Source organism: Carex rostrata, chromosome 4 (assembly GCF_964058835.1).
Source record: "Carex rostrata chromosome 4, lpCarRost1.2, whole genome shotgun sequence".
NCBI lineage: Eukaryota > Viridiplantae > Streptophyta > Magnoliopsida > Poales > Cyperaceae > Carex > Carex rostrata.
Window position 1 is genome coordinate 9,036,375 of NC_135921.1, and position 68,331 is coordinate 9,104,705.

The 68,331-nt window shown below is 32.0% G+C and overlaps 4 protein-coding genes and 1 long non-coding RNA gene across 10 annotated transcripts; 4 read left to right on the forward strand and 1 right to left on the reverse strand.

The window, feature by feature from the left end:
• Positions 1 to 15,399: 15,399 nt before the first annotated feature.
• Positions 15,400 to 16,601, forward strand: LOC144553100 (uncharacterized). The gene is made up of 2 exons (XR_013511318.1): positions 15,400 to 15,840; positions 16,380 to 16,601. It is a non-coding gene; the product is annotated as an uncharacterized LOC144553100 (long non-coding RNA).
• A 5,659-nt stretch (positions 16,602 to 22,260) lies between these two features.
• LOC144553101 (E3 ubiquitin-protein ligase ATL31-like) lies at positions 22,261 to 23,976 on the forward strand. The gene has a single exon (XM_078301183.1). The coding sequence runs from the start codon at positions 22,389 to 22,391 to the stop codon at positions 23,646 to 23,648; it is 1,260 nt and encodes a 419-aa protein (XP_078157309.1). The 5' UTR covers positions 22,261 to 22,388; the 3' UTR covers positions 23,649 to 23,976.
• A 3,334-nt stretch (positions 23,977 to 27,310) lies between these two features.
• On the forward strand, positions 27,311 to 34,063 carry ATJ1 (DNAJ heat shock family protein). Of its 6 annotated transcripts, none has more exons than XR_013511319.1 (19): positions 27,317 to 27,523; positions 27,810 to 27,894; positions 28,065 to 28,154; positions 28,431 to 28,522; positions 29,008 to 29,088; positions 29,181 to 29,219; positions 29,317 to 29,427; positions 29,513 to 29,554; positions 29,648 to 29,735; positions 29,834 to 29,898; positions 29,991 to 30,053; positions 30,144 to 30,216; positions 30,303 to 30,394; positions 31,179 to 31,307; positions 31,460 to 31,508; positions 31,601 to 31,682; positions 32,231 to 32,320; positions 33,511 to 33,665; positions 33,823 to 34,063. XR_013511319.1 is itself a non-coding variant. In XM_078301185.1 (19 exons), the coding sequence occupies exons 1-18, from the start codon at positions 27,464 to 27,466 to the stop codon at positions 33,644 to 33,646; spliced, it is 1,431 nt and encodes a 476-aa protein (XP_078157311.1). In that variant the 5' UTR covers positions 27,317 to 27,463; the 3' UTR covers positions 33,647 to 33,665; positions 33,823 to 34,063. The 6 variants fall into 6 exon arrangements, 5 of the variants coding, with proteins under 5 accessions (XP_078157310.1, XP_078157313.1, XP_078157311.1 ...); XM_078301185.1 differs by having other exon boundaries at positions 33,547 to 33,665; XM_078301184.1 differs by having other exon boundaries at positions 27,311 to 27,523; positions 33,547 to 34,063.
• Positions 34,064 to 36,083: 2,020 nt separating this feature from the next.
• LOC144553104 (GLABRA2 expression modulator-like) lies at positions 36,084 to 40,947 on the reverse strand. The gene is made up of 4 exons (XM_078301189.1): positions 40,650 to 40,947; positions 40,446 to 40,547; positions 38,369 to 38,640; positions 36,084 to 36,551 (listed from the first exon to the last, which is right to left on the reverse strand). The coding sequence occupies exons 1-4, from the start codon at positions 40,855 to 40,857 to the stop codon at positions 36,363 to 36,365; spliced, it is 771 nt and encodes a 256-aa protein (XP_078157315.1). The 5' UTR covers positions 40,858 to 40,947; the 3' UTR covers positions 36,084 to 36,362.
• Positions 40,948 to 52,443: 11,496 nt separating this feature from the next.
• On the forward strand, positions 52,444 to 55,818 carry LOC144553106 (transport inhibitor response 1-like protein). Its single transcript, XM_078301193.1, has 3 exons — positions 52,444 to 53,290; positions 53,373 to 53,883; positions 54,431 to 55,818. Exons 1-3 carry the CDS (start codon positions 52,698 to 52,700, stop codon positions 55,202 to 55,204), a joined length of 1,878 nt encoding a protein of 625 aa, XP_078157319.1. The 5' UTR covers positions 52,444 to 52,697; the 3' UTR covers positions 55,205 to 55,818.
• The last annotated feature ends 12,513 nt before the right edge of the window (positions 55,819 to 68,331 follow it).

Here is a 68,331-nt window from a genome sequence, read left to right on the forward strand (position 1 = left end):
GTTAGGATTTTGAAAAGTCGAATATTGAGCCGTTGCACGGAGGCCCTCTATGCTACGCGTAGCATGCTAGCATATTCCTATATATATATATGAGCAGGGTTCAAATGCCTCCATGTTTTTGTGCCTCCATTATGCCTCCATCTCTCTCCATCATTTTCAAAGTTCAAACAGTCGATCCGAACCGCTCAACCTAACCTCCATATTAAAATATGTTTGGAGACCAAATTTTATATTTTTAGGAATTTTTTTACTATTTTCTTAGATAGGTACAAAATCAGTAAATCTGAACCATCTAAAAACAATATTTTTTACCTATCTAAAAAAATAGTAAAAAAATTCCTAAAAATATAAAATTTGGTCTCCAAACATATTTTAATATGGAGGTTAGGTTGAGCGGTTCGGATCGACTGTTTGAACTTTGAAAATGATGGAGAGAGATGGAGGCACAAAAACATGGAGGCATTTGAACCCTCCTCTCTCTATATATATATATATATAAACTTTGCGTATAAAATGAAGTAATCTTTAAAAATCAAACAAATATTAAATAAATAAATACAATTTGTAAAACATGATTACAATAAGATCTTAACATATAGATTAGATTGAATAACTTTAATTGACTATTGGACATAAAAAATGATTTCAACAGTTAAAATTAGTTTTCTCAAATGCCTCATTATTTTTGTGTTCCAATCATACCACCACATCCTTATCTTTATTTTTAAAATTCAAAGTTTCAAACAGACGATCTGAAGCGTTCAATATGATGTTTATATTAAAATGTGTTTGAAGACCAAAGTATATATACTTTTATTGAAATATTTTACTATTTTTTAGATAGGTATAAGATTGTTGTTTTTGGATAGTACAAAATCTTCTGAAAAAATAATAATTTTGTATCTATTTAAAAAAGTAAAAAAGTTCAAAAAATATCAAACTTGATTTTCAAGTATATTTTAATATGAAAATCATGTTGAACGGCTCAAATTAATTATTTATTTTTAAATAAAGATAAAGACGTGAAACATAATTGGAACATTAAATTAACGGCCGGACCATTTGAGTCCTCTTCATTATATTAATAATAATTAATGAGTACTGGTAATAAATATTAAAATATATTGGGTTGCGCATATTGTGGCCATGCATTCTCTGTATTTATAGCATGCCGAATTGATCAGTAATAAACTAATAATTCAGTACAATTCTTCTCGACCACGAATTTAGTGTTGCCAAATGTCGTAGAATTTCGTGAAGTGCACAAATTCATTATAAAGTGATTTAATTAAGCACTCGCAGCTAGGGTAGAATCAGGTGCAAATAAATGTTCAAATTTTGATTTAATCCCAATCCTTTAGTAACTCATTCGTAACCCGGTCAAGCTATTCAACTATTGGATTATAATCCTAATCCACTACTCTATAAATAATATTAAAAGAGCGATTAATTGTTAAGTATTCTATGGCCCGGGTTAAAATAGTTATCATTATCATATGATTGGCGAAGCTCCTCGCAAACCGTCAAAACTAATTAAAATATAGAATTCGAGATTTGGGGGAAACAAATCACGCTGTACAAAGTTGTCTGAAACACTGGTATTTGACAGAAATTGAAAGAATCCAACTAGGCAAGAAAACGATGGCATGCTTTGTTTGCTGTCAGCTGGGGATCCCAACAAGTGGCAATATATTAGCAAGTACCGTACATATATATACAAGTAGCTTAATATTATACATATATGTGGGTTACACACTCAGAAAAGATAACAATTATGAGTAGAACTATTTCACCAAGTTTTTTAGTAAATTCAAGTCTAAAATCTATCAAATCAGTTTTAAATGACAAATTTGAACTGTTAAAAGTCGCTTACCTTATGAGTGATGTGTCTACATGTGACAATTTTAAACATTTGAATTAATTTAGTATAAAGTCAAGCGGTAAAAAAACATTCAAAAAATGAATGCATTAAAATTAATTTATTAATCTTCTAATTTTGATTGAATGACTTTATACTAAATTAATTCAAATGTTTAAAATTTTCACATGTAGAAACATTACTTGTAAGGTATGTGGGTTTCAACGGTTCGAATTCATCATTTAAAACCCATTTGATAAATTTTAAACTTGAATTCACCAACAAGCTTAGTAAATTAAGAACACCCTAGTCCTACTCAACAATTATATATTGACGCAATATTAGCGATATTAGATTAGGCATCTGAAGTACCTAAAACAAAGAAAGAATCGGATATTCGTGCAATTAAGACACACACATAAAAAGATCCTCTCCAATATATTATTATTTGTTGGTTCAAAACTTTAGTGTAAAAAACGAAAAATATTTGAGAATCAATTTTAATTTAGTAGCAAAAGACAATAACTTATGTTTAAGAGAGGTTGAAACTCGAAAGAAAAATATCTTGTAGTTATTAATTAGTTTGGTCACTTGAGTCCTAACTTTTATCAAAAAAAAAAAAAAACTTTAGCAAAATTCAAAATTATCACAATAATCATCATTTTTTAAACAGTCTTTATATATAAATGTCTTATAGCCAAATACATCGCTTTTTTTTTACCCAATAAAAACACAAGAGTAGAACTAGGGTATTCTTAAATTCATCAAGCCTCTTGGTAAACTCAAGTCTAAACCCATCGAATTGGCCTCAAATGACGAATCTAAACCATTGAAACTCATCTATCTTAAGAGTGATGGGTCTACATGTAATTTTTTTTAATTTTGAAATTAATTTTGCATAAAGTCAAATGATAAAAAAAAATTCAAAAAATGAATGCATTAAAATTAAGGGAATGTTCTGTAAAGAACTTGGTGAACTTAAGAACAACCTAGTTCTACTCAAAACACAACTTTTTAAGGGAATGTTCTGTAACCACGTTACTTACGGAAATTTTTGGGTAAAATTGACTTTACAAGTATTAGTACCCATTAACTGTTTGGATTTCAGTTTTGATTTTCATTTCCATCACCCAAACGACAAAAAAATGGAGGTCCAAAAAGATCTAGTCGTCGGAGCGTGGTAGCTTTCGGATAAAAGTGGATCCAGTCGTGAAGAAAGATGGAGAATGAGATACTATGGTGATTAAGAGTAGGGTTGTACAAAATCGTTCAAACTCGTAACTCACTCATAACTCGCTCGCTAACTGCTCACTTTAACTTGCTCATTTACAACTCAAGTCAGTTCCAACTCGAGTTGGCTGACTTGTTTAATAAATGAGCTGAGTTTGAGCATATCCCAACTCGCTCATTAACAACTCGAGTTACACAAAATTCGTCACAATAAATCCCATGCCCTTCTAAATAACTCTTAAGTTGTTGTTTTGATTGTTTGTTTTGTTAGTTGTCTTGTTAATTATGTTTGAATTGTTTGTGTTTATATAAACTCTTACTAAGCTATTGAATTAATTATTTGTGTTTAGATAAACTCTTACTAGTATATAACTATAACTAAGAAAATTAACTAGTTAAACAAGTTATAAACGAGTTGTGAGCCAACTCGAGTTGGTAATGAGTTGAACTCGAATTGGCTTTACAGCTCGTTATTACTATCCCAACTCAAGTTGACTCGCTCATTAATTAAATGAGTTAAGCACGAGTTGGAGGTAACTCGCTCAAACTCAGCTCATTTACAGTCCTAATTAAGAGTGTAAATAAGTAGAATTAGATTATTAAAGTAGTTTAGATTAATTTATGAGAATAAAATAGTTTAGATCTAAGAATGAAGGTCATTTAATTCATTGTAAATATATTTTTTATTAATAAAATAGTTAGTAGCAATGTTTTAAAAATCGGTCTATTCGGCCGAATATTCGTATTCGGTTGGAATCCGAAGAGAAAATGAGTATTCGGTCCAATATATGGTTTTGAATATTCGGCCGAATTTAGATCAATATATAAATATTTTAGTATTTCATTTAGTATGAGATGAGGATCGATATTTTTAACATTTCATCACCAGTTTAACATGTACAATGAATCATAAATACTTTCTTTGCATACAAATTAATATAAATTTTTATTTTAAAATTCGCATATATAAATCCGAATAAAAATCTGTATATACGGCCGCATACCGTATATGTGGTATGCGATGGCTTTCTGAATACCGCATAAGAACCGATTTTTAAAACACTAGTTAGTAGACATATAAAATCACTAACCTTAAAAAAATGATCAATGCGCAATTTATTTTTTATATAAACAATAATTTTCTTATCATTTACGTGATGAAAAAGTAATAGATCACAAGATAATATATATTCTGCAGGATTTTATAATTGTCATCAAAATAATATGAAATTATCACTTCTTAAGACACAAATATAAAAGTGACAAACGATAATTTCCTTTAACTTTAAAGTGATTTATCATCACTTCAGTGAAATATATCGAATAATATTTATAAAGAGGAGGGATCGAGTTACAACACTCTTGAGTTACAACAAAGTTACAACATCTATTTTTTTCATTTTCATAGTCCAAATCATCGATCCAAACCGTTAGATATTCAATCTATATTAAAATGTGCTTGGAGACCAAATTTTACATTTTTTGAAATTTTTTTACTATATATTAAGATGGGTACAAAATCGCTGTTTTTTAATGGTGCAGAATTTTAATAAAAACAGCAATTTTGTACCCATCTTAATAAATAGCAAAAAAATTCCAAAAAATATAAAATTTGGTCTCCAAGCACATTTTAATATAGATTGAATATCTAACGGTTTGAATCGATGATTTGGACTTTGAAAATGAAAAAAATAGATGTTGTAACTTTGTTGTAACTCAAGAGTGTTGTAACTCGATCCCTCCTCATTTATAAATTGAATTTAATAATTGTTTGGTCTAAACTGTATATGCGGGGAACGTTATTTAAGAATGCAACATAACGGATATGCTTTGCTAGAAATCTGTAAGGAAATTTTGAGTTTTTAAATTTATATTTTAATAGGTGGGAAAGGGAGACAAATTGTTGTCCATAAATTGATGTCTTTTTGTTAATATGCACTGAATCATGCATGTATGATGCATGCCCCTGTACCGAGTATTGAAAAGTGATTAATTAGTTGTTGTTTCGTTTTCAGTCTTATAAATATACCACGTATATGTTATTTAATTCAAATAACATAAAGTGTCATGGTTCTAGTTAGCTAGCTAGGCCTCACTTCTTTTAGATAATTTGGCCGCATCTTGGCGTGCTTTTAGTCAAATCCATACATTTGTTTTATTAATATTGTTGATAAGTTCGGAATTTCAAGTTCCGAATACCTATTTTCTTAATCCTACAATTGATGAAAATGTGAATTCATAACCTCTCATTTTTTTCCTAAACGTACGCTAATACATGTGGAGTTACTATTTACCAATAAAATGTTTTAATTTTTAAAATAATTAGATATGGATGGAAACTAGCATTTCTAACTTAATTCACTAATACATATATGTCATGTCGTCTGTGCATACTAATTTATGTTCTAATTGCATGCTTGATTGCAATGATATAGTGATTATATTATCGCATGTATTAATTAACAAGTTATATGGGTGTTCGGCAAGGGTCACAAGATTTAGTTTTAAGCTGCATGAAGGAGAGTCCGTTTGATAATAAAGTTTAAAAAAATATATTTTTTTTAAAAAGATCTTAAGCTGAAAAAAAAATGTATAAGACATGTAGAATCAAGACTTAAAATTTTAACCTAGTTTAAAACAAATGGACAAAAAAAAACTAAAAAGGTGATTCTAAACTTTATATTTGTAAAGGATCACTTATTTAACAAGTTTAAAACTCAAGTACTTAAAGAAGCTCTAAAAAGGCTGTGATCTACCCCACCGAACACCCACATGGCAACCCATGCCCATTAAAATCCGACACATTATGATAATCATGGATCAGATAAAATCCGACGCATGCCCATTAAGGCATTAGCCGATGTGATGTTTGGGATTGTAATCTGTTTACAGTAAAAAAACCAGGAGGAGCGAGCAATGGGAGCTGTGCATTATTGTATGCAGTATAAATATAATGCAGTATGCACAGAGGTTGAGGAATCATGATTGTACAGTACAGCGCGAGAATGGGGCTCCGGACTGCGTGCCCATATGACTGTGGTCTGTGATCTGTGTGGGGTGCGAGTAGTGCGCCGGGTCGCAGTCGCAGTCTCGCAGCAGCACTGTGTCTCTGTGTGTGTATGTGGCGCTGCTACTGGTACGGTGGTACCATCTACCATGTGTGTGGACGCACCGTACAGTGTACACGTAACCCTGCTATGCTCGCACTACTTTGCCACTCTTTGTCAAGTCCGTGAACATTTTAGTTTGTTCCGCTCTCTCCCAATTTGTGCGTTGCATGCTTCCTTCGTCCATGGCTTCATCTGTGGTCCTGTGGATGTTTGAATAAGTAATAATATGTTATATGTGGATAATGAAGCACCTCTCTCTAGCATAAAGTTTTACCTGAAATGTTTTTAACTGCACGTGGGAATGGTGAACTATTCAACAATGGACACTACACCATTTTCTATGTCGGGCAACCAAAAAATTGGTTGCAATAGGCATAAATTGGTTGCAATAAAATAATTTTACAACAAAGAAAATTGGTTGCTGGTGGTTGCAATATCTCTTGTTGCAATATATTCACAACCAATTGCTTGGTTGCAATAATTTTTTTTTTATTGCAACCATAATTTGGTTGCAAGAACGGCGTAGCAATAAGATATTGCAACAAAATAAATGGTTGCTATTGTGCATGTAATACAACCGAAAAATGGTAGTAATAAGGTAGCATATTGCAACAAAATCTATGGTTGCAATTTGTTAAATAAATGCAACCAAATTTTAGTTATGAGAAATGCGTAGCAATATTTTGTTGCAACCAAATAAATGGTTGCTATTGCGCATTTAACGCAACCGAAAATTAGTAGTAATAAGGTAGCGTATTGCAACAAAATTCATGGTTGTAATTTGTTGATTAAATGCAACTAAATTTTAGTTGTAAAAAATGCGTAGCAATAATTTATTGCAACTAAATAAACGGTTGCTATTGAACATTTAACACACCCGAAAAATAGTAGTAATAACGTAGTATATTGCAACAAAAATTATAGTTGCAACTTGATAAATAAATGTGACAAAATTTTCATTGCCAAAAATGCATATCAAAATCTATTGCAACCATTGATATGATTGCAATTAATAAATTTAATGCATTGATAAAATATTTTAATGCAATTGGTATGCTGACATAATCTATTTTGAATCAATATATTGTTGCAATTAGCCATTCAAACATTGAATAACAGTTTTTTAGCATGAATAACAAATATTCTCATATTTAGAATATAAAATAAAAATACACAATTCAAAGAAAAGCTTTGACGCATATAACATGAATATTTATCTTTCTATTTTACATTAATAATAACAAAAATGCCATCCCAAGATACATGTTTTGGAATTTTACTTCTATAAACCGACTTTAACTAATCCACTGTTCTCGTGTTTATTTCGACCAACATATCCACCAACTGCTCTTGTGTATTTGCTTGCAACACTGTCATCTAAAATTAGAAGAAACACAATAAATAAATTAAGACATTTGTAATATTCTCATACCATGTCAAATTATATACTTGAGAAAAAAATAAAGTACCTAACAAAGTAATGAAAAAAAATATTTGCAAACAGATGAGGGAGTCTTTGTCAATTGTGAAATGCCAGTAAAAACTTCACTATGCTACCTCGCAAGCAACACTGCACATGAATAAACAAAAAATTAGTTAGTTTTTTATTTGTCTTCTTCGGTCAATAAATTTAAAATATTTATTTTTAACAAATAGCACAAAAAGCAATCCGCCAATAATTGATTTGAACATAGAATATTAAAAAAAAATTCATGAAAATCGAGTTTATGAGATTGCAAAATGTGCTAGCAAAAACGACAGAAAAAAAAAATCTATGTTCTAAATCACCTCAGTAACCTTTTTCTTTATTAGGCCGAGAAAGCTGAAGCTAAATTAAAAGCTTTTTAATATGCCCCAGTGGTGAAATGGATTTTAGATGGATTTTTTTTATAAGCAGAGAGAAGCAAAAATGAGAGGCACGAGGGGGATGGATTTATAAAGGATATTTTCAAAAATAAAAAAAATGGAAAGATATAATGGCCGGGTGTCATCCGAATGGAAAATATTTAAATCACCTTTAATTCATTGCAAAGAATATAGAAAGTATGTCAATTCAAGAAAATAATTAACCCTTGCTTTTGCTGTCTTTCAAAACTGCCGTGGTAGAAAAGAAAAAAATTAACAATGCAATCCCAACAACCAATCAAATGAGAGTGCTTATAATAATGTTTCCAGAAACTATTGATTTGGTTCTATATATATAAAAGAGAGAGTAATTATGATTTATAAACGTATATGTTCTGATTGAATTCAATCAAATGTATGTATTAAATAAAAGAAATCAAGTATTAAATAAAAGAAGCAGACCAGAGTGCATCAAGAAAATTTATCTAGTTACAAAATGCACAAGTAAAAAATGCTTAGTACATATATTTAGTTTTAAACATAATACTGTAAAAATTTGAGATCATATATATTATATCATCCTTTAAAAAAAAGTCTGAATAGGCAAATATGAGGTTGACTACGGTGAGTCATGGAGTAAAATGCATTTGTACTCCATGTCATATTTTCATTTTGAAAGTCCAAACAACCGATCTGAACCGTTAGATGCGATCTCTATATTGAAATGTGCTTGGAGACTAAATTTTACATTTTTTGAAATTTTTTTACTATTTATTAAGCCACTTTAAAAAATGGTTGTTTTACTTTGAACAGTAAAACAGTAAAAAATTATGGACCGCCGGATCAGTGATTTTCAAAGTGGCTTAATAAATAGTAAACAAATTCCAAAAAATATAAAATTTGGTCTCCAAGCACATTTCAATATGGAGAACATGTTGAACGGTTTGGATCGGTCGTTTGGATTTTCAAAATAAAAATATAGTGCCATGGAGCACCAACTCATTTTACTCCATAGCTCACTGTAGCCCATCTCATATATATATATATATATATATATATATATATATATATATATATATAGAGTGTGGCTAATTTGCTACCGGAAGCACTTCGACCGAGGTGCTTCCGAGGCTATATTAGCATATGTGATGTTCAAACAACAAATCCAAACCGTTAGATGTTTAATCTATATTAAAATCTACTTGGAGATCAAATTTTACATTTTTTTGAATTTTTTTACTATTTATTAAGATGGTTTGAAAATCGCTGTTTTTATTAAAATTCTGCACCATAAAAAAACAGTGACTTGTGGTCACTTAATATATATATATATATATATATATATATATATATATATATATATATATATATATGAGTACGGCTAACGCGCTTCCTCTAGCATATGGGCCGAAATGCTTCCGGTGGAAATTTGAAATTTCAAAATCCAAAAAGTCGATCTGAACCGTTCATCTTCTTCTCCATATTAATATCTGCTTGGAGACCAAATTTTACATTTTTCTGAAATTTTTTACTATTTATTAAGCCACTTTGAAAATCGCTGATCCAATGGTTTTACTGTTTTGTTAAGCCACCGTTGGATCAGCGATTTTCAAAGTGGCTTAATAAATAGTAAAAAATTTCAGAAAAATGTAAAATTTGGTCTCCAAGCAGATATTGATATGGAGAAAGAGATGAACGGTTCAGATCGACTTTTTGGATTTTGAAATTTCAAATTTCCACCGGAAGCATTTCGGCCCATATGCTAGAGGAAGCGCGTTAGCCGTACTCTATATATATATATATTAAGTATATTGATAATTTTCATGATTAACTTGTGGTTTTCATTAATTTACTTGAGGTTATTTACCTGTTGGATTGATTTATTATGGGCTTTTTTTGTTTGCATCGTCACCTAAAATGAATGGAAGACCAAGATCATACATATAAACTAAATAAGATATTACTCTCACATAATTTAGTCATATATCTTATTTTATGGTAAATAAGATATATATCGTGATCTGTACCATGTAAAAATAATATTAAAGAATATAATAAATAAATAAGTAAATATGTTATTATATGGATGGTGAATTTAATTATTGATAATTATGAAGGCTGACTAAATAGTTGTTTAAGTAATAAAAATAGTAGAACTAGGGTATCATTTAATCTCACCAAGTTCCTTGGCAATCTTAACTCCAAAATATATGAAATTGATTTCAAATGACGATTTCAAGTGGTTTATATTAATCTACTTCACTAATAATGTGTTTATATATTAAATTTATAAGTTTTTGGAATTCATTTAGTATATGTCTCTGTGTAAAGAAAGTTTATAAGTTAATTTTAATGCGTTCAGTTTTCATACATTTTCTATAAAATTAAAATTGCCCTTGTATCAACCATGACATTTTATGGGTCTTTAAATCCTTAATGAAAAATTTATAATTTTAAATTGATCATAATAACAAGTCAAGTAGTAAAAAGATTAAATTAATAGCGTCAACTTCATATTAAACCTTTTTGTTAAAGGGTAGAGTTAAAATGCCTCATGTCTTTCATGCCTCATCATGCATGCCTTACATCTTTTTTCTCTATTTTCAAATATCAGACAAATCGACCCAAACATATTTAAATAGTAAAAAATATGTAACTATTTAAAAATCACTATTTGTAGACCATCTTAAAATAATAATTTTGTAGCTATTGTAAGAAAAAGTGCAAAATTTTCAAAAAATATGAACTTGGTCTCCAAGCATATTTTAATATGAATATTATGTTGAATGGTTCATATCGACTGTTTGTACAGTAGATTGATTTCAACTATTTAGATTCATTATTAAAGTCAATTTGATAGGTTTTGAAGTTAAGCTCGCAAAGAGATTTATATCTATAATAATAATACTAGTAGTTCATATTTTGTTGATCACACTAAGTGATTTAAATTTTTTTTTTTAAATCTAAAATTCATTATTATTGCTGAGTTACAAACTCTACTCAAAAGTATCGAGTTATTTGAGAACGGTGTCATGACCAATTTATCAATATAAGTGACATTTTTAATAGACATGTATGAACTGTACGTGCCAAATAATTCTTATAAATTTTCTATGGATATATTTAAACTTTTGCCTAATAATTGTGCTTATCCTTTCTAATGAATATATATATATATCTTTTTTTACTCTTTGCTGTTCACCAAAAAAAGATAATAACACAATATCACATATGTATGAAATATGGAAAGTAAATATTATGAAATAAGGAAACAAGCTGGAGGCTTTTAATGTTGGCGACAATTTTTTTTTTAACTTTGGCACGAAGAGCAATTATAATAGGGGAATATATATATAAAGATGAGCTACGTTTTATGGAGTAAAACGCATTGGTGCTCTATGGCACTATATTTTTATTTTGAAAATCTAAACGACCGATCCGAACCACTCAACATGATCTCCATATTGAAATGTGCTTGGAGACCAAATTTTACATTTTTTGGAATTTTTTTACTATTTATTAATCAATTTTGAAAATCGCTGATCCGATGGTTCAGAAATTTTTACTGTTTTATACTGTTCACAGTAAAACAGTATTTTTCAAAATTGCTTAATAAATAGTAAAAAATTTCCAAAAAATATAAAATTTGGTCTCCAAGTACATTTCAATATGGAGATCACATCTAACAGCTCGAATCGGTTGTTTGGACTTTCAAAATGAAAATACGATATGGAGTACAAACGCGTTTTACTCCATGGAGTAGCGTAGCTCATCTCATATATATATATATATATATATGACATATGAAATTTAAGACTTTGTTCATATTTTGTCATTCACTAAGTAATTTAAATATTTTTTCAAAAATCTGACATTCATAATTTGTTGTTTTATTATCAACTATACGTACTCAAAGTCTTGAATTGTTTCATAAATTAATTAACAAATTATGAATCGTGTCAATTAATTATTAAAAAAATTTCATTGATCTTTTAACTTCTGCCAATAATTACGCTTGTTCTTTCTAATAAATATTATATACTAACTTTAACGGCCCATTATCAAATTAATACCAAAGAATTTGTGGTGTAGACCCATATGACATATTAACAAAAGATTACAGTGTATAGAATTTGGCGCGAGATCAAATTTTTGGCGCGGAATCAAATGTTTCCACTGGAAAATACAAATAGTACTAACGGAAATTTATTACCATAAGTTACTTATCGTCCTCTATTTAAGATTCAGGAGTATCATTGTACTAATATATCACAGAGGCAAATCGATCTCCAATTTCTGCCTCAATTTTACAAACGTAAGTTATTTAGCTTTTTATATTAAGAATTAAAGATTGTTGTAATTCGCATGGGGTAAAACTGTTTTTGGAAAACAAAACTAAAAAATATCAAAGGCAAACAACACAATTTGTTTTATGTTAGAAGAGTTCTATCATATCTGGTTAATTTTTTTATGGCTTATATTAATGTTTATTACAAAGATTCAATATATATTCACATAGTTTAATTGCAGATTAAAAAAAAATGATTGGGGGACCTTTTGCAGTTGCTCACCAAAATTATAACGGTGCCAACATGTTCATTGATGAACCAAATCGACCTTCACATGCTCGTCGGCCTAGAGTAGGAGAAGATGAAAAAAATTGGTATTCTCTCTCTTATTATATACATTTAGAGTTTTCAATCTATCACATGCAACTGTTTTCTGTCTTATTTTTGCTTGCTATAAAAATTAATAGCATATACACATATCAATTAAGTGACTAATTGATTAATCTCTTTGTTATTACTATTTTTAAAAGCATAAAAATGCAATTTTCTAAACATTTGCTATTTGTATTCACCATTAAAAATAGAAACACATATAGCATCCACCGAAATACTTTTGACACAGAAATAGATGAATTCACAAAAATCTAGAAGAAAAATTATTACCGGAATATATACCTCTTTACTACCATAACATAAACCTTCTTTATTTTCCAACCAAGTGAATTTTGACGCAACTAATTTTGTCTCAGAGAGAATTTTGCCGCGTGAATTTTTTTTTTGCAACATATTTTTCCGTTGCCATATCAAATAATTTTGTTGCAAAAAGTATTTTTCGGGCAACAATCTAATTTAGTTGCAAAAAAAATAATTGGTTGCAATATTTAACGTTAATTGCAACAAATTATTTTCGTTGCAAAATCCTTAATTTATAGCTACTAATTCTTTTACCGTTGCAATAAGCTGTTGCAAATAGTCTATTTTGGTGTAGTGGGATGACAAAATTACAGTTCTAAGTAAATAATGCTAGAGAATGTAATAGAGAACGGAGTAGCTAGGTCCGATCCGCATCGGATTTATTTTTGAATCCAATTCAAGAAGTCTCCAGAAGTCTAGGACCATCTGGTATGTTTTAAATTTTGTGTGAATGAAAATTGTCACGACCGCACACGATATTAAAACGGAGTGTACGGATTTTAAACTCCATATTAATTACCTTAAATAACAAACAATGCAATTGATTAATTATGCTTAATACATTTGACTAAAACAATATAAGGTTGAACATTTAAAATTCTTAACAAGCTGGGATTATAAAAGGGAAAGTACGAAGTCTTTTTGTTTTACTCAGTAAAACGAAAATAATCCATGCACGAATATATAAATTAGACAGTACCAAATCTACAATTCACAACTCCACAAAAATATAAATTCCACAATTCTAATATTTCAATTGCTCAACAATTCATTCTACATTTTCAATACTCGTTTAACAGATGATTAACATATGATTAAGAGTAGGATTAAAATATCCACTATTTTCATGCTCTAATCATGTCTCACATTCTTATCTCTATTTTGATATGAATTGCTTAATATGACTTCCATATAATGTGTTTGAAAACCAAATTTTATTATTTTTTTAGATATGTACAAAATCAATGTTTTTGAATGATCCAGAATCTTCTGAAAATAAAAACAACTGTTCTTCTAATAAAAAGATTGTAAAAAAATTTGCAATGACAACCCTTTTATGAATATAATGCACTTGACTAAAATATTATCTTTCGTTTAAAAAAAACATTCAAAATTTGTATTACCATAAAAATAATTGAAAATTTTATTATGTATCCTATACTTTGAAAAATAAAACAAATAATAAAGACAGGATAGAGTGTGTATGTGCGATGATGTCCTTGGGAGGCTGGCCTTTAGCTTGTTTCCTTGCTCCGAATTGACAGCCGTTGTCTCGTTTCGTCAGTCTCAGTTCTTATCCTGCTGCTGCTCCGCCTTTTAGCGCTTTTATTTACCATTTGTTTCCGAGTTTTCCCACTTATTGGGCCATGATGTGGAATCTTCTGATGTCCCTTTCCAATTGGTTGGTTTGTAATATTTTTGAAAGTTGCTGGCAACTCATAATTCACACACAAGTTCTCTGCAGCAGCCCAGTCACGCACATTCTTATTCGGACCCGTTGTGTATTTGTGTATTATTGGGCCTGAAGGTGTTAAATTGCTGGCCCAATTTAGATTACCTGTTTAGGGAGTACAACAGTAAAAAGCTAACCATAAACTATACAGCCTGTATATGTATGTAGAGTGGAAAAAACGTGATTTGCTGTGTCGTACCGTAATTAATAAACTGTGATTTTGATTTTTTGTTGTGTTGTACTGTAATCAAGTTAATTTTTTATATGCCGTACTGTGACGAAAATGTCAAGGAATAATCACGATACACGAATGGTCACACCGTGTCAAAACGTGTCGTGACTAAATTTGACTCGCGTGACTCACCATTTGATCATAATTTAGATTAGTTTGTTCAAGATTCACCGTTTGATCAAGATATAATGGTTCTAATTACACATGATTCGCGTGACCGCGTGCTGTGTTATGCCGTGATTAGATCTTTCGCGTGGCGTGCCGTGTCAAATTTTTTAAATATAATTACTGTATGCAAATGATTACAGTACAGAACATGCAAATTACATTACATAACCGACACGTATATCGTGTTCCGTAAGGAAATCAGCTCCACCGTGCTTATTTTTCCGCTCTATATGTAAGTCCATGTACCGCAGCTTGTGAAATAAGAAAGCACTTTGGACCCCAGTAAGTGCTGAAAACATGATATTAATGAAAACTTTTTACCTTTCCAAATTAAAATAATTTACTTGTAATTACTAGTATGCAAATTAAAATAATTTACTTGTAATTACTTGTATGCAATACCCATAACCGACCAATTGAAAAACTTTGATTGGGTAAATTAAAAAAAGACACCCATCAAGTTCGGATTTGGAAGGTATTTTTTTCTCAAAAAATAAAAATAAAAATTCAAGATACCTTGTATAATATGAAATGATACCTAGTCTTAGTGATGATTCCATACTTCTCTAGATGCAGTTATTCATTACTATCAGATAGATACTTTCCACATTATTCCCTATAGATTGTTTATTCCACTTTGCTTCTTTTTGAAAATCAACAGTTCTATCAAAACAATTTTGTATAAACCTGACTTCTAGAAGATTTGGAATGAGATGGCATTAATTCCTAGTTTGCTACAACTATTTCCATCACTATCATATACTAATCTACTGTAATTTTCAGGGGAGTGGGTAAATGAATGGAATGTTATTAAATGCCTCTAAAATCCAATATCAGATGTTTGGAAGGGCTCAACTGGATGTTTTCAATAAAGCTTCCTTCGGCTGGTCCTATTGGACACTTAAAAATCCACACACACTGGAATTTTGAGTGGAACATCAAAAACCAGTTTCTTCTTCTAAGTAAGTTCATGCGCTTACCCTGTCCTGATATATATTATCATTATACTTGTTTAATCTATGTAGCCCATAGGATGAATCCAAATAATAGTGGTACCCACTTGTGTTTTGCATATTAATTTCTTACCAGTATCTTTCTATGTCATGGTGCAATCAAAATCTAGAACTAGGACCCCAGCCCAAATCTTTTCTCTACATTCTTTCTCTTTTTATTCTACCACACAGAAAGCAATGTGTTGTAAACTGTGTTAGGCATGGTTCTTACTGTCCAAAGTGGTTGGCACCTGTTCACCGTTGTTTCACGTTTTAATTATTCATTTTATAATCAATAATAACAAAGTGCTTATCTGATTAGTTAGGTTTTTTTTAAGCATTAAATGTGTGGAACAAATAACTAACCAAAAGAATTTCTGTTGACCTGATATGGACATGTGACAGGAAACTCAAATCATTGACTTTTAAATTTTAAATTGAAAAATTGGAACTTAAACGTATATTTCAGGCTTATTAGTTATTTTACCTTTTATAATTAATATTTGCAGGAAATTCATCAGTGAAATTACCAAATTTATTTTAATTTGTTAGCTGCCTTGTCGTGTGCGACTTTCCTATTAACGATCTCAGGTTTTACCAGATAGTCTATGGAAATTATGTTCTGATTTGTAGAAATTTTCTTCCTGTAATATTCTTTTAAATTTTGCCTCATTCAATGTATTATTTGTATAGTAGGATAAATATTTTTAATACATCTTTGAAAGTCATGCGATATACCCGCTCAAGAAAAGGATTGCAATCGACTCTTTGTCATATCCAGAAAATAGAAAATGATATTGACTATTTGATGCAGCCATCTGTGTTGTGAAAGATGTTGAAGGAGAAATAATTGTTGCTAGAATAATGTCAAATCGTGATAAATATCGCAAATGATTGAAGAAGAAAATGCAAAGTAATAATCTTACCATCCCACTACGCGAAATAATTACCTTACGTCGTATTTGTTTGGATGGAGAAAGTGAAAGAAAAATTTCCGATTGATTTTTATTTTGTTGGATATTTAATAGAGGATAAGATTACTAGAAGTTATTTTTTTTTAACCTCTTTTACCTTTTTAAATCTTATATTTTGTCGCTCTTTAAATTGAGGTGTAATGAAGGTAATTGAGATGATCAAATAAGAGAATAAAAAAAATATATAATAATTTTCTTTTTCATTATTTTTCCTTCACTCATAAGCTTAAAAAAATTTGGTTGGTAATCTTCAATTGGAGCATGAAATAGGAGTTTTCATAAGCTTCTGTCAATGTAAATTTTGAAAGAGAAATTGTCTATTTCAGTATTGTAAATAACATACCATATGTGCTCTTCTGATGGATGGAGTATCGCAAAGTGATGAATCAGTATGTGGTCAATTAATGAGAATTATGCGGCCGATTAATCGCTTTCATTATTGTATATATTTATAATTTATTTAACTCATCAAATTTATCAAATAAACTTAATTTAACTTAGTTCTATTATTATAATATAACATTACACTTATTTTTTTCTTCACAACACATACACACTTTACATATGTAAGTAACATATTTATTAATACAAAAATAAATTCAAAATTAAGTTTTTTCAAATACTAATAACATATTATTTGAAAGTAATCAGACATTCCAACATAAAATCACTAAATTTAGTTTACAATAACAACTAAATTTCATATATAAACATGTCGTACTAATTGAAAAAATTATATTAGTAAATAAGAAAAATATATATATAAAAATAATAGAAGAATTAATCAATTTTAAAGTAAAAAGAAAAAATATATATAAAAAATACTAGATGTATATCTAAGTACAAATGCAACTACAATACAGGATTTATGAAACTTATTATCACACACAGTCACAGAAAAAAAAACAATACGAAAATAAATGTTTACTAGAATAAACGGGCGATTAAACGAGAATAAACATAATAATCGAGAATAATCGACCGATTGATCGGAAAAATCTATTAACACACCTCTGATTAATGTATTCGTAATGATTTGATCGTCATTATCAATTAAACGGACGTTTAATCGATCATTAAAACCTTTTTTACAATTCTGAGCCATCTAGAATAGACATCAAATGCAAAATATTAAAATTCAAAGTCAATGATGCACTTATGTCCAATTGTCCACCTGTGAGCAGCAGCGGTCTTTGAAAGGTTCCAGTTTCCATTACAATAAATAATAAATGTCTTCATATGTCATTTACTGGACCCGTTAGATTTAAGCCATCCGATAAAGAGAAACTTGTCAATATGCAATTGAGACAAATGGTTCAAATAAAATTTAGTCGTGCTGTCCGACCCTTCTGATCTTGATCCCACGGTTATCGGCTGTTGTTTTCTCCTAGCACATTATGCCAGGTGGCGGCGCGCCATCCTTTAATGACCATGAAAAAACTAGGAAATGAACAGATGCCACATATAAAATACTTTCCTCAAGTCTTAGTATGAGCATGAGCCTTGATTGTTATTACAAGTTACTTGTAAAATAAAATAGCCAATAATATATTAACTAATTTATTAGTGTTTGCTAAATCAATGCGGTTATACCTTCAGATATTGGCGTACTCGTGTTCATACATCACGGTCGTCTGCTTGGGGAAAAATACATCTAATTAAGATGATTTTTCATTCAAGGCATTCCGTTTATATGATCGCCATACAACAAAAAAGGCATTAGTTAACTGTTATAGTCATATTCTCAAGTACCAAAAAAATAAAATAAAACCAAATTCAATTGATTAATTTTTTTTTGTGACGTGCCATCATTGTCCACTGATTAAGAATTCGTATCCTCTGCATTAACTCAAAAGGGAATCTTTTGAGTTAATGAATCCTGATCATCATATTTATTTTAAAATTTGTGCAGACTAGATCCGCGTTAATATTAAAGGGATCCCTATATCATAAACAGAGACCGGATTAGATCCGTTTAAAATCAGACGGTTGATATTAATTAATGCAAAAGATTCCTTTTTGAGTTAATGCTTAGGATACGCATTCACTGATTAAGGCGCCGGAAGCGCTGGCAAGGAAAGTATTTGCTTCTTTCTCCTCATATTAAATTTCTCTCTAGAAACCTTCCTTTACAGTTTACACAGTGACGTACTGTTACAGAGATTCTGTTATTCAGATTTTTGTGATCAATACTCGCAACTCCCTAAGTGGATAAGCAGTGCGGATCCAGCATGTAACAGGGGGGCCGACCGTCTCTTTAATTTTGAGTTTTAGTAGTAATTTATTAATAGTGATCGACTTTTTTTTTTCTGGAGATTTTGTTGTCTTCTCTGGATGTCTGATTTGTAATTCAAATTAAATTTAATATTAAAATCAAAATAATTTTTTTTAATTATTATTGGTAATTAGAATTATAAGTTAAAACATTAAAAATTACAAGTCAGGGCATTGAAAAATATAAGTCAAAGTATTATTTTTTTTTTTTATCGAGTGTCCAATTAGTTAATTAGTTTAACCTGATTAGCTATTTAAATCTCATTCCAAGGGCGGATCTACGTATATATCAAGGATACTAAGCCACCTATGATTTTAAAATTCTTAATTATATATATTAAAATTTAATTATATTTTTAATTTTTTTTGAACTTTCAGATAGTCTAGTTCCCTTATAATATAACAAATGTATGTTGGTAGTATAATGGTTTGAATTTTAGTTGTTATGTGCGAGGTAATGGGTTCAATTTCCACTCTAAACACATTATTTTTGTCTTTTTTACATATTACATCTCATAAATTAGACATTTTATTTAAATTTTTTAATTTCGCTTCTGCCCGTTTCGATATTTTTTTTTTTCTGGACGAAAATTCTAAATCTGCAGATAAGGTTCCGTTCTCACAGCTTTTCCTCAAATTGAGATCCTACGCCGTGTCGCTTTCATTGTACTAGTCTTTAGGACTGTATGTACCGTAATACTGTGACACCGTATTGCATATTTGCATGGGATGCTGTGGTGCTACACGAAGCCTTTACAGAGTAGTGCCAGGAAAGAACTTATGGCCATCGTAGCAGATGCGAATTCTCAATTCTAGTGAGCAACGGTCTCCTCTCATGTTTCAGTTGCGTAACTGATTCCGTCATTTTCTCCAACGGCCGTTATCATCTCCGTCATCGGTTTTCTAGAACACGAGACCAATCAGCTGCCATTTATTGACCGGAAATAAATCTGACCAGACCAGACCAGTTTGGCGTTCCACAACTAGCGCCTCCTGAGACGATACCCCAAACCATGACGAAACAGACCAAATTAAACCCTTGCATTAATTCAAACAGTGTCCAATAAGAAACACATTTGCCACGTAAGCACCACTGCCGGTACATTTATGCTGCTGGTGAGGTGATAATGTGATATACTGATATTGCTGTCTTGTGCACGCAATTCTTCAGTTCTTCTGGATATTTTATCCACAAAAAAGAGGTGAGGTGGTTTTTTCACGGTGGAGAATGAAGATTCCTTTACTGATTTGCAACCGCGTTAGAAATCACATTTGTTGTGTGTTTAGCCTAATTTAGGCAGTTCATTTACTCAGATTTAATTCGTGAACACTTAATTTTTTTTTTCTTTTCTGTTTTAAGATTGCACGGATAATTAAGTTCAGAAAAAGTGGACGAGGACATGTTTAGACGGAGTAGCAAAATTATATTTAATACTACAATAAGAGTGAGGTTATAGTATAGAGCATATTAGTTTCTACCACAGTGATAAACGAATAGTTCGTATTCGATTGGCGGGGTCAAAAATTTATGATTTGGATATAATTTGAGTATAATTTGAAAATGATTCAGTACAATAAAGAAACAAATAAAAAAAACCCAAAAAAATAGATTTTTTTTTTGCATTTTCTCGGAAATAATTTGTGACTCGCGTTTTATTCGGTGATTAAAACGTATTATACGTTTTTTTGCATTTTATTCGGAGTTTGATTCGGAAACGTAAAAAAAACGTTTAATACACAAATTAAATGCATATATTGTCATTATGGTTTCTACTACGGATTATATTTTTATTTTCAAAGTCTAAATAGACAATCTGAATATTTATATGAAAATATACTTCCATAATTAATTTTATATATTTTTTAATTCATTTTATTTATTTTAAATAAGTAGAAAATCACTTGATTTAAAGATTCTAAATCATTCCAAAGCAATAATTTTCTACCTATCTAAAAAAGTAATATTTTTTTTAAAAATGTAAAATTTAATATATTAATATAGTTTTATATTAATATCATGTTCAACCGTTGGAAACTTGGAATTGATTATTTAAATTTTCAAAATAAAAATATTAATCATAGTACGGGTCAAAATTGAGAGAATTTTTTATCCATAAAAATTAATAAAATAAGAGATACGAAAATAAAAAGTGTTTGATTTGCAACATATCATTAGTTTGGTTTCAAAATTTTAATATTATTTTTTGCTATCAATGATCGTTGTTATGTTGTGTTGAATAAAAAAAACTTTGAATTGGGACTAATGATCTCAACTCAAAAACTTTGGATCAAGACTGTTGATCTCATTCTTTATAAACATATTACAAACCAACCACTCTTTATATTTTTCGTAACTCTTATTTTATTAATGTATATGGATAAAAAAAATCTCAAAATGCGATAGGCAAATTATCATAGTCTCACCCGTATAACTATACTAAAAATATCTCTCCTCCTTATTAAGGAGCTTAATGTCTAGATCCTGTAAGGATCCCGATTTTATGTTTTTTTTTTCGGAATGATGCTCAACCGTTGAACTTTTAGATCGCACATAGATGAATTTTTCAAATTATGAGCTTCAACACTTAAGTATGCACTGGTCGCGCCGCATATGATCTCAGTGCCCGTAGACCGTGCGCCGCACCCGTGGAACGCGTCTCTGAACCACGCACGGCACCTGCGGACCGAGCCTGTGCATCGCGCACCCTTTTTCTTTCTTTTTTTCTGCTGAAGGTGGGATTTGAACCCAGTTGAGTTCTGTTGGTGCCAAAATTCTTACCACTACGCTAGAGTTCACATGTATTATTTTGTAGATAAATATAGTATTTAACTATTTTTCTCTACAAATTTGATTTAAATTATCTCTCCTTCTTATTAAAAAGCTTAATGATTTCTACTGCATAATTTGCTTCTGTTACTGTGCACGGACACGATTACTAGTATTTATTTATTTGTAATTTGAGAAATCTTTGCAAATGACGAGAATCCACATGCCCAACTCTGTCAGGACTGAAACCAAACACCGAAAAAGAATCCCAAATTAGGACTTATTATGAGATCCATAACCATATTTCCAAATTCTGAATTCTAATGCATTCTAATTTTCAAACATGAGACTTTGACTTGGCGTGCTCCATACTTCAGCTCCACGGCTTTGAGTTCCCTCTTTTAGAGGCCTTCATCTCAACCTCTTTTTTAGTACCTCAATTTCTCCTCACTATCTCCTTTATCTTCGTTCTTTCTTTAAGCTACCATATAATTAAAAAAAAAATGTGGCGAACTGATGGCCACACAGTCGCCATTAGCGGAAACTCGCTCGGTTTGATGCTGGTATTTCTTCTGGTAATACTTCCGCCGGCAATACAAGCGCAATCATCGCCGCCATCAAACGACAATAGTTACTTTGGCAATAATTATTCTTTTAATCCTTCAATTGTCATACTGATAATAGTTCTTATCTGTGCCTTCTTTTTCCTCGGGTTCTTCTCTATATTCGTCAGAAATTGTGGCAGCAATGGCAGTGGTGCCGGCGCATCTGTTCGTGGTGCCTTGGCTAATGCGATGGCACGGTCAAGGCGGCAACGGGGTCTTGATGCAGCTGTGCTAGAGACCTTTCCGATTATGGTTTACTCAGAGGTGAAGGAGCACAAAATTGGAAAGGGAACGCTCGAGTGTGCCGTTTGTTTGTGTGAGTTTGAAGATGATGAGAATATCCGCCTCCTCCCTAAGTGCAGCCACGTGTTCCATGCTGATTGCATCGATGAATGGCTCTCGTCTCACGTCACATGTCCGGTTTGCCGTTGCGTACTAACTCCTGATCCAAACCAACCATCAGACCAAACCGAAGAGGGAGCCGAGTCGAGTACTTTGACACATGTCGAAGGGACACAGGGCCCATTAAACCAACCCGATTCAGTAGTGGTAATTGATGTTGATGAGCATGGAGATGAGACGAGAAGAAGGCAAGAGACAATTGAGCTGGAGAGGATCGGGAGCCAGAGGCGAGCCCTGCGTGCAAAATCGGTACGGCAACAGCCGAAATTTCCTCGTTCCCACTCAACCGGGCATTCTCTCACAGCACCACCTGTAGCAATAACTCCAGATGTCAGGAGTGTCGACAAGTTCACTCTCAGATTACCTGATCATATCAGGAAAGAAATCATCGCTAATTCGGGACAATTGAAACGAGCGAGGAGTCTCCACTCATTCCCCGGCCAAGGAGAGGCAAGCTCTAGGCGGGGTTACCATGAAGGAAGCATCCGAATGGGGAGAAGCGTTCGATTTGGCCGTTCAGAGAGGTGGCCATCTTTTATTACTCGAACCTTCTCAACTAGAGCCCCAGCATGGATAACTAACCGGCGAGGTGATTCAGAGGGATCATTTAGGAAACCCGACGGCGAAGGATCGAACAAGGGCAAGCATAGCAGTGCAAAAGTTACCTTCGATTGTCTCGGGGGTGTGTCGGGTTCAAAAGTCGAAGCAACCGGAGAGGAGGAGGACGAGACTGCGGCCATGGCCCGGCGAGTTTGACCGGAAAATGTTACAGTTTGACTGTTGAACTTGGGATACTTTTTGGGTTTAGATAGTATAAAGGGTTGAATTTTTATTAAAGAATTGTAAAGTGACGCGTTAACCATCTAATGGTTTGAGTCACATTGACCTGATTCGCTTTAATTAGAGATGGGATTTGGACTTCGGACTTTGGAGGGAAGTCGCTGTAAATAGGGTAATTTTGCATGGAGGAAAGATAAGAGTTTCCTTTTTGTATTAGTTTATATAAATACTGCTGCTATAAGGTTCGCACCAATGTTTATTCTGTTTATATAAAAAAATGAACAGAAATTCACTTATGCCGTTTTGGAATTGTCCCTTTAATTTGGTTAAATTTTCTGATCAATTAATGTATATAATCGGACAAAATTTTATAAGTTCGCTTTTGTATTTTATTAGAACAGAAGTCTTATACATTGCAAAGCTTAGGTTAAACAAAAAATATCTTTTAATTACTAATAAAGTTCGAAAATTAGTTTTTGATTTAGTGACAAAAACAAAGCTTTCTCATATTTGAAATCCAAATAGAAAAAAATCTCATAAATATTAAAATGATTGAGTGGCTTGATCTTCAACATTTACTCAAAAATTACTAATAATATCTATAATATTTTTTTTAAGTTAGTGGAAATTCTACTAACATATATTTTGATTGATAAATTTTTTTTTATAAAACCGTCGCACTAGGTCTAGTTACATGAGTCTAAAAATCTATAATTGTTACTAAAAAGTTACTAATAAAATCCATAATTGGTATTATACTGTGATCTGACGATACCAATTTTGAGAAACAGTAAGCCTTTTATTTTTTTGACATCGTATATAATAGGCTTTTCTTCAAAAATAAATAAATAGTAGACCGATAGTAAGAGCTAACAAGTGCATATCCAGACTGTGCAACTTATAAAATTCAGTGTTGTGAAAAAACGATTGACTAAATCTATTGATCAATTGATTAGTCGAAAGCGGTACATGTAAGGGTGTCCGTGATATTTTTTAACCATTTATTCAATTTGTATTCATAAATCAGTATCGTAATGTTTTCTTTCGTTAGTTTATTGGACCGAAATTTTTAAATATACTATTTGTTGAAAAAAAAAAATCAAAAAATCCTCTTTTCTGAAAAATTTGATTTCTGCTATAGTCGCATCCCTTATGTACGGAGTCATTTACTGAAGACCGTATCTAGCGGATGCAGCCCCCGAATAGGGTCCGCACCTAGAGAATACGGTCATGGCAAAAGTCGAATTTTTCAAAAAAAGGGTTTATTTTTATTTTTTTTCAACAAATAGTATATTTAAAAATTCTGGCTTATTGGGTATGGGTAAGACCATATGAGTATCGTATATTTTTTTTTTCATTAGCTAAATAAGTAACGGCACAAATAAGAGCTATTTTGTACCTGTTACTCTATAGAATAATTATATAAAACAAATATATAATAATATATTTGCGTGATAATGAGTAAGGGCAATAATTAGTGATGGTGAAAAATATTTGCGTGATAATGTTCAAGCAATAATTATTGATGTACTTTTGTTATTTAGTGTATGTTTTTGTTATAAGAAAAGTGTTAAACATATTACTTTTATTTGCATGCCTTGTTATTAATTATATAATTGAATTTGTCCTAAGAGAATTTATGTTTTTGAATTTCTTGTTTTATAAAAAAAACAATTTAATTGAAATTGATTGCACATTTTTTTATTAGTAATGTAATTGTAAGTTGTAAATGTGTAAATAAATGAGTTTTTATTTTCTATTTGTAAAATATAATAAAACTAATTATTATATTAATATTATTTGGTATTCATCTGTTATCGTTTAGTAACTTAGTTACTTGATAATTTTAACTGTTACAAATAAAGTAAAGTAAGACCAATTCTTAATAAATAAAAAATAGAGTATGAATAAGATTAATATTTAGGGAATATGAGTATGAAAATACTTCCATTATACTCTTATCGCATTCATTGACACCGCTAAATACTTTTGTGCCAAATATGTACCAGTTTGATTAGTTGGTTCTCAAATCTTAGTCAATCGCCTGCCAAATTTGATTAATGGCTTGTCAATAACCACTGGTCAATATAAAAAAAAAAAATCAATTGATATGATATATTTGAATGATATCGTCCTTAATAAAAAAAAGTACAATTTGAAGTAATTGGATTTAACAAATTTATTTTACATAGATTTTAAAATATAAAATAGATACTTTTATTATGTTATTTTTTCTTATTTAGGAACATGTCATTTTGGCATCTGCTCTGTGATGTAGTTTACTATGTAGCCGTTACAGATTCTGAATATTTTTGTGTGGTTTTTGATGTAAGTACATTTTCAGAAATCATGCATTAGTTGTTTGGTACTGGTCATATGTTGAATGATTTCGTTTCAATGAAATCAGTGGGTCAATCCCACTTTTATCAACAACAAAAAAATTGTTATTTTTTTAAAACTTCATCCTCTTAAATTGTATAAAATATTTTTTTTTTTGACATTTACAAATTATTATATAGATAAATAAAAAGAAATGCTAATGACAGCTTTAAACACTTCAGTGATTGATAATTTCTTTTAAAAGAAAATGAATAACAGAACGATCCAAAATAACATAAGAGCATTTATATTAGTATAATTAAGAAAAATTGACAAGCACTAAATAAAAAAATTAAGTTAATATTAATTTTTTAAACTTTTACACTCGCATAATTTACTTTAATTTCATAATGGTCCCTAGCAATTATTACTATGAAAGAGAAAATGCTAGTCAATAAATTTGTCAGAAAACGATTTATTTAAAGAAAAACTTTCTAAATTAAAAATTATGTTATATTTCAAAATTAGAATAAAAAAATAAAATAGAAAGCGACACAGTGCTTTTAAAATTACAAAAAAATATATGAGAAGGATTCAAATGCCTTCATTTTTTTTTGTATCTCTATTGTGCCTTCATTTTAAGAACTTTAATAACTCAAAATTTAAAACTTAAAAGTTAAAATAGAACTATTGGATATGATTTACATCATTTATCTATGCACGTGTAAAAAACTGTGACATTTCAATTTTATTTTGATTATCATCAAGAGCTTGTAAAAACATACTAATGTTGATAATTTATAGACGTTGATTTTTCAAATAATTAATTCACATAAAAACAAAATCAAAATGGAATATTTTTTATGAGCAAATAGAGAAAATAACATATATCACATCTAACAGTTTTATTTTGATGCTTAAAATTTTAATTTTTATTTATTAACGTTTTCAAAAATGAAAACAAAATGGAGACACAAAAAATAGAGTCATTTGAATTCTCCTCAGAAAATATATATCAATACTACGGAAATAAATCTGCTACGATCCTAAGGGGATTTTAGGGTCATAAAATTTCAAATCCATCCTTTTATTTTTTGGATTGTAGGAATCTCTATAGAAATTATTTTTTATGCACGAATCTCAAAATCAATGAAAGACTCCTTATGATCGTAGCAGATTTATTTCCCAATACAGATGCTCTGAGATTTAGGACCGTCCCGTTTTGCACTTGACCGACTTAAAACTGTGATCCGATTGTTCTATTCTGTTTCAATCCGGCCCGGCCCGTTCTACAACAACAAGCCCCGCTTCCTCCCTTCGGAGTCTTACTAAATCTTTAGTTTGATCGACAAGTCACTGGTAAAACCCCCGGAGTCTGCTTTTCTCCGGTGAGTTGCAACCTTGCCTGTTGTACATGCAGACTAACGGTTCCGGCGACGACATCGGAGATTCATCGTCTCAGTCTGTCGCGGATGTCTCTATTTGGTTGCACGCGTCTCGCCTCTAGGTCTCTTCTGCTTCAATCCAGTAAGGTAATTTTTTCAATTTGCCATATCTTATTATCACTACTTACTGTTTTTCAATTGGCATTTTCCCCGGGAAGGGAGCTTGAGAAACGAGAAATATGAAATCCTGGTTGAAGGTCGAAAATGAAGCTGATACTCTCTTCCATATATGCTGTTAATGTATCCATATTTTGAATTTTTTGGAGTTGTGTATGTACATAAGAATGTGGAGACTGGAGAAGGTTTGATTGATTTATAACATCCTTTTAGCAATAAATTGCATATGCAAATGAATTCACCTTCTTTGTTGCAGATTAAGGGATCAGCATTGGGTCTTGTCGGAGCCAAAACTGGAGAGATTCATAAATTTGTGAGAGGGATTTCTCATCTTTTACAATGTAATTGTTTGATTTCTTGACTGATCCTTTACTTTATTCTATTTCAGTATTTTTTTAGATTTGTTATAGTATGGATATTTTGTGTTGGAGTTGAATAGATATTTTTTACTTTGATATATTGATGTTAGATAATTGGTTGCAAATCTCATAATTTTCTGTGATTATTTCAGTGAATTACAATGACTTGTATAATTTTGGGAGACGCCAGAGCTACCTCAGAGCCACATTTCTTAGTACAAACCAAGCCTTTCATGCAACTGGTACTTCTTTATTTTTGTAAATTATTTTTTAAGTACCTTTGCACAAAGTACCGTTGAATGTTTCTGTATACGTTCAGGGGCGGAGGGATGTATAAGCCAAGGGGTGCTAAGCACCCTATGTGAATAAAAAAAAATCATTTTGGTCCTTTTTAATTTCTAATATTTGACAGAAATTAATACTATTGCCCCCCTTCATAAATGAAATTATATGACACTTACTTATTCAGCCCCCCAATCTAAATTTTCTGTTTCCGCCCCTGTATACGTTTTTCATAGCTCCACGCGGTGCCATGGAAAAGGATTACTACGTGGTTCTCGGCGTATCTAGGGATGCTTCACAAGACGACATCAAGAAGGCCTTTCTCACTGTGAGTAACTTGTGTTGAAACTTAAATTAAAGAAAACTCAAAGAACAATCTTATGTGTATATTGTTATTTTCTGACATTAAATTTGGTGATATCTCAAGTCACAATTGGAATAGCAAAATTTGTTCGTGCATCAAATTTTAATTTAGTTGATCTAGATTACCATTTTTTAATCTGATTATTAAATAGATAATAAAGATGATTACACGATCTGGTTAATACTGTTTCAACTTGATTTATTTTAATTAATTTCTTTAACTATTCAAATTTCTGAAAATTTACTCCAACAACTTGGGTCATGGCTTCATGCATTTTGTGCACTAGTATTGTATACTTACCGATTAACACTTACACAAATTCTATTCCCTCACTTAATATGTGTAGAGTGGACTATAAACAGCTAACTTGGACCTTTCATCCAAAGTTCCAAAATAATGCGCATACATAGTGGTACATTTTGAATTATTATTTCTTGTTATTTTCATAGCTTGCCAAGAAATATCATCCAGACACAAACAATAGTCAATCAGCAAGGAGGAAGTTCCAAGAGATAAGAGATGCTTATGAGGCAAGCTTTCTTTATGTTTCTACAAGCAAAAGAAACAGAGTTATGCTAACCGGGCTGAGACTTTTTGTTTGTCAATATTGATTTATACACAGATATTGCGAGACCCTTCCAAGAGAGCGCAGTATGACCAAGTATGAACTTCAGTCTGTTATCATTAATTAAAATTTGGTTGTTGAACCAACTTGGTGTTTTCATTAACAAAAACTTGTATGTTTATTGTGGTTAAAGAGGTCTAGTGGAGAAGAAGAAATGAGGTACACTGCAAATGATGCAGGAGAGTTCCGTAGTAGAACAAATCGAGACCCTTTCTCTGATGATTTCTATAAAATATTTTCACAGGTTTATATCTCTATTTTAATCTCTCATCATTTTTGGTATTATTTTTTTACTTAACAGCTTTCCTTAATTTTTTTTCTTTATCTAGGTTTTTGAGAATGAGAGAGATGCTTATGCAGATGATATAGAGGTTGCTTTTTGGTTCCTTATCTTTAAAATTGAATATCCATTTTATGTCCTTGACAAAAATTTTGGGTATTGATGCATTATTTAAATCATTTAGGTAGTGTTGAAACTCTCTTTTGCTGAAGCTGCTAAAGGGACCACGAAGCAATGCTCATTTAAAGCAAAGGTTCTCTGTGATTCATGCGGTTAGTGAAAAAAAAAATAACATTACTTGTTTTGTTGTCATCATAAACTTAATTCTCACTGTTAATAGTTAAGATTCTACCACAATTTTATCATGCAGATGGTAGGGGCCACTCAGTAAATGCAAAGCGTTATGTCTGTCCCAATTGCGACGGTTTAGGAAAAGTAGGTTTTTTTATATTGTGTCATATCCTTTGTATGAAAGACATTTATTTTTCCCTAAAATTTGCTGTGTTATTGGTGGGTGTATTGATCAGGTGACTGTTTTTCCGTTCACGACCATTTGTGATCACTGCAGAGGCGCTGGGAGAATAATCAAGGTTTAAATTCTGAAATAGACCAATCGATTATTTGATTTTTCGTTTTGTGTTATTACTTATCAAGTGATGATACTTGCCTCTTTTTCCCAGGATTTTTGTCTAGTTTGCAAAGGTGTGGGGGTGGTCGATGGCACAAGGACTTTTAATATTCAAATCCCAGCTGGTATGTTGTAACCTCTAGTCATAATTTTTCATATGAAATTTGTGTTTTCAGTTTTCAACCAAATATGAGAAATTTGTTGGATATAGGGGTTGATTCAGGGGACACAATTCAAGTAGCTGAGGTAGGAAATAACGGGCGCAAAGGTGTTAATCCGGGTAATCTGTTTATAAAATTGGAGGTTAGTTATAATCTCCTTTTTTTATATCCTCTGAAAGAGAAAAAAAAACAGAATAAAATCGTGAATTCACGATTGAATTCTCGTCCTTCTTTTTTAGGAAAGAGTAAGATTAGATTATGAGAGAGGCTATGGTACTATCAATAGCGCATATGGGCCCGCGCTATGGACTCAAATCTTCTTTTTGAAAGTCCTTACAGTTGATCTGAACTGTTCAACATGGTCTTCATATGAATATGTACTTGTAAACTAAATTTTACGTTTTTTATATTTTTTTTACTATTTTTTAGATGGGTAGAATTTCACTTGATCTGGACTATCCAAAAACAGTGATTTTCTACCCATCTAAATAGATAGTAAAAAAATTCTAAAAAATGTAAAATTTAGTTCACAAGTGCATATTCATATGGAGACCATGTTGAACGGTTCGGATTGACCGTTAGGATTTTGAAAACAAAAATATTGATATGTAGTATGGACCAATCTGTGCTATGCATAGTACCATAGCCTCACTCTTAGATTATATGTATTGTCAAAATAAACAGGATCCTTCATGTTGTTTATACCAGATTCCTTAAGAAGTCTGAATACCCCTCGTGAAAACAAATTCTCAATTTGATAAAGATGGAATTTCTTTTTTTTTCATTTTCCATTTTTTCAACCAGAAATCATTTATACTAGAATGAATCTATGGCATTGCAATGTTTTTCTCATATGTTGTGACTGGCTAGTTACATCTTATCTAGGCATTTTATACACAAATCTTACCATACTCAACTTTTTGTAGGTGGAAGAGGATCCTGTGTTTGTCCGAGATGGTCCAGATATCTATGTGGATACTCGTATAACTTTCACTCAGGCTATTCTCGGTGGTAAGGTTGAAGTACCAACGTTGTCTGGAAAAACACAACTAACGGTGCGCAAAGTAGTTTGCCTAATTCTTTCGAATTTTAGGAATTCTTGTTTGTGTCTCAATTTAACAAAGGTCAATCTAATGCACATATTTTGCATACATATATAATGGATGAACATGTTATTTTCTGCTTGCTTATCTTGTGTGCATATCAGATACCAAAAGGTGTGCAACCGGGGCAATATGTGGTTTTACGGGGTAAAGGTAGAAGCACCTAAACTTTTTTGTTAGTTATACACTTATTTTACAGTGTGTTTAACTATTTATGAAATTTACTAAGAGGATGATGTCTGCAGGATTGCCTAGAGGCCCTAAAGAAGCACGATTTGTAGTATCTTATGGTGACCAATACGTACGTTTCCGTGTACATTTCCCCTCGTAAGCTCCTAAAACCATACTTATGTTTAAAATTAATCAATTTGATGGCCATGCTTTCCTTCTACTATGTTAAATAAAATTTATGAATGTGCAAACCTTTTTCGCTTATATGGAGAAATAGAACTGTGTTCTACTAGTCAATCTATGATAGTCAGAAATATTTTAGAGTAGGGTAAATAAAAGAAATTCATACTTCATCACCCTCACTATATTTAGCGTACTGGTGAATATATGATCATTAGGTGAGGCATAATTTTGAAAATACAATAATTTCTTTCTATTTTTTTTATGAACTATGGTAGTAAAATGAAAAAAAAAAGTTTAGCTACTTTTCTTGAGCAGTTGTCGATGCTTAGTCAAACCCCAAGTACCAACTGAAAGAATGCAAGTAAGTTTATTATTATTGAAAGTTTAACAATTTAGTTGAGTCACTCTCACTGATAATAAAATGCAAATATGTTGAACTTGAAGCTTAAAAGAGTATATTTGTTATTTTATATTAAGTGCAAAGTTTTTGTGAGTTATGTATATATCATAATTTTTCAAAGGTCTGTCAATGAACGCCAAAGGGCAATACTGGAAGAGTTTGCTTTGGAGGAAGCAACAAAAGAGAAAAATGAATTTGCTGAAGAGAACTGGTATGTTGGTTATATGTAATCTGAGGTAGTGTTGTAGATACTGTGCTGTGTGGTGCAATAAGCCAATTACTTTGGAGTCTTGAATCACATATTATATAGGCTATGGTATTTATGCATAGCGCAGATTGGTCTGTACTATGGATCAATATCTTTGTTTTCAAAGTCTATATAGTTGATTTGTCAGAATGATCTTCATATGAAAATGTACTTGCAGACTAAATTTTTATTTTTATTTTTTTAGATAGGTAGAAAATCACCACTTTTGAGTAGTTGAAAATCTTTAGATCAAGTCATTTTCTGCCTATCTGAAAAATAGTAAAAAGAAATTAAATAAAAATGTAAAATTTGATCATACAAGTATATTTCCATATGGAGATCATGTTAAACGGTTCAGATCGACTGTTTGGACTATGAAAATAAAGATATTGATCCATAATATGGACCAATATGTGCTATGCATAGTCCTGTAGCCTATGTTTATATCGGTTCAAAACTTCAGATCGACTCTAAGGAGTGGGCACAATTTTTTATGCCACTGAACTTGGAAGCATGTAATAAGTTGGTCATCGACTATGTTTTTGTACTTCCGGAATCTAGTTCTACACTTGTTTGAGTTAGGTCACACTCTGTTTCCTGCATCCAATAAACAATCAAACCTAATATTTCTGTCATCTTGTTCTCTTCTTAATTTAATTACCTCCCCTTATGGTGTATGAAATTGGCAAAGGTGGACCTCAACGTCTTTGCACGATCTCTTTTTTCTGTCGGAACTGTATGTAACCCTATGCTTCACCTTCTTCTTCTACAAGTGCCATGTCAGCATCTTACATGTGCCCATCAGTATTGTTAAATGATATTGGTAGGCACTTGATAGAACCAAGTACAGTAGTCCAAGGGCCTAACCAGACACCCAATTACAAAAGTACATGGGCCAAAATCAGACTTTCTACTTTGTGTTTTTTTGGAAGAAAGAGAGACAGCGTGACGTGATTGGATCAAAATATAAGTTTAGCAACTCCTATGAGACAATTGAAGTATCTGACTTGTAGAATGAATCAAGTGCTACAAAAAAAATAATAGTCAGATATACAGCAGCACCTGTTCTTGGCACCGCAAATGGTTATTTTTCTTACTATTAAAGTAATTTCATGTTGCAGAAATTGAAAATGAGTTTGGATGTGAATTAACAGGCTTTACCAGCAGCTTTCCACTGGTTAAACTTACAGGTGGCAGCGACTTATTGGTCACCTGACCATCTCGAGGGTCTTGCAGGGCATTGCCATTGTACTGCTTATTAATTTGGTTCTCGGAAAGACCGTAAACTAAGAGACCACATCTTATCAAGGTTAGATGAACTAGTATGAGGAGGCACATTACAAATTTCGTTCAATCCAGAAAGTTACGTGGGAGTGCATCTGACATCCATTTTGAAATGAATGGATATCAAACCATAATAGTATTGATTTAAAAGGTATGTGTTTTCTGTTATTGTCTGATTGTAGGTATAAAGGATCAGAAGAGAAAATATATATATATATTTTTTGATAAAAGCGGGATATAAATCTGACCGATTTCATTGGAATCAGTAGATCAGAAGAGAAAACTTATTCTTCTCTTTTGCAATTTTGTTGATGAATTCTGTTATTATTATTTTTTCTTCTAATTTCTCTTTTTTCTTTTCTTGAGAATTAAAGAATGGTACATTATGTCGGACAAGTTCTGATATACAAGTTTTTATGTTCATGTTTGTTGAGTCTTGTTTGGCTATCTAATACTTTCTGTCTAATGCATGGAACTGATATTTGATGGATCTTTTATTTTCTGTAGAGCTATAACTACTAACCATTTATTATTGCATTCCCAGTATCCCATTCAAATTGTTGTACCAAAAGGTTAAATTTAATGCATCCTAGTATAAATGAAAAATTATAAATATACCAGTTATCGAAATAATATCACTTACAACTGGCAAAATTATTATAATACTAAGAGTGAGTCTATGGTACTATGCATATTACGATTTGGCACTGTGCTACGGCTCTATATTCAATTTTTCAAATTCTAACGGTCGATCCGAACATTTCATCTTGTTCTCCATATTAATATGTGTTTGGAGACCAAATTTTACATTTTTTGAAATTTTTTTACTATTTTTTTAGATTTATTGAAAATCACTGTTTTTGGATGGTCCAGAATTTTCAGATCAAGTGATTTTCTAAATATCTAAAAAAGTAGTAAAAAAATTTCAAAAAATGTAAAATTTGGTCTCCAAATACATATTAATATGGGGAACAAGATGAACGGTTCGGATCGACCCTTAGAATTTGAAAACTCGAATATAGAGCCGTAGCACGGTAACGACCCGTGATATGCATAGTAACATAGACTCACTCATACTATAACTTTTGCTGCCTATTGGAGAGAATGAGCGAAGCAATTATTAGAAGAGGAAAATAGGAATCTATTTTTATATGAGAGCTAAATAACAATATGGTTAAAATATATGAGTGAGGTATGGTATTATGCATAGTGCATAATGATCCGTACTATGGATCAATATTTTTATTTTTAAAGTTCAAAACAATCAATCTAAACTGTTTAATAATCTTCATGTAAAAATATACTTGTAGATCAAATTTTATATTTTAAAAAAAAAATTAAATAGATAAAAAATCATTTGATCAATAATAGTGATTTTATTTTTTCTACTTGTCTAAAAAATGTAAAATTTAGTTTGCAAGTGCACTTTTATGTAGATAACGTTTGAACCGTTTAGATTAATTTATTTGAACTCTAAAATAAAAAATATTGATATGTAATACTGACTAATATGTTTTTAATTAATTATTTGAATTTTAAAAAACAAAAATATTTATATATATTACTGACTAATCTACGCTATGCATACTACCACGTCCTCTTGCGTATGTTCTATAGCCGGACTATAGCCGGACTATTTCAAAGCTCAAAACAAGACAAGAGTTGGGCCATGCGTTCTAGCTTGCTTAAATTTCTATTTAAACTACTTTTTAATTTTAAGTTTTTTTTATATTAAGAGTTCTAATGTTTAACATGTGACACTATCATTGGTGCGGTGTAATCGCATTGGAATTTCGAGTAGAATTGAAATACAAAATCAGGAAACAATAAAAACAGGGAGTCACGTCACAGGAAATAAACCACCTGAAAACAAGCAGTTGGAGCAGCGTCGTTTCATATCAAAGCTAAACCGAAAGATGGCCTCTAATAAGGGATAGCTAGTAGGCGGAGATCATTTTGTCCATGAATAATAAGGCCCCCCTTTCTGTAAAGGAGAAAGTAGAAACAAAAGGCAATAGTATTATTGCGACTTTGCAAGATTTCAAGGCAACGAATCCAATGTGTGATATCATAGGCATCCTTTTCCTTTGCAAATAATATATTCAAATACTTCCAACCTGATCGGAACGAATAGTAACGAGACTTCCAAGTTCCAACCTCACTAGTTAATCGGTCTTTGGAGAACAGAAGCCTATCTGAACCCCTTATTCCATGATTTAGACCTCAACCAAACACCACCAAAAGTTGAATGCCCTCAAAGCAATAATAAAAGGAGTCGCCTGGTTATGCAATTACAGTGTTTGCATGGATGCAGTCATGCAGCAAATAGCATTCATGCATTTTTGAGGCGTGATTCGTTTAAGTTCTCTCGTAGTTCAACAAAAAAAGGAAAGCTTATTAGATAAATATGCGCCTAGAATTACTAACAGAAGAGATTTCAGGAAATTTTCTCAGATTAAACTATTGCTCCTATACAAAACAAAAGTTCTAAAGATAAAAAAAAAAAAAATCCCTATAGATCTTTCCATGTTATAATTCCAACAATCAAAAGAAAAGAAAAAAAAAAAACACCTGATTATACTTCACAACGTGCAAGCCCACAACCCACATCACATATGCTTTAAAAAAAGAGGTAAAAGAAGAAACTGTAATACAGAGACCTAAATGATCATACAACTATTTAGGAAACATATCCATATTTTGTTTCTACTTAAAAGGTGGTCTAGGGTCGTAGACTGCGAGCAGTAATAACAGCTTCTTCTAGACTTTTTACAGCACTGTCAAAGTAAAGAAAACCCATGAACCAGAACTCATGCTCGTCTAAGGAGATAACCTGTATGTACTTCTCAGCAGCATTCACCTTGCTTCCTGATGGATTTGCCACTCTCAGTTGATCCAGTGGTATCACCACCTGTTTATTAAATTCATATTTCAGAACTAACAATAACTTTACAGTATTTTGACAAGAAATATACTGCACGATGTGTGTTTTGCAGATAAAAAAAATAGTTGTGTGCCTGCCATAAATGAATTCTTCTTTGGTGAGCTATTAGATTCAAAGCTGATTTGCACGTATATTGACATTTTAATATGAACTTTTGCTAAAACTAAAAACGAAACACTCCTTCCAAGATTTTGCACATGTTTCTTAAACTACTACTTCTTCATCTATTTCATCCGGATGAAGTGGCATTTTTTTTTAAATGAAGAAGAGAAGAGGCATGTACAGGATTGTCAGTGTGTGGTGCTCGTAGGAAAACCAATGTTCAAAATAGCAGGATATAACGAGGGGCGGAGCCCGAAATTCAAGCTATGGGGGTCGATCATATAAAATTTTCATGTTGCGAATGGAGGTCAATTTTACACTCCCCACAACATTTTATTCTTAAAATATATAATAAAAAACATATCTAATCATCAGATTTTGAAAATAAATGGAGGGCAATTAGCCCCCATTGAGTCCAAGTGCATATGCCCCTGGATATAACACATATGGAGGTTTTGGATTCTAAATGCCTAAAGGCACACAAAAGTTGAAAAACTAAAGTTTTACTGCTATAACACTCTAGAGGTCTGCTATAGAGGATAGCACGTTGTGGCTTTAGCGGTCCTCTAAGCTACACAAGGTCTGCTATACATTTTTAAGAGGATTCTTCATCCGACAACTAGTGCATAATTTGTTACGAGTTAACAGTTATGAACAATGACTGTGAGAAAAGGATTTGCATCTTGTTAAAATTTTTTTTCTTTTTTTCATGTTAAAAAGTGTGGTGTATTATGGAGTGGTAAGTAAATTGATATCAAAACTCTGAACTATGGCTTCATAAGAGTTTGATACTTATTTTAAGACTTATTACACTAATTCATGATTTAGATTATATTCATAAAATTAAATTATTTTAACATATATTATTTAGGGTACTTCCGATATAGCTACTGCTGTTCACTGTAGCCTTCACCTAGACCTCACCGATACTTAGGGATGTAAACAGATCAGATATTATCCATTCATATCTCAATCCAGATCTGTACCAATTTCCAAATAATTGTCGGATATTGATTCGGATATTTGCAGATATGGACACGGATACAGGTTGGATATTTTGTAACGGACACAAATAGAATTTTCAATTAAGAAGCGGATACGGATACAAAGGCTCATATATCACTTTGATTTGGACTTTGAATTATAATGTAAATTTTTGTTACAAACCCAATTAATTTTAGCTCTACTCAACTATATCTACTCATGTTTCATCAATTAAGACTTATAATTGCTTGGAACATTTTGACTAATAATATAATAATAATTTTTTTTTTTAAAAGGTAACCGTCCGATCGGAATGCTCCAGATAATATAATAATAATTAGTGATTAATTTATGTTAGTTAATATTTAAATTTTTTTTACTAATAAGTTTGTTATGGAAATATTATGCAGTTAATTTTTACGAACGTGTATTTAATGTTTGTACCTTTTATAAAACATGTGATAAACAAATAGTTTATTTTAATAGCCAGACTATATTTGTATTCATATCTGTATTTGTTTAATTATTGATCTGTTTCCGTATTTGTTTAATACACGGTATCTATCCGTATTTAAAGTATTTGTATCCAAATCCATATCCGGATACGATTTGGCTATTCGGTATCTGAACACCCCTTTTACTTACTGCTAACTGGTATCTACTAATTAAAACATCGGGTCATTGGACAAATGAGATACCTTGTAAAAGCTCCACTCTGTTTTACCACGAGCCTTGTATGGCAAGGGATTGTCACTGCAGAATGCAATCTTAGAGGTAGAAATATAGAGCACTCCCATAACGGGACCCGCAGATGTAGAGAGATAGCATGCGTAAGACTGCAATAACTGCTCTTCTGGCAATACTTCGAAAGTTTGCTTGAAAATTTTTTCATAGCCGCCTTCTGCTATTACCTTTGTGCCTTGAGCTATCCTTCCCATGGCCGCCTCGACAAAACTTGGACCAGTATTCACTGCACCAAGAACAATAATAAGTTAAAAAGAAATTGAAGAAGGAATGTATTTTATAAATATAAAGAGGCATTTGATTATGAAATGTAACTTTTAAATCCCAATTCTGATAATAATTTCCAAAAACAATTTGAAATAGTTGGGAAAACTATAAACCAAGGTTAAAAGTTATCAGGTATGTGCATAGCCTGTCTATTAAATTGAATGCCTGTTGATAACCCAAAAGTCAACCAAAAATTACTTTGGTACAAATTCTTGACATTCAATTAGCTCAATGAGCAGGGCAAAATTAATTCAATTTATTATGTTTCTACATGCATTATATATATATCACTAGTTCAATTCAAATTTTGAAAGTAAATCAATAATCATCATTGCAATCTGGCAAGGGATTCTATCATATCAAGTGTATCAGTACATACTACATAGTTGCCTGGATGTTCATACAACGAATTTAAATTTATTACACAATAAAATGCACCAATATCTAACATCGGATAAAATAGCTACATCTCAAGCATGATGCCTTACCAGTTACAACAGTTCTATAGAGCTGAACACTTGTGTGAAACCCGACTACCCCGAATGACCCAACCCAAAAAATCACAGATTTAGAATTTAATTGGTTAGGAACAAATTGTATTTTGATCAAGTCAACAAACAAATTTTGTATACCTATTTTATTTTAAGAAAGAAAGTCAACTAAAATCTGACCCGATTGTTGTACCTTATTTTTTAAGGCAAATTTGTTTATATATAACAAAAAGTAATATCATTATAAACTAAGATGGTATATGTTATATTTAAATTTTTAATTAGAACTTGCTCTATATTATTGTTAGTTAAAGTACATTATATTTTTCATTTATAATTGACTATTGCTTGTGTTTTGTTAACATTTTTTTTCAATGAAAACCCGCCAAATTTGCAAAAATCAATTGCCTAATTAAAACTAGGGCTGGATAATTTTTCATCTGGTAATTGGTTAGCAGAATGAAAATGTTGAAAACCCGACTATATTAGATAGGATTGACAACGTAGAAGACAACACAATCCATTTTCATCCCTACTAAACACCAGAACCTAGAGATACCTCATAATTCAGGATTTATGTGAAATTGCATTTAAACAATTTTATGGCATAAAAGAGTATAGGATAAACTTGGCAAGGTTGGCAACTAGCAAGTGAACCAAAAATTTGATCCTAATATAACTTGGGGGATTTAAGAATTGGGCCACCCACATAAAAGCAACTATAGTCATTTGCATATAGCCATATATTTTATAGCAATTTGGTAACAGCTAACTTCCGAGTGGCATTAGAAAGCATTAACACCAAGATATTTGGAAAGGAAAGGATTATATTATAGTGGTAAGATATAATGACAGATATTGTTGCATGAAATTTTCTCCTTTCTTATTCTAATCTCCTAACAAGTACACAAGAAATAACTATTCTGATCAAAACTGCAAATTAGTTTTCACGAATCCACAATTTGGGATAAAATCAAGTTTGCTTCCACCAAACCTAGTTCATGGACATCAGAAACTAATGCTTTGCAAATTTTTCCCCTTTACTGAGAAGATATCGATCAATGATTTGTGAACTTACTGAATTGAGTTCTTACCAAATGAAATGATAAAAATTCATTCTGGATCCCTAATTCGATTCTTAACAGTACTTGCAGTCTTGCATGCTACTTGTAACTAAATTCGAGCAATCAAATTGCATCAACAGTATAATGACATACAGAGCAAGACAACCAAAATCAAATTGAGAAACATGTTCGCAAAATCATGTACTTACAGTGTTGCCACGTGTTTCTAGAAAGATCCTGAGCGACAACACTGGCTTCCTTCACATTCTTGCCCCACCTCCACAGCGCATCCTTCACTGTCTCCACAGTACCTAGCCAAATCAAATCAAATCTACTTAAATTACAAAAAAAAAAAAATTCCAAACCGAAATCAACCACAACAAGGCGGATGAACAAAATTCAAAAGAAATTACTTTTAGCTGAAGCAAGAACTGCAGCGGTCGACGTTGCGTCTGTTTCCAAAGCAATAGAGACATCAGGAACCGTCGATTTTTGATCCGACGGAGCAGGAGGGGGAGGCGCCACTTCCTCCGACGGGGGGTTGATGTCGATGTTGTGCTCGGCAGGGGGGTGCACACCGTCCGATTTGGCCTTCTCCGGTTGATTGACGGTCGGATCCATATCAATACAATGCGGGTTTGGTCAGAATGTCGAGGAAAAGAAAGGAATTTGATCGGTTTCTCTTGGGAGAAGGAAACAGCGAGGTGGGGTGCGACGAGCAGTGAATTCGGATCCCTAAAGTAACCCAAATTTCGTGTTTATATATGAACTGTTCGATTAGAATTTGGGCCAATCCGGCCAGAGATGGAATGTTAGGGTCCCTTTAATATTCTTGCGAGTGCAAATCGAACGGTCTGGTCCAAACTCAAATTTTTAATTACTTTAGTGGAGTTGAATTCACGAGGAGCTCTACGCGGGGAAAAATGCATCTTTTTTTCTTCCATTTTTCTCCTTTTGCTTGATTTTGTTTATTTCTTACTTTTGACTGTTACGCTTATACCCTGAAAGGTGTGAATCTGTTAGAAATTGACCCTGCCGTTATTGTTTCGACTTCGTTTCTCATTCTTTTTTTCTTCTTTTTTTTTTTGATAAAAGGCTCACGCCTGATTCATTTAAGACAAGATACCATTACAAGTTTACAACGCATAGAATACAAGGCAAAGTATTCAAAAGAAGAATATAAGGCAAAGTATCCAAAAGAAAAGCTAGACATAGTTCAACGAATTCGTATCCTCCACATTAACTCAAAAAGATAATCTTTTGAGTGAATGTATCTTAATCATCTTATCTGTTTTAACTTTTAAGATTCGTACATACTAGATCCGCACTAATATTAAAAGATTGACTTTGTTTAAAATCAGACAATTGAAATTCATTAACTTAAAAGATTTTTTTTTGAGTTAATGCAGAGGATACACATTCGTTGAACAAAGTGACAGTCTAACAGACCAAAAGCTAGCAACCATACAAAAACATAGTACTAAATTGGAAGTATTACTAATAGAACGACAAGGAACTAATTATGATAGATAGATAACAGCATGAGTTAATTGGTGCCACTGGATGCGTCTCCATCTTCACCAGGAAGACGGTAGATTACTATTTGTGTGTCTTCTGGGTTTCAAATTTGAAGTGGAATTTTCTCTATCACCTCAGGTAGCCACACTGACACCAAGTCCCGTGCGGCCGTGCTCGTCTCTTGACCATCGCTGTCTAATAATTAACCAAAGCAACTGTTATTAGAATGATTGATCTAAATGTTTTATAGATGTGTGTTGAAAACAAAAATTATTGCAACTTCCATACTGTCCAGCTGAGTGCACTGAAGACCAGTAAAAAAAGCTAATTGTAGGTCTTTAGACAAAAAAAAAACAAGCCAAGTGTACAACGTTTCAACTTCATTTATCATTTATAAGCAATATAAAAATGGTCCGTTAAAAAAATTAATTTATTAAAAAGTGTGGCAGAATGTTCTAATTTTTAGAATGAAACTCATTTTATATTATATTTGAATTACAATTATAAATTTTCAAACATCATAAAAAACTTAAAAAAAAAAAAAAAAAAAAGACAATGAAGTTCTATATTTTTCTCAAACCCCGCCTTGTCCACATTGGCTAATGTGTCCGCTTTGAATTTCAATATTACATACGTGTCCATGGAATGGTCTGAATCTTGTCAGTTGGATTCAAGTATCCAAAAGGACACAAACTATAATTTTCCAATTTTCCTCACAGCATCTTGTGCTTTGTTAAAATGTGTCTTATGTGTTAGTAAATTTAACTATCCTGCTTTTTTCTTGGGGTAATTTTGTTATGTTGAATAATTTATTTTATTAAGTTAATCATTTTTAGTAAATATGTTAATGTGATCTAACTCTGTATCTATATTTATAAAATAAACTGCGAGATTAGTGTAGTACTGTAGTGACATGAGTTTTTTTTCTACGGAGAAGTGTGGTTTCAATTTTCAAAAATAGTATCTAAAAAGGTACTTTCTCTGCAATTTGTATGAATATCTTCATTTTATTATTTTATGTGCATGTCTATTAATTAACAATTTTTTTTTGTATACATAGATATTTAAAATATGAGAACAATTCGACTACAAACATTTGACATTTTACCTGTCTATTGTTTATTTAGTTTAGTAAAACACCAGATTACTTAAAAAAAATCATGATCACATACAATTCCAACTTTTGTGATCTCATGCAACAAATCTTTAATGATCCGGTCGTCAATGATTATATATGATTGCTAATGACATGGAAAGAGTGAACTTCATATATAACAATTTTTTTTCAAAGATCAGATACTCAGCTGATCTTTCAAAGCAATGATGAGCGGAAAATGTTATAAAGTTACTACAATCTCTTTGTTGGATTAATATCTTAGCTTAAACAATAAATCCTATATGTTAATAATTAATATCGTTCATCATCACAAGTGAACAATGAACGACAAAGTTACAAAACTTCTTCAATCCAAGTTGTTTAAGATCCAAATTAATAAACAACAAAACCATCTTTAAACTTCTTTAAACTTCTTAATTCACTGTGGAGTCGTTTAGCAATAGTGGAATAGAGGAATAGAGTGGAAAAGAGGTTCCATTCCTGCTGAATTAGAAGTCACTGTTAGATCAACGATTTTCAAAGTGGCTTAATAAATAGTAAAAAAATTCAGAAAAATATAAAATTTGGTCTCCGAGCACATTTCAATATAGAGATCACATCTAACGGTTCAGATCAACTTTTTGGATTTTGAAATTACAAATTTTGACCGGTAGCACTTCGGCCCATATGCTACCGAAAGCATATTAGTCTCTCTCTCTCTCTCTCTCTCTCTCTCTATATATATATATATATATATATATATATATATTCTTCTATTTATTATTTATTTTTTCTTTCTCTCTCTTATTTTGAAAAATGTTTTACGGAAAAAGCACAAATTAAAGTATAAATAAAGGTTTAGCTAATCCGTATCATATTTAATAAGATCGGTATATATACTAATACAGGTAAACAAAAATTAATTGATTTATCAGATATAAAAATACTTCCATCCGACGTATACCTATATAATACCCGTTAACCCTCCTACTCTCGACGTAGAATTTCTCAGGTTGGTGACGAGGAGATATTATAGGGGCGGAACCAGGATTTGAATATAAGGGGACTAAACATCATTTATAAAAAAATAATGAAAAATATTTTTTTTTATAACACAAAATCTTTCACTATTTGAGTTTATAAAAAGTACAAATAAATACAGACCTCAAGTAAAACTGAATTTTGCAGCTCTTGTTTAATTTTATTTTCTGAATTTCTACAGAGAGCGCTTTGTGAGATTACGCCAATTGATTTATTAATTTGCTCTTATTTTTTGGTGAACCAAAAGAGATGCAGTGGGATTTCTTTCTCTCAATCATTGAATAACATTTCAAATTTTCTTTTTTCTTTTCCTTCACACGGGTGGCTTTCCAAATTCCATCAAAAAGTTTTCTATTTTTTAATGTTGAGATGGGCAAATCTAGAAGTGAAGAAGGCAAATGGAAATCAAAAGGCGGTCAAAAGGTTCTCCTCAAATTTAAAATTAGACTCTATAAATTTGTAATATTATATAGGGGCTACCATATACAAAACAATAATATTTATTTAAACTTCTATATACTTGATTAAAAAAAAAATGTAAGGGTAGCACCCCTTATCACTGTGTTCCGCCACTGGGGAGAGAAAGCTAGAAATGGAGATTATTTGGGCTGGGTGGGTTGGGAGGCTACAAAAAGGAGAAAAAATAAGGCCGACGAGGTACGTCGGTAGCGCCCAGGTATAATGTAAAGGTACTGTACTGTCTACTCAAGTCTATTTGTAAGGATGGGCTTTTGTACGGATATCCACCTATAGATGGACCACTCTTCTCCGGACCACCCATAATGACAACCTACACAGTGTTTTCATACCATATCAAGGTGGATTTGTATTATGCAAAACAGCCGAACAGGGCTATTAGCCTATTAACTATGTATATATAATATATATCCTACTAATTTGTTGTTGAGTTGGCTATTTGTAGACTTTCTTTTGCTTAACTTTTCATTTTTTGGGTATTCATGTTTTGCAGACTTTGATTATATTATCTTATCTTATTTGCTGCCGGATCATATCTCACTATCATGGTATCATGTATTTTTTAATGAAAGAAATTTCTCGACTCCTTAAAATCATCAATTGATCAGATGTGACAACATGTTTCCTTGCAAATAAATTTTTTTCACACAGCAAATTTTTTTATAAACTATAATTAGAAAAAAAAAAAATTATGAAACCAACTTGATTACTTTTTTTTTTACAAAAATCATAAGAACCGAAATGTCATTTCAGTCCCTTTTTTTTTTGGAGATCCCAACCGTATTCACAGATTTCGAGAAAAAATACGTTGAAAAATTGTAAAAATACCTGGGACTGAATTGTCATTTCGGTCCCAAAAAAAATTCGAGACCAAAATAGCATTTCTGTTCTTATGGTTTTTTTAAAAAAAAAATAATCATGTTGATTTCATAAAAAAAAATTTCTAATTATGGTCTATAAAAAAAAATTCTTCACACAGTTACAAACGGATATAATATATACTCATAAACGAACTTCCATTTTTATTGAAATATGCTTGTGATCATGCTAAATGTCCATAGGATCTTCATTTTTTATTACCCTGTTTTGCTTTATACTTAATTAATCTAAATAAATTTTAATTAGAACTTTGAACAAAATAATTTCTTGAGTAAATGATTAACTGATGCATTATGTCAATCCACGCCAATATAGTACGCCAATAAACATCAATTAATTTATTATGATAATTCACACTAATGTATCGTATTAGTGCGCATTAGTATATTATGTCGATACACACATGCCTTCTATATGTTGATGCAAAGTTGGGGGAAAGAAAATTGGATAAATTTTGTGGGAGGTAGGGGTGCAAACGGATCGGATATTATCTGACCGTTTTCGAATTTGTATTCGAAAATTTGATACGAATATTCGATATCCGAATATCCGTGCAGATACGAGTACGGATATGGTTTTAAATTTCAATTATCCTTATCCGAATAGTAGATATATACAATATAGTTTAATATATATTATAAAAATATTAATGTTATTTACTATTATAAAATGCGAATATTTGTATCCATATCCGGTTAATATACGATCTGTATCCGTATCCAGAAAATAAAAACGGATACGGATATGGTTTTACCACTATCCGATCCGTATCCGATCCGTTTGCACCCCTAGTGGGAGGTCACTAAACTTTGCTCTTTGTAACAAATTGATCACTCAACTTTAATTTGTCTCTCACTAGCCACTAAACTTTGTATTTGTTATAATCAAGTCATTCAATCACATTTTTCATCCAAATAACTAATGGAGTATGACATGGATTTCACCTCATCATATTTGATAACTAGTGTATATTTTTTTGGGACATGAAATATTTATTCTCCATCAACCCTCTATCTCTTCTTTCTTTCCCAGCGTCTCTTCATTTCTTCACTTTTTTTCATTTTTCCTTTCATCCTCTCTTCATTTCTATGTTCCTCCTAAAACCAAGGCGGCTCTCCCATAAGAAGCATTGAGCTGTGGCGCCATGAAGTGTAGCACGACTCTCGTAGGAGAGGGGGGACATATAGCTAATTTTATACTAATCATGATTAAAGAATTCTTGTAAAAATGAAATATTTGAAAAAATCATACTGTGGAAATCTCATTTCCAAACTCCAAAATCATGGTTTGGAAAAAATAACATTCAGAAAATCAAATGAATTTTTCCACATCGTCGGAAATCCCACAAAGTTTCACATATTATTGTTTTTTTTTTAATAAACAATATAAGAAAAGAACAATCCAATGAGATTTCATATATCCGGTTATTTCCTATAAAAACTTTTGTGCTTTTAAGCTCAATCGTGGAATTAGACATTCAAATAATCGGAAACCCAAATCTTTGCTCAGTAGTTAGATTTGCAGAAGAGAAGATACTCCATGGCAGCAAAAGAAGTAATTAAAATAGAATGAGAAATAGTTCATTTTCCAAAAAAAATGTACACAAGTTATCAAATATGATGATCGAGCTAGAATTCATGTCATACTCCGTTAGTTATTTGGATGGAAAATGTGACTGTGTAACTTGATTGGAACAGATACAAAATTTAGTAACTAGTGAAAGACAAATTAAAGTTGTGTAACCAATTTGTTACAAATAACAAAGTTTAGTGACCTCCCACAAAATTTATCCAAATTTTTTTTATAACTTGCATATATAAGCAAGTTTCTCTCCCTTTGACCCTCCTTTATATGTTACGGAGACATTAGAATATTAGATGTCATAGCTTTTATGTACAATCCTTGATAGGTAGAAATATGAGTAATTTCTACGACTAATTTATATCTGTGTAACTTTAATCTGGTACACTCATCATATAGTCAGCCGAATAGATTAAATTTAGTGTTCTATTAATATATTTCACTTAATTACTACTAAAACCTTTCGGTATTCATCATCAATTGTGCACCGTTGTAACAGCTAACATCAGCTTAAAATATTAAAGTCTGACAGTTATAATCAACAAGATTAGTTATCATAATCATCAGCATTATCAGACCAATTAAATTTTAAAATCCTTCAAATCACCTTTCCAGGATGTAAACATCAGCCTAATGATATTTTTTTTAATAAAAAAAATAAAGTGGTAGGTTTAGAAGAGAGAGAGAGAGGGGTTCCAACTTCCAAGCGATACAGCACCATGTATATAGGAGATTGCATCCACTCATATGCCAATTATATTAGTGGGCTTGCAACTATATGAATAAGACATTTTGGGTAAGCTAGATTGTACTTAATATAAAAATAGCAATTCTCAGTGAAAATAATCTACTTAATATACTACCTGGTTGATAATGATGCAATACTGTTTTCATTTTAAAAATTCTATATCCCAAAATGTGGCATCCTATATTGAAGTTATTCAACAAGCATTGGCGTATTTGGTAATAAAGAATGGGAATCAATCTCTTCCATTATTTTCTCTAATTATGTTTATATTTTTTGATATTTTAGTTGCTACGTATGTATTCGACCCTCATAATTTAAATATGTGAAATGTGACCTCATTATTATAATTTATATTTTTCTGTAAAGATCGTTATTGACATCAACATATAAAATAATACTTGAATTCTTATTTTTTTTAAATTCAGGTTTTGTTGATAGAGTTTCAAACTTTCAATCCCAGCTCAATTACTGGTCAAAGGGGAAATATTTTTGGTCAAAGAGACATTCAATAGCTAATAGGTAAAAATCATGATTTTGGTTTTTTTTGTTAGGCCCACCACAAAGGCCCATTTAATTAGAGGTGTCCCTTGCTTACCAGAAGTACCAATGGACATTTCCAGTATTAAAAAATGGAGAGAATGGAATATACTCGCAGATACCTCAGGATAAGATGATAGATATAGATCAGTTTTTTTTTTTGAGTATACAAGGCAATTATTTCTCCAATAGTAGAAAGTGGTATCGTATCTTAACTACGCACAGTCCACATCTCCGAAACAGCTCGCCTGTATTAGAAATCGTCTCTGATTGGTCAATATAATCTCTGACATGTACACCTGGAGCACGCATTTATTTACAGGAAGGGTGGGACTTGTGACCGAATCCAAATCAATGAATAGGCGTGGCAGAGAAAGAACAGTAGAAGTAAATCCAAAAGGGTCGGGAAAAGCGGGTCTCAGTGACTCGCTTTTTTACCAGCCCCCACCACTTTTCCACTGTTTACTGGGACCCGCTTCCACAATTTTGTTAATTCCCTCCAATTTGCACCCCGCACCACAATTATTTTTATTAATTTTTATAAACTGGGTTAGAGGTGTGTGCGTGTTGTGAGTGCCTACCAAGTGCGATCGTGAGAAAGCAAAAAAAAAAAAAAGAAGGTGAGAAAAGAAGAAAGAAAGGAGCTGTTGGACTTGGTGGCAAACTGGCACGGTGCCAAGAAAATGGAAAAATGGGAACTGTTGACGTGTACAATTGGATGATCAGGCGTGTTGTACAGAGTATAGAAATGAAAATCGAAAAAGACGAACTGCTTTAGTCTCTCTCTGTTTTCATTTTTTTTTTTTTTTTGTGTGATAGCAATGTACTTTTAAATTTTAAAGTTACAGCTCATATAAGTCTACTGTGAACAGTACTTTGAAAATGGATTTCATACTGCCAATCTGCTATGCAGTCATCTACCCACCTCGTTTTCAAATCCTTATTCGTTTCCTATTACATACCGCAATAGACAAGGAGGGATGGACGAGAATTATATCAGGACCTGGAGACTATTGTTTTCTTCTTCTTCCATGCATGTGAGATGCTTCTCATGATGATCCACATTACATGTTTATAGTGGATTTTTTTACAATTGACATTGAGTTTGCACGGATCTCAAAGCAAACAGACCGACTGAATATGCATAACAACAATTATAATTAGAAAATTTTCATAATCGTTTTGTTAATTATGAAAAATCTATTGGTCAGAAATGACTAAATTTTATATTCTCAAAGCACTATATCATTTCAGGGAATGCCATTATCAAGTTTGGTTCACATATGACTATTCTTTCAACATTTCAGGAAATGTGTCGTTACCGTCTTTGATTCGCGTTTAACTATTGCAATGACTATCAAAATGTGTCTTCACTGTTTTTAAATTATTAACTAAATAATGTTATGTTACTAAACTTTTATTTTTATTTTTATGTAAAGATAAATTGTAAATCAGAAATTAAATTAATATAAAAAAATAACTTAACGTAAAAAAGGTATTTTAAACCCTAAGCATTGAAAACTACTTGAGCATGCTGCATGAGAAATGTACTAAATCGAGTTAGGTTGTTATAACACACGCAATGCATTATAAAGGGCGAAGACTTTAATAAGGCATTTTTAAATTTATGCAGCGTAGAGACAATAAAATCAAAACAACTCTACCTATATATAATTTGTGCTTTGTGTGAATCGAAAACTATGTCAAAAATATTTATCTTTATACCACATTAATTATGTCTATTTTACAGATGAGGGTTGATAATTATATCGTTTAGCTCTCGTTCAAGGCTTATTTACCGGCGAGTTTTTCTTTAAACTCCCTCAAGCTTTCTATTGTAAACATTAAGCAATTTAGCCGTAAATCTATCATGCCGGCGAGTTTTTAAAAAAAAGGAAAAGCAAACATATATCAAGTCTATAAATTTCATTAATAAGAGCACAGAAGTATTGAGATTTACAAAAGAAATAAAACATAAAGAAAAAAATATTGATTTAGTTTGCACCACTCGTGTTAATATTATTTTGAATTGTCTTCTCTAACTTGTAGACCAATCTGTGAATTCTTGAGCAATTTCAAAATATGTGACGTTCATCGATTTTATTTTATCTCTGAATACTCTTCTGTACCTTTTTTTTCCAAATAACATAATAAATTATCATCTGTATGTATTTGTTGAATGTGTTGTAAATTAAATAAAATTACAATAAAAATAAACTAAATAACAAGAGAGATAAAGAGAGCAATAACATAATTTTATTCTCTTTTATCTATGTCTCTTTTCTCTGTGTCAAATATAAAATTACAAGGCTTCTATTTATAGGCTATCAATTGTAAATGAAAACTTGTTACAATAATAAATAAGAAAATGAATACCAATAGTAGTGAAGTAGTGAGACAATGAATTGAGGATTAATATTGAAAGTTATGAGAGTAGGGTTCTAAATAGCGCGCTATAGTGTTTTCGGACCATAAAAGTTATGGCATTATCAGCATTATAGTAGCGCAATATGATAGTAGTACTGTTTTTTTACCGTTCCACTATCACGCAATAAAGACTATTTAAAATTTTGGTTGAGAGTCAAGATAAATCTTATTTGATTTGATTTATAACAATACGAGCTTATGTTGAGAGTCAACTATCGCTTTAGCATAATCGAAAGGTTTTATTTGTCACGGTCAATAGCAATTACTGTACTTGGTTTGAGAAGCAATTGATTCAAAATTACAAAACTTGTTTTCTTATAATAATATAGATCACATCTTGAATCTTCAAAAACTTTGGATATAATTTTCAGCCATGTATGACCACAAATTTAGCTATATTATTTCGAAGTAACTTTTTTTTAACTTTTTTAGCTTGCTCTCTTCCTCTCGCTTTATTTCTCATTCGCATGAATTTACCTGAATTTACTAATGAAAACATTAATATGACAAACTCATTTTATCATCACAAAACTAGTACATAATACAACTAACACTCAACATTATATATATAACACCGCTCGAACCACACAATTTATCTCTTTCACACGCATGAAAATGATCACCTCACACGCTCATTTCCTTGTGATCTTGGAGAGGATCTGATTATTTGTGGCTTCTAATTACTTGAAAATTTGATCTCAAATTTAAAGCGACATCTTTATTTGAACCACGAACTTAGTGCAGTGGCATGAGTTATGTCTCTCTATGAGAGGGTATATCGTAGCCCTTTAAAAATAAAAAAAATAACATCTCTATTCATAGATAAACAAGGAGGTTGTAGGATTTTATATAATGTTCGGTGCAGTGCAAAATAATTCAATTTTTCTGATATATACATTCATAGTCTCTTTCTAGAGTATTCAAATATTTTGGCTCCAACAAAGTATTTAGAAAGTAGAAATATAAGTTACTGTTATGGGTGTCCAAATTTTGATTAAAGTTGATAATGAATCCCATGATTTTTAACTTAATTTGATCTAGTTAGTTGGACACAAAAACAACCAAGCTTTGGGTAACTCGTTTATTTAGACAATGAAAAACAAAGAAAAACAAAGGTTTAAATAGCGTTTATCGTGTCACAGTGGACTAATTAAAAAAAACAGTGTTATGTCCAAATAGCGTTGTTATAGCGCATAATAGCGCTTTATAGCACTGACAGCGCCATAGTTTTTATGGTCTGAAAATGCTATAGCGCGCTATTTAAAATCTTGATGGAAAATTGTATATAGAAATTAATTTTTATCATGATCCTGGGATGTTTTTACAAATTTACTTCCTGCAAATATAAATTGAGACTCGCTTTTACTTGTATGATAATTTAAAAAAAGTTCCTTCTTTATTTCCAAAAATCCCTCTTATTTGAAAATGCGTCTCTAGACAATAAAGACGGCAATGTTGCCCGGTAAGAAACTTGGCAAATTATATCTGGATCAAATTATCAATTAATGTCTTCCACGGTTCCACCGTTCCACGCACGAATATTTTGTAAAAAGAATAAGCTTTATAAAAAAAAAATATTTAAGCAAGAGGGTTTGAACAGTTGAACATGAAAAATATAATATTTTAGAAAAATGCAGGAGAAGATACATGATGGAGACTGGAAGAAAGAGGGGCTACCTCCTACCGTCCAGCGGTCCTTTGCACAGTGCCAGCCTAGTGAGAGAAGATAGAGAGTGTGAGAAACTGAGAGGTGCTTGTGTTGTGTGTAGAATCCCAATGCCACAGACCAGATAGGCAGATAGAGAGAGAAAGAGAGAGACACTGACTGACTGACCCAACAAAAATACATAAATTAACTTCTTTATTAAACTAACAAAAGCCAAATAATTTTAAACAAATATACAAATTACCACTCCCTCAGGAGTCAGGCCTCAGTCTCTCTGCCTCACCTCATCTCCTTCCCACAAAAAAAAATGCTTTCTTCCCACCCCCCAGCCCCCCTCTCCTTCTCAGATCTAATCATTATTTAATTCATCCTAATTTTTATTTGTTTGGCCTCACATGGCCGCTACCTCCCTCCTCCTCTTTGATCCCTAACCCTAAATCTCAAATCTAAATCTTTCAATCTTCCTCTTCCCCTCCCGACCTCCTCCTCTCATGAGAGAGGAGATCTCTGACATGTCAGAGGACGATGAAACTGGCGAGCGTTCTCGTTGGGCCCCTGATCTCTCTAAAATCCGCTCCGACGACTCTGATTCTGGCCTGGGCCCACCTGTCGGTGACTCTCCACCTCCTTTCTCTGACCAGGTCTTGGAGAATGTCTTAGAGAACGTTCTAGAGTTCCTCACTTCCAGGCGGGACCGCAACGCCGCATCAGCTGTTTGTCGGTCGTGGTACCGAGCTGAGGCTCAGACTCGGCGTGAGCTTTTCATTGGCAACTGCTATGCGGTGGCACCACACCGTGCCATAGAGAGGTTTCGATCGATCAAGTCAGTTGTGTTGAAGGGGAAGCCTCGGTTTGCTGATTTCAACCTCGTGCCTCCGGGATGGGGTGCAAACTTCCATCCCTGGGTGAAGTCACTCGGAGCCGCGTACCGAAACCTCGAACGCATCTGCCTCAAGCGCATGTCTGTCACTGACAACGATCTGACAATTATAGCTGACAGTTTACCTCTGTTCAAGGACCTCATTTTGATTTGTTGCGAGGGGTTTAGCACACTTGGTCTGGCAGTAATTGCTGAGAGATGCAGGTATTGTATAGTGAAAGTGAAACACTGCACGTAAATTTATTTTCTGAAATACAATTTTTTGAAAGTTGATTTCTTTTTTCAGGCATCTACGTGTTTTAGATCTGATAGAGGACTATTTGGATGATGAAGAGACTGAGGTGGTGGATTGGATTTCAAAATTTCCAGAAACAACAACGTCTCTTGAATCTCTGGTTTTTGATTGCGTGGGTTGCCCCTTTAATTTTGAGGCTTTGGAGCGCCTTGTGGCGAGATCACCGTTGCTACGGCAGCTCCGTGTGAACCATCATGTGGCGCTCGAGCAGCTTCGCCGGCTCATGGCACGGGCCCCGCAGTTGACACATCTTGGTACTGGCACGTTTCGGTCCGAGGCTGGTTTTGGTGAGGTTGATCCAAATCACGATTTGGTATCAGCTTTCGGGGCTTCTAAATCCCTGGTTTGCCTGTCTGGCTTCCGTGAGATTGAAGCAGAGTTTCTACCCTCTATCTATCCGGTCTGTGCCAATTTGACTTCGCTTAATTTTAGCTATGCGAGTCTGACTGCTGAAGAACTTATTCCAGTAATCCGTCAGTGCCATAATCTACAGACATTCTGGGTATGTAATTGGTGTTATTTGTGATTAATTTATCACCACTGATCTTTCTTTTGAGAGTATTTTTCAGAATTTATCTAATTTCTCCCATAGTAGTATCTATTATGGGCGCAGCCTGCTCAGCTGTATAACACCTAATCTCTCTTTTGATGAAAGTGCAGAATGCACTCAACAAATTGGATAACGTAATAATTGCAATTCTTGTGCGAATATTTGAAATCTCCAGTGCTGTTTGTCTGACAAGCATTTTTGGTAGCTTTATTAGGAAATGGAGCTGGTATTTTGTATATCCTGATTGAGCCCCAACACTGTATTCTATATTTAGACAGGTTTATCTGAGACACTTTATTGCTTGCAACATATACAGTTGTTAGATCTTCAGTTCCTGACATATACTTGTTTTGTTTATCAATATATTCTAATATTGGGTCTTGCCTCTTTTCCTCAATTTTTTTATTAATTTCTAAATAAAACTGGACATAGGAAGAGTCTTATTTCTTTTTTCGAATTCACATTAGAAGAGAGCAAAATTACATCCTCTTTTATTCAGGTACTTGACACGGTAGGGGACGAAGGTCTCCGAGCAGTAGCTGAAACATGTCGCAATTTACTGGAGCTACGAGTCTTCCCTCTGGATGCAACCGAAGACTCGGATGGCTCTGTGTCAGACATTGGGCTGCAACTCATCTCCGAGGGCTGCCGCAAGCTGCGTTCAATTCTCTTCTTCTGTCAACGCATGACAAATGCAGCTGTGATTACCATGTCCGAAAAATGCCCCGATTTGGTTGTCTTCCGGCTCTGCATAATGGGCCGACACCGGCCTGATCGAACCACTGGCGATTCTATGGATGAGGGTTTTGGTGCCATTGTCAGGAACTGCAAGAAGCTGACTCGTTTGTCGGTTTCAGGTTTGTTGACTGATAAGGCATTCGAGTACATTGGCCGGTATGGTAAGTTGGTACGGACCTTGTCAGTTGCCTTTGCTGGTAATAGTGATTTGGGGTTAAGATATGTTCTTGAAGGGTGTACAAGGCTGCAAAAGTTGGAAATTAGGGACAGCCCATTTGGTGACACGTCTTTGATTTCGGGCCTACCGTTTTATTACAACATGAGGTTTTTGTGGATGTCCTCGTGCAATTTGTCGATGAGGGGATGTAGAGAAGTTGCTCTAGATAAGCCCAATTTGGTGGTGGAGGTGATTAGAGATTGGGCTTTGCTTGAGGATGAAGAAGGAGAGGAGACGGAAATGGTTGAGAAGTTGTACTTGTACCGGTCTCTTGCTGGGCCACGGGGGGATGCACCAAGTTTTGTTAAGATCTTGTAACCCCTCTGGAGATGTTGCTCGTACCAAGGTAGGCTGATCCGGATCGAATCCGGTTGCATCATCAAAATGTTCGATCAAGGGAAGAAAAATCAACGAGGCGTTTGGGAGGTTAGAACATTAATTGCAAATTTCACCCGGTCTCGAATCAGAGGCATGGAGACATGCCAAATATGGTCCGTGTAGGTTTTTTTTATTAGTTTTATGCCTTTTTCCAATTTATTTACCTTTTATGAGCTTTTATTTCTGTTATTACTATCCATCTCATTTTATTTATCTGTTCGGGTTCAGGGGTATCCTTAGGCTAGGTAATTTTTCTTTTTCTTTTTACTTCTTTTAAACCGGGCTCAAATTTGGCAAAACATTTTTCCATTGTCATGTATCTTTTGTTCCAAACAAGCCTAAGGATTTGTTGTATTTTGTTGTACTATGTTAAATTCTTTTCTTTTCTTTTTCTTTTTTTGGGAAAAAGAAAACCCCAGTTAGGTGGTAGCATGTTACTGTTTCAATTTTCGAACAATAAATGCACTATTTTCGTTTGTGTTCTAATATTGATGTGGTGTGTATGGTCCACTAATGATTTGATCAATAGAGACTTGTATGTGCTACAGCTCTGAGGATCTCTCTCATCACAATAAAGTCTTGGTAGCTTACTAGCTATAGTTTTTAATTTTTAATTTTATTGAACTTGGGCTTGAAATGCTGGTTTTGGTAACAATGGAAATAAATAGTTCATTGATTGGACAGTCTCTTTCATCTCTAAATCAGCGCTATATCAGCTGTTATTTCCTCTTAATTTCAACAATTTACAACTTTTACGCTAGTCCCTTGAAATTGTATAAATTCGATCAAACATAACAAAGAACTACAAATTCCAAAAAACTCCAATTCTTGTTGCATATGTTTTGTGCTACCTTGTTTCATGATTTTTTTTAATTGGGTGACATAAATATATATATATATATATATATATATATATATAGAGAGAGAGAGAGAGAGATGGGTTATAGTGCATTGCAATGCATGAATCCTCTTATGGATTGCACTATTAATCATGGATTTAAAGTCCAAACGACCAATCTGAACCGTTCATCTTGTTCTTCATATTAATATGTGCTTGGGGACCAAATTTTACATTTTTTGAAATTTTTTTATTATTTATTAAGCAATTTTGAAAGTCGCTGATCTGATGGTCCAGAAAATTTTACTGTTTTTTACTGTTCACAGCAAAACAGCAATTTTCAAAAATGCTTAATAAATAGTAAAAAAATTTCAAAAAATGTAAAATTTGGTCTCCAAGCACATTTCAATATGGATTAAACATCTAACGGTTCGGATCGGTCGTTTGGACTTTAAATCCGTGATTATAGTGCAATGCATAAGGGGGTTCATGCATTGCAATGCACCATAGCCCATCTCTCTCTCTCTCTATATATATATAGGAATATGCTAGCATGCTATGCATAGCATAGAGCCCCTCCATGCAACGCTTTGGATTTCGACTTTTCAAAATCCTAACAGTCGATCCGAACCGTTCATCTTGTTCTCCATATTAATATGTGTTTGGGGACCAAATTTTACATTTTTTGAAATTTGTTTACTATTTCTTTAGATTTATTGAAAATGGCTGTTTTCAGCAAATCTGGACCACAAAAAAACAGCGATTTTCAATAAATCTAAAGAAATAGTAAACAAATTTCAAAAAATGTAAAATTTGGTCCCCAAACACATATTAATATGGAGAACAAGATGAACGGTTCGGATCAACCGTTAAGATTTTGCAAAGTCGAAATCCAAAGCGTTGCATGGAGGGGCTCTATGCTATGCATAGCATGCTAGCATATTCATATATATATATATATATATATATATATAGAGGTTGGCTAAGATCAAAGTGGTAGTTCCTGAGCTTTGGTGCTACCAATTCGTTTTAAAATTTTTAAATTTCAAAACGTCGATTCGAACCGTTCAAGTTGTTCTCCATATTAAATTGTGCTTGGAGACCAAATTTTACATTTTTCTAAATTTTTTTACTATTTATTAAGCCACTTTGAAAATAGCTGATCCAACGGTGGCTTCTGATTTTACTGTTTTGTTATGCCACCGTTGGATCAACGATTTTCAAAATGGCTTAATAAATAGTAAAAAAATTCAGAAAAATGTAAAATTTGGTCTCCAAGCACAATTTAATATGGAGAACAACTTGAACGGTTCGGATCGACATTTTGAACTTTGAAAATTAAAAAACGAATTGGTAGCACCAAAGCTCAGGAACTACCACTTTGATCTTAGCCAACCTCTATATATATATATAGAGTACGGCTAACGCGCTTCCTCTAGCATATGGGCCGAAATGCTTCCGGTAGAAAGTTGAAATTTCAAAATCCAAAAAGTCGATCTGAACCGTTCATCTTCTTCTCCATATTAATATCTGCTTGGAGACCAAATTTTACATTTTTCTGAATTTTTTTACTATTTATTAAGCCACTTTGAAAATTGTTGATCCAACGGTGGCTTACCAAACAGTAAAAATCAGAAGCTACCGTTGGATCAGCGATTTTCAAAATAGCTTAATAAATAGTAAAAAATTTCAGAAAAATGTAAAATTTGGTCTCCAAGCAGATATTAATATGGAGAAGAAGATGAACGGTTCAGATCGACTTTTTAGATTTCGAAATTTCAACTTTCCACCGGAAGCATTTCGGCCCATATGCTAGAGGAAGCGCGTTAGCCGTACTCTATATATATATATATATATATATATGAGTATAACTGAATCTGTATCCTCTCAGGTATTGCACAGATATTGTAGAGGATCACTTACTTTACGGTTTGAGATTAAATCTCAATCAGCTTGGGATTCGGGTCACTGTAGGGGGATGTATTTTTGGGCATTGAGATTCGTGCCAAGTTAAAAAGTACGGTTCAGATCTAGTAATTGTAAAAGATTCCCTTATCAGGTATTGGAGAGGATGTGAATTCAGTATAACTAGGGTGCTCTTAAGCTCACCAAAGTTTTGGTGAGCTTAACTCTAAAACTTATCAAATCGATTTCAAATGACGAATCCGAACCGTTGAAACTCGCCTACCTTACGTGTGATGCATCAACATGTGAAATTTTTAAACATTTGAATTAATTTAGTATAAAGTCAAGTGGTCAAAAAACGTTCAAAAATGAATGCACTAAAATTAATTTATTAACCTTCTAATTTTGATTGCTTGACTTTATACTAAATTAATTCGAATGTTTAAAAATTTCACATGTAGAAGCATCACACGTAAGGTAGGCGGATTTCAACGGTTCGGATTCGTCATTTGAAATTGATTTTATGAGTTTTAGAGTTAAGCTCACCAAAACTTTGGTGAGCTTAAGAGCACCCTAGTTCTACTCTATATATATATATATATATATATATATATATATATAGAGTTAAGCTGGGGTGCTATGGATAGCATAGTGGCCTCTATGCTACGGCTCAATATTCGAGTTTTCAAAATCCAAACGGTCGATCCGAACCGTTCATCTTATTCTCCATATTAATATCTGCTTGGAGACCAAATTTTACATTTTTCTGAAATTTTTTACTATTTATTAAGTATTTTACAAAATTGTTGATCCAACGGTGGCTGCACAAAACAGTAAAACTGTTGGATTAGCGATTTTCAAAGTGGCTTAATAAATAGTAAAAAAATTCAGAAAATTATAAAATTTGGTCTCCAAGCAGATATTAATATGGAGAATAAGATGAACGGTTCGGATCGACCGTTTGGATTTTGAAAACTCGAATATTGAGCCGTAGCATAGAGGCCACTATGCTATCCATAGCACCCCAGCCTAACTCATATATATATATATATATATATATATATATATGGCAAAGGCTTCTATGGACATAAGGACCTATTTGTAAAATAAACATATTTTTATTTTAAAAGTTCAAACAGTCGATCCGAACCATTCATCTTGTTCTCCATATTAATATGTACTTGGGGACCAAATTTTACATTTTTCTGAATTTTTTTACTATTTATTAAGATGGGTACAAAATTCAATGGTCTGAATTTGATATTTTTTGTACCCGTCTTAATAAATAGTAAAATTTTGGTCTCCAAGCACATATTAATATGGAGAACAAGGTGAGGATCGACTGTTTGAACTTTGAAAATAAAAAGAGTGTTCATTTTACAAATAGGTCCTTATGTCCATAGAAGCATCACTCTATATATATATAGTACGGCTAACGCGCTTCCTCTAGTATATTAACAATATGCTTCCGGTCTCTAAAATCTATCGAATCGGCTTCAAATGACAAATCTAAACCGTTCAAACCAATGTCCTTAACGAGAGCTTCGTTTCCATATAAAAAAAATTTAAGTTTCGAATTTATTTACTATCAAGTCAAGCGGTCAAAAGATGAAGGATTTTATGCGCATTTTAATGCACTATTTTGGTCATTTTTTTGACCGCTTGACTTGATAGTAAATAAATTCGAAACTTAAATTTTTTTATATGGAAACGAACCTATCGTTAAGAACATTGGTTTGAACGGTTTAGATTTGTCATTTGAAGCCGATTCGATAGATTTTAGAGACCGGAAGCATATTGTTAATATACTAGAGGAAGCGCGTTAGCCGTACTATAGATATATATATGGAATATGCTAGCATGCTATGCATAGCATAGAGCCCCTCCGTGCAACGGCTCAATATTCGACTTTTCAAAATCCTAACGGTCGATCCGAACTGTTCATCTTGTTCTCCATATTAATATGTGTTTGGAGACCAAATTCTACATTTTTTGGAATTTTTTTACTATTTCTTTAGATTTATTGAAAATCGCTGTTTTTGTTATGGTCCAAATTTGCTGAAAACAGCGATTTTCAATAAATATAAAGAAATAGTAAAAAAATTCCAAAAAATATAAAATTTGGTCTCCAAACACATTAATATGGAGAACAAGATGAATGGTTCGGATCGACCGTTAGGATTTTGAAAAGTCGAATATTGAGCTGTTGCATGGAGGCCCTCTATGCTATGCATAGCATGCTAGCATATTCCTATATATATATATATATATATATATATATGAGGAGGGATCGGATGACACCGTTTTCTGGTGACATCGGATGACACTGTTCATTTTCAAAGTCCAAACAGTCGATCCAAACCATTCAACTTGATGGATATGTTAAAATGTGCTTGCAGATTCAATTTTATATTTTTCTGAATTTTTTTACTATTTATTAAGATGGGTACAAAAATTCAACAGTCTGAATATAGCGATTTTGTTAAATACTTAATAAATAGTAAAAAAATTCCAAAAAATGTAAAATTTGATCTGCAAGCACATTTTAATATATCCATTATGTTGAACGGTTTGGATCAACTATTTAGACTTTAAAAATTTTGAAAATGTACCATGTCATCCAATCTCACTAAAAAACGGTGTCATCCGATCCCTCCTCTATATCTATATATATATATATATATATATATATATATATATATATATTTTTTTTCCAATTTGAATTATGATTTTTGGTTTTCTTCGTTTGTAAAGATTTCTAGTATTACCATCTAAAATCCAAATTACTATTCTTAATTGACGAGAAATATTGTAGATATCATAGAAAAGATGTGAATTAAAAAGATATAGCAGATGAAAAAAAAATGGTCTCGATCCCACCATGGCCATGGTGGGATGGTGAAATGGATCTATCAATTGGAACTAGGTTCCACTAATCAACGCATTTATTTATTTAATTATGAAATTAACTTAGCAACCAATTAATCACCGATTTGGGAGCGGTTGGCTACATGTGATTTCCTTCTGTCTGGCATGTGTTTTGCATTTTTGAGTCTAGCCTGTTTGTTGTTTTTCGAAGTGCCACTAAATTATTTGTTATTCTTTTATTATATATGTTAGCGCCATGCGAGTGAACCTTTCTCCCAGTTAGTTGCATTTGGATTCATGTAAAGTTGTTTGTTTGGATTCATTAGGTGAGAGAAGAGAATCTTTCCTAAGGTTACATGAGAAAGATTTAGTGCTTAGCTGTACCATTTACATTTCTCACATTAATATCTTTTGTCTTGCTTCTCCATCTCTTCAAAGTCCAAATCAATGTTGTAAATAACGGTATGCGGTCGTCGGACCGAAAGGGCACAGTCAAACGAATAATCGATCATAATTGGCCAATTAATCAGAAAAATTAATAACGGTTTGATCACCATTAGTAACTAATCGGTCGATTAATCAATCTAAACAGACGTTTTTTACAACATTAGTCCAAACACAAAAATATCTTTTGTAATTTATAGTAGCACAAGGATCCAGAACAATTTAATGATAATAGGCTACCCATTTTTTTTTTTTAAATAATGGTATCTTAATTTTTAAATAATTTTATTAGAAAATAACTGATAGTATCCAATAAGGCAAAATGAGATTCCTCTACATATTTTACTTGTGATAAATGTCCTCTAAAATTTTAATTTTGATAATCAAATTTAATTCGGAAGACTTGCTCCACTAGCTACTTAATAATTAAACTGAAGAACACACACTTATAATTAAGTGCTCATGTCTTGCAGCGGAAGAACATAATTGATAAATAATTGATAACTAAGTTATCATTAATAAAAATTTAAACAATCATATATTATTACCTCGTATCATAATTGATGACATAATAAATAGAAGGCACCGATCGAATCCAAGTTTCATTATTCAAAAATTAAATTTCATCTCTCTTTACATCATATTATAATTGATAACATTATAGAAAAACTACCATAGTACGTGGTTTTCAAATTTTTTAGGATAAATTTAAATAGGTAATTAAACTGTTTAGACGAAGTTTGAGTCGAGTAGGTGCAAGGTAAAAAGTGAATTTGATTGGTCAAATAGAAAGCACTTAATCCAAAATAAGGATTGATGATTTTGTAGTAGAAAATTGTGTTGATGTGATGTGACATTAGTTTCTTCAACGCGTATTGATGTTGCAATCCGATTGGTGCAATGATCCAACGGCCGAGATCAATTTGACTTTGATGGATTCTTCAACTTGGTGCTTAAAACAGATTGGTTCAAGTGCTTTGAACGAAAGACCCCCAGTTTGAAGTAGAATTTCTTTTTTTTTGAGTGATTGACAGAGGCTGCTCAGTTTGAAGTAGAATTTCAAAAGTTAAATTGTGATTACACTTACACAGTCTAGCCAACTAGACCGCACAATTAAAAAATAAAAAAGCTCAGAGATTCTGACTACACATTATTATTTTAACAGTAATTGTAGACAGTACAATTCCATTTATACATATTTCATATTTGCTTAAATTGCTTTGTGCTACCTTAAATAAATAGTTTTCTGTTATTTTTTTTTATTATTCTACAAGTCTGTAGGCTTTGTCTTCACAATACAGCTGTAAATTTGATGAATAGAAGTACATTGTACTGTTAGTTCTCTTTAAGTTATTAAAAGCAATAACTTGTTACATAGTGCACACCATAAAATATATTATTATTCTGAGTGAGGCTAGGGTAATAAATATATTATGGATTGGCTCATGCTACGGATCAAAATCATTATTTCAAAACTCAAACAGTTGATCTCAACCATAAACCATGATATCCATATGCAAATGTACAAGGAGACAAAATTTTACATTTTTAAAGAATTTTTTTAATATCTTTTTGGATATGTTAAAAATCACTGGTTTTGTATGGTTAAGAATTTTGAAATCAAGTGATTTCCTACCTATCTAAAAATTAGTAAAAATATTGTAAAAAAAAATATAAAATTTGATTTGTAAGTTATTTTTTTATATATTTTTTGTTGTTGAATAGTTCAGATCAAAGAGAGAAAAAGAAAGAATACTGCTGGATTTCGACCCCGTAGTAAGATCGGAGGATTTTTTGTCAGTTGAAAGTTGGACTGAAAAATAAATCTATCAATCCAGAGAACATTTTTGTTTCTTTTTTCTAAGATCTTTTGTGGGCGAAACTCAACTGGTTATCTTTCTGAACACTGGAGAGCTAGTTGGTGAGTTGAATAGCCAAATAATTTTGCCACAGAAGATCCAAAGCAGTTGGAAGAAAGAAAAATGGATCAGAGAATTTTTTTTGGACCAGAAAAAATCACTCGAGTCTTGTTACCGCATCAAAATTTAAAATACTTTTTCTCATTCCCTCGTTTATTTTATCATAATTTTTATGAATAAAAAATTAACCATATTCTCATAGCCTCACTTTATAATTCTTCCCGTCTATGACAAAATCATAATTTAATGCAGCATATTCGCCAACTGTAAATGACATGTGTCAAAATAATCAAATCATGATGTTAGATGCATTAATTGTGCAGTTGGAAAAAACCGTTTGAGAATCCTATCAAATATAATTGTTGGATACTATACATCACTTGATTGATTAGCTATAAAACGGAATTAATTTTAGTTACAACTTACAAGGATTCAAATTTCACAAGTGTGTACTTGTCTCTAGGAATTATCTGCCTCACTTTGTTCCCATCCATATTTTGTTTGCTTGTTTGATCAATTTTTCTCTTCGTACCATCAATATAATTTGATCGAGAAAGCCTACCTCTAAACTATGAAAATCTATATCCTTTGTCGTCATGCTGAAATTTGTACATATGCAATCAGTGGTCACCGTCATGAAATTAAAAAAAAAACATATGATATCTTTCAACAAAACCTTAATTACAAATCCAACTTAATTCTTACAGCATGTGAAACGTAATTCTAAGCCAGTCAAATCCAACTTAATTCTTACACAAGGAAATAAAAATAACACATGTATTCTAGCCTTCTAGGCAAATTTGTCTCTTATTTATGAAATAAGAATTAAAGTTCTCTCATCATTTTAGTACACATATTGAATTTTGAACATTTACTTTTTACAGGAAAAAAATATAATGTTGGAAAATTACTTTACTTTTGACGCTTACATAAGTATATAATTAAACATTACTATATAAATATTAGAAGTAGATAAATTATATATTTGTTTTAAAAAATTAACCAATTAGAACACTCATATATTTTCTGAAATGTGATACATATTGTTTTCTTTAAATAAAAGGTGAAATGAATATTTTTTTTATTTAATATGAGTTTAATAGAAAAGCCAAAAATAAATGTGTAAATTTGTGAGTTTTCATATTTATAAGGGTGAACTTTAGAGGGGTACTATGCAATTTCGAAATTTTTTAGGGTCATACATGAAATTCCCCCCAAATAATACCATAGCCAAAATTTGACGTTATGTAGAAATTGCAAATTTATAATGTTAGATCTATCACACGATAAAGAGTGGCCTATAATCGTTTTGAATGCATGTTATATGCATCTCAATAATAGAATTTTATATGAGGGTAGACTCTGGAAATTGTACTGTTAGGGAGAGGTTGATAGTCTTTTATGTGATGTCCCCAAGCTTTGGGCATATACTGGACGATTGTGTAAATATTTTCATATCAATAAAAATGGCAGTCTCTGCTTGTTTCTCAAAAACAAGCTGGTTTCGCAGACGTAGGTATAATCTACGCAACTAAAAATGTACGAAATCCAATGAAATCAATATCTGCAGTCTGCACAGACTGATTTGGTTGCACATATTATATCTGCAGAGCTCGTAATTATGGAATTTTCCAAAAAAATGGCTATTGGGTTTATTGTATTTTTTTTTAAAAGATGGTAAAAAAATGAATTCTTATTATAATAAGTATCACTGTGACATAATAATGCTAATATAGCTAGCTTTTCGAGATGGTGATAATGGCAGGACTATTATTTTACAACAACAACAACCAGTCTTTAGTCTCAAACAAATTGGATAGGCTAGAAACGAAACTCAATCACAGTCATAAAATAAAGACAAGCAGTAATAAAGTTGTAATAGAAATAAAAATAATAAAAATAAAAGTGAAATTGAAAGGGATAGTGATAGTAATAGAGGACTATTATTTTAAATTTAAAAAAATTAAGAACTAAAATGATACTTTTAAAACGGTAAGGGTCAAAAATCATAAATTGACGATACTTTAATAAACAAATTATTTATGTAATTAACACTTTCTAGTTCTAAAATTCAGAGATAATTTGATAAGATCTAAACTCATAATACATGTATAATGACCAAGAACAATTTATCTCCTTATAATGCATATGTTACAACAAAATATTAATATTTTAGAACTAAAACAATAAGAACTATAAATTATGCTAATTTTGCACATATTATTTGTATTATTTGGAATAACTAAGAAATTACTCATTATTGTTTTAATACCTTTGTTCTTCATTCAGAGAGATAATAAGATGATATGAAGAATAATTCTTAAATTACTTCTGTTACTATGAGTGTAGTCAAGATATGACACGGTATTGTGTGGAGAATTATTTTTAGAAACCATAAATAAATAAATAAAATTACCAAACCAACTTGATTGTTTTGGTTTTTACAAAAATCATAATCGAGATGCTATTTCGGTCCGGAATGTTTTTTATTCCAGAACCAAGATGTTATTTCGGTCCAAAGTGTTTTCACAAGTTTTATCCAATAGCTATATCATTTTTTGATCAAAATCTATGAAAATCGCTCGGACCAAAATGACATTTCGGTCCCGAAATAAAAAAAATATTTCGGATCGACATAACATCTCGGTTCTTATAATTTTTGTAAAAACAAAAGCGATCAAGTTGGTTTGATAAATTTTTATTTTTTATTTATGGTTTAATTAACATATTTTTCTCTCTCATTCTCAGAAGTTAAAAATTAAAAAACAATTCCGAGAACAGTTGATGTTATCTCATGTATTGTTTGATTTGTTTCCTAGGTACCACAATACATCACAGCAGTCACAATAATAGTCAAAAGAAAACAGTGAAATTAATTCCAATCATGTCTGTTCCAGGACCAACTAATGATGCCACTGACAACACCCGACCTTATCTAATCTTACTTGTGTAGATGTGTAAGGATTTCATTTGCTCCGTACAACCATTTTAGAGAGAGAGAGAGCTGTTGTAATCATGTCATCATGAGCTAGTCAGAGAACCTAACCTAAGTACCTAACTACCTCAAGGTTTTTAATGCATTAAACTTGAAGTAATTTGCGGTTTTTACGCGTATACATACATGTGTACAATATTTGTTCAATTAAAAAGTTATAATGCCATCAGCTATTTTTTATGCTACAACTGCGCAATAACTGCGTTACAATATTTTTTTGGACCTTGTGATGACACGATAAACATTATTTAGAAATTTAATTAAAACAAAACTTATAGACCTATATTCATTTTGTTACTCATTTTACAAGGTCATGTAGGCAAGGAACAATTTGGTGGGTCTGACGTTCATTGGACTCAAATTTGGATTCTATGGATTTTGTGTTCTTCCGATCCACTTTAAAATCTGTGCACATGAATATTAAAACGGATGTGCGCGAATATTGAAGCAATAGGTACAAAATTGTATGATTTCGAGTTTGTGAATCAATATAATCGTTGATATTATATTAGACGATTCAGAATTAAATATTGTATCACGGTTTATTCATTGTCAATCCCACAGATTTTAGGCTCAACTTTACAAACTTTTCTGAAGTGGCAAAGCAGGGAAGCAAGTAAGATGCATAAGAGAAGAAAAACAAAAGGATAATCAGACCGTCTTTTAATTTAAAAAAAAAAATATTTTTCTTTAGACTTTTAATACAAATCCCTTTTGACTCTGGTAAAATAAATTAAAATAATAAATATTTATTATTCAAGCTCATAAATTTTAATTTTCTAGTTCCACTCCTCAAACTTCAGCATTTGTTAATGAAATTTGAGGACTAAACTCTGATCCTTCCTATAGAAAAACAGTCTTCCCCACTAGTTTCTAAAACAAATCTGATTGAAACCTCAAATTTATTTTTGTCTGAAAATTAAATTCTTAAGATAACAAAATAAATTAAATTTATCTACTCAACATCTAAAAATCAATGACATTAAAAAATGAGCCTAACCGAAATCAAATTTCCTACATGGAAACATTAATTCGGTAACCCATGATTTTATATAAAAACAAACTCTAAATCTTTTGATTTTATATAAAAGCTCCTTCCTATTGGCCGAATTTTTATTTGTAACATATTCTAAAAAAAATAAACCAAAAAACCACATTTTATGAGGAATTCTATAAATACCAGGCCGTCAATTCAATCTGCGGCTCCATTCTTGAAGGACCGCAGATTGAATTGGAGGCCCGTAAACTCAAAAATACACTGTGATATTTAGGTTTTTAGGGGAGCTCCATTTCAATCTACACCCTCCCCCCTCCTCCGGGGTCAAGAATGGAACCGCAAATTGAATTAGCGGCTCTGGTAACATTATAATTCTTCAATTTCAGAGGTGTTTTGGTTTATTTTTATTTTTTAAAAATGGTATTAGTCCTATTGGTTCATCTAGAAAGTCAATTTGCTAAACAGAGTGTCAACATAACACAGATTCGAGTTTTTGATTCTACAACAACAAAATCTTTTACTCTTCTCCAGAAAGTCAATTTGCTAAACAGAGTGTCAACATAACACAGATTCGAGTTTTTGATTCTACAACAGCAAAATCTTTTACTCTCCTCCCACTAATTTTTCAATCCTCTCATGTCAAATCTCTTCAATTGACAAAGATAAACGCGTCATTTTCTTAGTTTGGATTTTATGGGTTTTGGATAATTTGATGCTGTTTGCTGCGGATTTCATGTAAAGTTTCAAAAGGACACTTGGTGGAGAATGCTGGTGTCATGTGTACAACGCTTCATTTAGTCAAACACAAGCATAATTTGAGCACTCAAACATGTATATTTGGAAATTTTTCTTTATCAAATGCCAAAATTTAGAGCACACACGCGGGCACGAATATATTGTCAAATCTGACAAAAGATTTTTTCAAATTCCAGACTGAAATTATTATTAACCACACAACATTAGGTCTTGTTTGGCGGCACAGTTACTGTGCGCGTGGAAAAAAAAAAATTAGTTCTGAATTTTCTTTTTCCCATGCTCACAGTAACAGACAATTCAATTTTACCTATATCCAAAATCTGTTTTCAATTCCATGCGTCCACC

What these genes read in the sequence shown, in the direction of transcription:
- ATJ1 (XM_078301184.1), top strand. Translation starts at nt 27,464, where the DNA reads ATGTCTCTATTTGGTTGCACGCGTCTCGCCTCTAGGTCTCTTCTGCTT. An exon ending in AGATAAGAGATGCTTATGAG is followed by an intron (nt 29,089 to 29,180) that starts GCAAGCTTTCTT and finishes ATTTATACACAG; the next exon opens with ATATTGCGAGACCCTTCCAA. An exon ending in AGAGAGCGCAGTATGACCAA is followed by an intron (nt 29,220 to 29,316) that starts GTATGAACTTCA and finishes TTGTGGTTAAAG; the next exon opens with AGGTCTAGTGGAGAAGAAGA.
- LOC144553106 (XM_078301193.1), top strand. Translation starts at nt 52,698, where the DNA reads ATGAGAGAGGAGATCTCTGACATGTCAGAGGACGATGAAACTGGCGAG. An exon ending in GTAATTGCTGAGAGATGCAG is followed by an intron (nt 53,291 to 53,372) that starts GTATTGTATAGT and finishes TTCTTTTTTCAG; the next exon opens with GCATCTACGTGTTTTAGATC. An exon ending in ATAATCTACAGACATTCTGG is followed by an intron (nt 53,884 to 54,430) that starts GTATGTAATTGG and finishes TCTTTTATTCAG; the next exon opens with GTACTTGACACGGTAGGGGA.
- LOC144553104 (XM_078301189.1), bottom strand. Translation starts at nt 40,857, where the DNA reads ATGGATCCGACCGTCAATCAACCGGAGAAGGCCAAATCGGACGGTGTG. An exon ending in AGTTCTTGCTTCAGCTAAAA is followed by an intron (nt 40,548 to 40,649) that starts GTAATTTCTTTT and finishes TGATTTGGCTAG; the next exon opens with GTACTGTGGAGACAGTGAAG. An exon ending in CAGAGTGGAGCTTTTACAAG is followed by an intron (nt 36,552 to 38,368) that starts GTATCTCATTTG and finishes TTTAATAAACAG; the next exon opens with GTGGTGATACCACTGGATCA.
- LOC144553101 (XM_078301183.1), top strand. Translation starts at nt 22,389, where the DNA reads ATGTGGCGAACTGATGGCCACACAGTCGCCATTAGCGGAAACTCGCTC.